This window comes from Cupressus sempervirens, chromosome 10 (assembly GCF_028749045.1).
Source record: "Cupressus sempervirens isolate cs-2001-9-10 chromosome 10, ASM2874904v1, whole genome shotgun sequence".
In the NCBI taxonomy this organism is placed as follows: domain Eukaryota; kingdom Viridiplantae; phylum Streptophyta; class Pinopsida; order Cupressales; family Cupressaceae; genus Cupressus; species Cupressus sempervirens.
In genome coordinates this window covers 891,212,402-891,284,490 of record NC_143127.1, presented here as the reverse complement: position 1 = coordinate 891,284,490, position 72,089 = coordinate 891,212,402, and positions in this window count along the sequence as shown.

The following is a 72,089-nucleotide window of genomic DNA, read 5'->3' as shown; positions in this document are numbered from 1 at the left end:
CCCTCTCTCTTCTCACTTGCTAGTATTCAATTCTCACCCTTGGACAACAATTGCAAAGGTGCATACCTATCACCTTATCTATATGAGTTCTCCCCTTACAAAGTAGCCTCCTTTTTGAATGTATGCTTTAATCTTGGAAGATCATGAATTTATGCTTGATCTATCTTCTCTACTTTAGGTACGATAGGTGTATGAACCATAACTTCCATCTAAGATACTCAAACATATCCTTTTGAAGAGGTTTTATAAATATATCTATTTTAGATAACTAAGATGGTTGGGGGGGGGGGGGGGGGGGGGGGGAATCAATTATGACCACTTATCTTATAGTCCTTTAGAACACTGTAGTACCAATTCAACTTTATTAACATCAAAAGAAATAATTTAGTGAACATTTCATTTCACTTGGGTAATACATCACTTGATTAATACATAATATATTATCCCACTGATTATTTTGGTTGCTACCGACTTACAACAATTATTGAGTGCTAGTAATTTTGTAGTGTAAGCTGAGTTGAGGTTATCCCACATCATGTTAACACTTAGGTTAGCGTGTTATCCCATCTCACTCTGTAGTGTGTGTCGAGTTCCATGGTGTGTGCCGAGTGACTCTTCATGTGTTGAATAACTCTTCATGTGTCGAGTGGTTCTTCATGTGCCAAGATTTCCTATTTATGTTGAGTGTCAACATTTTGGACATGATTTCTACATTTTTGGTGTGAGCTAACTTGCGGGATTTATTTAAATCATGATGTTTATGATAAGATTTTTTTTGGGATGTGTCTAGACCATTTTTGGGTTGGCCTTTTTATTATGTAATGTTCTAGAATGTTCTGTAAGCCATTTTGGCAAGTATAAATATTGTGTTTAGGCTTAGAGTTTGGGAAGTGATTGGAGAGCAACAATTTTAATGTAGCAATTTTGGGAGTTACTGAAGAGCAAGTTTTCCTAAGTTTGTCAATAGAGCACTAAATGTGAGGTAGTTTATAGTAGGATTGTGATGAGGTTGTGAGTGTGTGGAAAAAGTGTCGAATGTGAGGTAGGTTACACTTGGATCTTGGATAAAGTTTGGAGAAGTGCTAGTGGTTGTGATTTATAAACAAGGAGGTTACTTGGTGGCTTGTGAGCACAAGTTGAGATCTTAGAGGTTTCTACCATATTGCTATTGTGTTATAGATTTGGGCTAGTTGGGATATGGATTAAGTTGGATCTTGAGGGATATTGTCGATTGAGTTTGTGAGCAAAGCTAGGACTGTGACTTAAGAACAAGAGAATAGCTTGGTAGACCTAAGGGTACAAGTGTAGATTCTTGGTATTTTTATCTAGTTGTGAATCTGGACTAACTAGGGTTTGGATTGGATCTTGAGCAATCTTCTAGAACTAATATTGTAATTGTTGTTGTATTTGGCCCTAACTTGGAAGGCCTTATAGTCAAGCATATTGTATGTAATCAATTATATCTATGAATTAAGAGTTGTGATTTAGTATTAGATCTTGCATTTTTGCTTCTTGCTATTGTGTTTCCACTATGTGGTTATTTGCTGGGGGCTAGGACATCTCCTTTGGGGATTCTCCTACTTTGCACTGCATCATGTAATCCCTCTTTTGCCTTGTCACTCGGTGTAGCTTGTATAGCTTGGCGAATACAAAAACTTCATTATCAAATTATAGAATTATATGATTGTAAAATAATCAAACCAATACTACATTATCATTTTCCAACTCATTCAAGTGACCTTTGAATACAATACTTATCAACTCTATCATTAACATACTTTCTTCAAATCCTCTTAATCAATAAAATTCTCTTTATCAATCATATGATATGGCACTCTACTGAATTAGCATAATGTCTAACCAACTAATACTTTGACATCAATGACAATATAACAATGGATATTAATCTTTCACATACACTTATAATATTCTTAATAACACCATTAGTTGGGGCTAACAATCTCCACCTTTGACATTGATGGCAATACACAAAAAAATGATTTTACATTACTAAACATTACATAAGATAATCAAATTTATGGATTTACAATAATGCAACATTTTAGCTCCAAGTTTTCATTTAGGTTCTTTGCAACAATTTTTATGATCAGGTCTACTCGGTCTATATCTTCATTAAAATCAATCTTCAACATTATCTCCCTTAGGATATGATCTCTTTCAATTTAGAAGTATCTCTAATCTTCTGTATCATCATCTTGATTCTCTCCCTTTGGTTATTCTCTCTCTCTCTCTCTCTCTCTCTCTCTCTCTCTCTCTCTCTCTCTCTCTCTCTCTCTCTCTTCTATTGTCTCTCCCTTTGATCAATTACTCCATCTCATTCTCCAACATATTCTCTTCCCCCTTGATAGCAATGCCAAAGGTAACTATAAGTTCCAATTTGAAACTTATAAAACCTTGTAGTTATACCTTGTACCTTGCATGCTCTATTTACATTAGTTTCATGACATTCATTTTCAAAAATTTAGAACTCTTCCTAAAGTGTGAACTCTTGCATGAACTCCACAAAGATATTTTAGGTCATCTGAAGCAGGGAGCTCCCCTTAATACTATAAACTCATAACAGAAACATAAAAACAATAGAAATTGCGAGAAAATATGGACTTATTATTTGCACCACAAATGTGGAATTAAAAAATTCATAAGTACAATATGTTGACCCACATGGGTGCGTTTAGTACAATAATTTACAAGACAAGCTACAAACTATCACCTAGAGCTGTCCTAGATGATGTTTGGGCCTTTCTTAAATAGGCAGTTTTATGCCACCCGGGAAGATTCTAGATGCTCAAACTTAATACCTAGGGCCAACAAACCCTAACAATACACATAGAGTTGGCCAAATACATCTTTGACAAATTATTTTAGAATTTTTTTTAGCCCAAATTTTGAAGGCCATAACTCATGAACCATTGCTTCGATTGCACCCTTCTATCGAGTTTTTGGACCTCATTCAGGTACTCTAAGGCCTCCAATGGTGAGCCTGGAGATTTTTCTTTAAAATTTTCCACCAAAATTTTGCAATAACTTCTTTGATACTTATGCTTGACTAATGAGATTTTATGGTAGGCTTACAACTCTAAAATGAACCTTCCTCTAGAAAATGAGAACATTCTGAGTTTGTATGAAAAACTTACTAAAAATAGTAAGTTTCCATAAATAGTAACCACCCTATCTACTAATCCTTATTAAAATAGAAAAGATTGAAAATAAAATATTTTTGGGTGATGCAAGATTGCCCTTGCACCTAGGATGCTCCTGCATCAGACACCTGGGGTAATTTGAGAAGTGACCATGTTATGTCTCAAGTGTTTACAGGAAAACCAAGATGGTTAACCTCCTCCTTTGGTAGCCATGATGAATTCTCAACTAGTCTCCCTTTCCATTTGACCAGATATTCTTTATATGTTCTATTTTTGATATTTTTTCCAACAGGACTGTCTAGTATCTCCTCAATCTCCTTTGTAGCCAAACTAGTTGCTAGAATGCTCCATTGTGCTTCTGCAACTTCATCTCCATCACCTCCTTCATAATACTCTGTCAAATATAAGATATTAAATACTAGTGAAATATTCAATTCAGTAGGTAACTCTACTTCATACACATTGCCAGAATCATGCCTCTTTACTATCTTGCACGGTCCAAACTTCTTCATCTTCAACTTATTATATGTACCCACTGGAAAATGCTCCTTTCTCAAATGAACCATGATTTCATCTCCATCCTGAATTCCTTATATATCCTTTTCACATCTATCTTAGCCTTATCCTATATATTCATCTTTATGATGTGCTTCATCATCTCCTCATTGATGTTCTTCAAATGTTCAACAAAATCTTCTGCATTAGCACTACTTATCTCTCCTTTATCCAACTACCTTAGTTTAGAAGCATTTCTAGGACTACAACCATATACAATCTGGAATGGTGATTTACTAGTACTCCTATTGATAGAAGTATTGTATGCAAATTCTACCTATGGTAAAATCATATCCCATCCTTTTGGTTTATCTCCAACCAAACATCACAACAAATTTTCCAAACTATAATTCATAGCTTCTATCTGTCCATTAGTCTGTGGATGATGTGATGAACTGAACTTCAAATCTGTCTTCAACTTCTTTCACAATGTATGCTAGAAATAACCAACAAATTTGGTATCTTGATCTGAAACTATACTCTTTGGTAGACCACGTAATCTCACCACTTCTTTGAAAAACAACTCTGCTACATGAACAACATCACTAGTCTTCTTGCAAGGAATAAAATGTGCCATCTTTGAAAACCTATCAACCACCACAAAAATAGAATAATGCCCACACTGTGTCCTTGGTAATCTAAGAAAAAAATCCATGCTGATATCCTCCAATGGCTTCTCTGGTATAGGTAATGGTTGATACAACCTATATTTTGCTTTACTCCTTTCACCATTTGACATACTCTGCAACTTTGTACAAACTTTATCACATCTTGCTACAACTATGGTCAGTAGTAATTTTCAGCAACCAAAGCTATGGTTTTATCTCTGGCAAAACATCTAGCCAATCCTCCACTATGCTTCTCCTTGATGAGTTTCTCTCTCATTGAACTTTTAAAAATGCACAACTGGCTTCCTTTGAAAACCATATTATCCTAGATCATAGAATCCAACCACTTTGTCCTATCAAGTATAACAGGTTCTATAGAAGCCTTCTACACTTCACCAAAATCAAGACCATCTGGATACAATGTACTAAGTTCCTTGAATCCAACCACCTCAATCTACATTTCTGTCAACAAAAGTTATCCTCTACTAAGTGTATCTACAACTTTGTTAGACTTCCCACTCTTGTGTTTCAAAACAAATGTATAACTTTGGAGATACTCAACCCACTTTAAATCCCTTTAGTTCAATTTTCCTTGACTACTCAAATATTGCAAAGCTTGATGATCAATATATTAAAAAAACTACTTAGGAAGATGATACTATCTCCACTTCTTCAATGATTGAACTATAGCATAAATTTCTTGATCATAAATAGAATATTTTCTTTTTGCATCATTTAACTTCTCACTAAAATAAGCAACAGGTCTACCTTCTTGGCTCAAAACAACTCCTATTGCAATACCACTAGCATCACAATCTACTTGAAACACCTTGTTACAATTAGGAAGTGCTAAAATAGATTGCTCAGTAACTTTTTGTTTCAATAGATTAAAACTCTTACTTGCTCCTACAATCCACTTAAGCTCTTTCCTATCCCCTCTCATTGTTTTAGTCAAGGGTCCAAAAATACTACTAAAATTTTTTATGAACTTTCTATAAAATGTAGCCAGTCCTTGAAAATATCTTACCTCTGTTGCACTCCTTGGAGTAGGCCATTCAAGGACAACCTTCACTTTCCCTAAGTCCATTTTAAAATCTTCTTTTGAGACTACAAATCCTAGGTACACTAGCTCTTTCTTTACAAAACTGCACTTCTTTAGGTTTATCAACAACTTTTCTTCCCTCAACTTATCAAACACCTTGTGAATATGAATCAAATGCTCCTTTAATGTCTTACTAAAGATCAACATATCATCTAGGTAAATAATGAAAAACTTACCCAAAAATTCCTTCAGTACCTCATTCATGAGCCTCATGAAAGTGCTTGGTGTATTGGTTAGCCCAAAAGGCATTACTAACTACTCATTTAGTCCTTCCCTTGTCTTAAAAGTAGTCTTCCACTCATCACCTTCTTTAATACAAATTTGATGGTACCCACCCTTCAAATCTATCTTTGTGAAACACTTAGCTCCACTCAAATAGTCCAAAATATCATCCATCCTTGGCAATGGAAATCTATACTTTATTGTGGTCTTGTTGATAGCACAAGAATTTGTTTACATCCTCCATTCTCCATTCTTCTTTGGTGCCTGCTAGTACAACACATGGACTTAGACTCTCATGAATCAACCCCTTCTGCAACAACTCATAAACTTGTCTGTTCAACTCTTCACTTTCTACTGGTGTCATTCTATGCACTGCCTTATTTGGAAAGCTAGCTCTTGAAACCAAATCCATCTGGTGACTGATCTTCCTCACTAGGGGAAACCCTTCAAGTACATTATTTGATATTTTATCAAAAAATTCTCTCATCATATCTGCAACTTCTACAGGTACCTCCTCTACTTCTTTTTTACTATCTTTAGGAATTATAGAAAAAAACATATGGTCATGTTTCATACATTTAAGAAACTCTTTTCCATCAATAAAACATATTTTTGCAGCACTACATACCTTTTCTTCTTTATCCTTCAACGATTTTGACTTATGCTTTACTCCATCCTTAGTTAGAGTGTAGGTATTTGCTAACCCATCATGTACAACATGCTTGTCAAACTACCACAACCTACCCAGCAACATATGCCATATATCCATAGGTATGATATCACATAGTACCTCATCCTAGTAGCTTCCAATCTTGAACTTCACTGAGCACTGCTCATTGACCATGACCTTATGGTCATCTTGCACCCAAGCAAGATGATATGGATGTAGGTGTTTTTTCGTTTTCAACTTCAACGTGGTGACCATCATTTCTGACATCAAATTGTCAATACTTCCACCATCAATGATCACATCACAACACTTATCTTCACATCTACACCTTGTGTGAAAAAAGCTCCTTCTTTGTTCAGGTTCATTCTCATCACTTAGCAAGACTCTTTGGTTAACTAGGACTTCTCTCTTTCAACATCTTCAGAATGTGAGGATCTAGCATCTTCATCAACATTGCAACTCTTGCCTGACCTTCTATTCTTTGATATGTCCTTCCTTGTTACTGGGTACATTCAAATGCTTTATGCCCTTCTTCTCCGTAATGAAAACATTTTCCATGAAAGTCTCCTATTCCAGATCCTTGTCTTGTGCCTCTTCCTCTTTGATCTCTATTATTCTAATCATGAAAATGATTAAAATTGTTTCCCCTTTGGTTCTGACTGCTACTTCCAACCTCATCCTTATTCTTTTGATCATCATTATGACCACCATATGATCATCCACTAGATCTTCCACTATGACCTCTTCCACTATTCTTATTGTCAAACTTCTTGCTCAATTTTTCCTCAACTCTTAGGAAAAATTGGTATGCCTCCTCTATACTACTCATTTGAACCAAACTAAGTTCATCCTAAATTCTTGGCCTTAACCCATTAGGATAATGGGCGACTCTCTCCTTATTAGCTTCTACATGGCCAGTTCTATTGAGAACTTTGTAGAACTTTTTGATATAGTCTTGAATAGATTTTTCTACTTGCTTCAACCCTTGCATCTTCTTCAATAGATCAAGCTCATAATCCATGAGAATGAATTGTCACTTCAATTTATCTTTCATCTGATCCCATTTGGTGATTTTATCCTTTCCCTTTCTATTTCACTCCAATTGAACCTCCTGCCACCAGATCTCTGCATGTCCCTCTAGTTTTGCCTTTGCAAACTTGACCCTATTAGGATCATCAATATCTTCATATTCAATGTACTCCTCTAGTTCATTGATCCAATCAATCAAATCCTCTAGGTTAAGATTTCTAAAAAATGTGGGAACCTCAAACTTAGGTCTTTTTTCAATCTTGGAGATGGCCCTAAAAGCCTCTTTTCCTCTAGATTTAGAACTGCCTCTACTTCAACATTTTCTTCTACTTCTACTTCATCCTCATCCTTGCTATCATCTCTTATAGGAAGATTCATTCTTCTATGCATTTTTTCTTCCAATGCTTGAATTTTTCTTTGGAGGGCTAAAAAACCCTCAGGTGTAACACCTACAACTCTTTTTCTATGCTCTCTTCGTGGAGGCATTTTTGCACTTAAGCTCAAACCCTAATGCATTTTGCCTCAAAATTGGTGATTTGTCTACACACTTAGCCCAAACCACAATCCTAGTTTGAACTACCTTATAGTTGGTGATCTGTCCACACACTCAAGAACTTTAGCTCTGATACCACTTGAAGCAAGAAGCTCCCCTTAATACCATAAACTTATAATAGAAACATAGAAACAACATAAATTGTGAGAAAATATGGACTTCTTATTTGTACTACAAATGTAGAATTAAAGATTTCATAAGTATAATATGCTAACCCACATGGGCACCTTCAGTACAATAATTTGCAAGAAAAGCTATGAAGTATCAATCAGAGCTATCCTAGACAATGTTTGAGCCTTTCTTAAATAGGTAGTTTTATGCCACGTAGAAAGGTTCTAGATGCTCAATCTTAATACCTAAGGCTGATAGAACCTAACAATACACATAGAGTCAGCTAAAGACATCTTTGAAAAATTATTTTAGAAATTTTGGTAGCTAAACTTCTAATGGCCATAACTAACAAACTGTTGCTCCAATTGTGCCTTATCGTCAAGTTTTCAGACCTCATATGGGCACTCAAAGTCCTCCAATGGTGAGCCTTAAGATTTTTCTACAACTTTTTCTACCAAAATTTTGTAATAACTTCTTTGATACTAATGCTTGAGCAATGAGATTTTTATGGTAGGCTTACAACTCTAAAATGAATCTTCTTATAGAAAATGAGAACATTCTAAGCTTGTATGAAAAAATACTAAAAATAGTAAGTTCCCATAAATTTTAACCACCCTGTCCACTAGTCCTTATTAAAATAAAAAAAGATTTAAAATAAAATATTTTTGGGTGATGCAAGATTGCCCTTGTACCCAGGATGCTCCTACATTATCATCCATGAATTGATGCAACGCACATCCTCACTTAGTGAATTTTGGATGAGGGAAGAACTCCCTCTTTACCTCTTAGACACTCAAAATCATCCTTAAGAAACAACATAGTAAATGTGTCTATAATTTTCTCCTTAGACTTCACATATTCAAGCCTTGTTTATCTTGTACTTTCTCCCTCAAGTAGTGATACTTGATTGATACATGCTCTTTATGTGCATACATCACCACATTCTTTGATATATTTATTTCACTAGTGTTATCACAATAAATATAGGCTCAATTATCTCTTCTTACATTCCTTCCAATAGTTTCTTAATCAAAATAATATTTAACAATTAATTGCAACAAGAACATACTCATCTTCAATAGTAGATTGTGAAATGCTACTCTTTTTCTTGCTTAACCATGTTATCAACCTTACTCTTAAATATAAAGATTCACCACTTCTAATTTTTCTATTATATCAAAATATGGTGTTGATGCATTATATTGCTATTCTCACTTGTTCTAGAAAATCCAATTTTTATCAAATAAAAATGTAACCTTTCATACCATGCTCTTGGTGCTTTCTTCAATCCATATAGTCTCTTGTTCAACTTGCAAACCGGATTATTCTAATCAAGTTCATAAAATCTCTTTGGTTTTTCAACGCATACTTCTTCAAGTATTCCATTAAAAATGTAGATTTCACATCCATTTGATATGCTTTAAACTTCTTGTAAGTTGCATAGGACAATAATGTTCTTACACCTTCCAATCTTTCCATAGGTGAAAAGATATCACCATAGTCTATTCGTTCTTCTTGGGCATAACCTTTGCAAACTAGTCTTGCATTATTTCTCACCATTTTTCCATTTTCATTCAATTTATTTTTGAAAATCTATTTTGTTCCTATGACATTCTTGTCTGTAGGTCTCAGTATTAATGTATATGTTTTGTTCTTCTCTATCTGATCAATTTCTTCATTCATAATATTTATTCAATCCTCATTTTCAAGTGTAACCTTAATTTTTCTAGGTTCAAAATCAATTATTAAACATGTTTTGTCTTTCAACTTACTTCTTGTCACTACTCCAACACTTCTATCTCTAATGATTTGTTTAGATGAATGATTCTGTCTTGCATATTTTAATAACGTAGGTTAAGATATTTAGTTTTTAATATTATTCTCACTCAATTAAGGTTTAGATTACTACTTTAGTTGTAATATTTGTTGTTTGGGTATAGTAGATTATTTCTCAGCAGCTCTCTATTGTAGCTCCTATAGTGTATCAGGTACATCTTCATACACATACAAATCTATTGTAATCTTTAGGTTCATTCTTTCTTTCCACATCATTCTTATCTACATGCTCATCAATTCTTACATTTGCACTTTCAATCATTGTGTTAGTAGCTTCGTTCAAATATTTATATGCTTTTCTCTTTTTTTTCTATTAGATATAAGAGTTTCAAAACAAAAAGAGCAACCAAAGTACCACCACAAAAATCAACAAGGAGGCCAAGCCTCACTAAGGAAGAACAGATTCAGCTGTACAACATAACAAAAAGAGGAGAAAGACTAGCTAACTAAGAACATCATAGTAATTGACCACCCAGGCAGTCCAACCTAAGGGACCCTCCATCCAAACGACGCTTTTATGCTCTTGAATCTACATTAGCCTGAATAAATCATCCTTTCTAGCATTCACTTTCTTACGAATTTCCTATTTAGCCCAATGCAAGCTTGCTCAAAAGCTTGTAGATCATCCAAGGTTCTACGCCATTGGTATCCATGCTTAAAAGAAGCATGCCTATCATGAAGGAACCGTCTCATCTTGTCTCACTCGATCAACATAGTAGCTTGCACCTACAAAGAAATTTTAAAATAAGTGAGCTTTCAAAAAAATTCAGTAAGGTCCCTTGGCTTACCTTGGTATCTTTCCTCATTCCTACATTTCCAGATCTACTAGAGAATGTTAGATGACAATATATTCCAAAATAAATTGGTATCTTTAGGAAGACCAGTAATATGACCAATGATAATATCAAGAATATTAACATCAATAGGATAAACAATGCCAAACATTCTCCATATTTCTTTAGCAAAAGTACAATCTAAAAGAATATGTCTACCAGTTTCAGGAACTCTGCATAAATTACAAAAATCAGAATTAGATAAATCTCTCTTAATAGGTAGCTTGTCCAACATGACTAACCATCTGAAGCATCTAATTTTAGGTTCAACAGAATTCTTCCACAAGATATCAAAGTATTTTTTCCAAACATCAACATCATAAGAAGAGTACCAAACAAAATTGACATGATCAATAATATTAGTATTACAATCAAGGATTCTATATATATTCTTGGCCTTAAGCAGATTCATGACAACTCCACCAGGCCATTTACACTTTAGGTGCCTTTGAGAATCAACATGGCATATAGTGGGAAGACCATTAACAACTTGCACAATCATGTTATAAGTTCTTTTATGGGAATCAGGGATATCATATTTATTTTTAAGCTCATCCCAAGGAGTGATTTGGTTCTGCTCAAAGAGATCTATGAACTGTTTAATACCTTTCTTAGCCCACAATCTGGTAGAACATCCTTGGGTAAGGGCCAAAGGTTTACCATTTAGGTGAAGATTCCACCAAATTGATCTTTCACCATGGAGCTGATCATTACAATGAAAATCCTTGTTAGTGATGAATTTCCTAACATGGTCCCAAGCCTTCCAAATAGATCTAAAAACTATGGAACCTTGGACCATGACAGGAAAGTTACCAATAATGAGGTCGCAAAAGGGGAGATTAGTCCAAGATTTGGCTTTCTTAGGCACACCCATTTCAATGTTATTTCTAACTAACACTTTCCAAGGACAGTCACCCTCCATGGATTGAAAAATCCATTTGGTAGATAGGGCAATACCTTGAATTCTTAAGTCCTTCAACCCAAGTCCCCCAAGGGCCTTGTCAGTGTGGCACCAAGCCCACCTAACAGAATGAATTTTATTATTACCCTTTCCATCAAACCAAAGAAATTGTCTGATGGACTTCTGAATTTCAGCAATCTGATAATTGTTAAAAAATCATGCAGAGGAATAGTAAATGGTGTAGGAGGACAACATCTTCTGGAAAACTTGAATTCTGCCTGCCAGAGATAATGCCCTATTATGCCATTTGTTAAGTTTCTTATCAATCTTCTCTTTAACCCATGACCACATGTCCTTGAGGGCAGGATCCACTGAGAAAGGGATACCAAGATATCTAGTGATCTTATTGGGGCCTCCCCAAAGAAAATTGTATTGAGGAAACCAATCCGGGGGCCACACATCCCACCCCAAACAAACTAATTTTTCTTGAGATATTTTAGCCCCAGAAATAGAACAAAAGAAACTAAGTTTATATTGCAAAGCCTTAAAATTCCTTTCTGAAAGCTCAAAGAACAACACGGTATCATCCGCAAACTGGCAATTGATGAGCTCTTCATCATTAGGCAAATAGATACCTCTGACATCTGGAGATAAAGAATTATCTCTGAGAATATAGAAGAGAGCCTCCGAAGCAATCACAAAAAGAGATGGTGCCAGAGGGCACCCTTGTCTAATGGATCTCCCTAGAGAAAAAGGAGCAGAAAGAACACTGTTAACTTCAACTTGAGCACAAGCATCACTAAGAAGCACCTGCATAGTATTACAAAAGGAGGGAGGGAAACCGAAGGCCTCTAGCATCATAAGAATAAACCTCCATTCAACCCTATCATAAGCCTTTTCAAAATCCAAAAGAAGCATGGCCGAGTTTTGGTGTGAGCATTTAGACCACTCCATGGCTTCCCAACTAGTTATGAGATTCTCGAGAATATATCTACCCTTGATGAAACCAGTTTGGGTAGAGTTAACAAATTTAGGAAGAATATTGACTAACCTAAGAGCCATAATTTTAGCTAAAATCTTATATGACACATTAAGAAGGGTAATCAGCCTCCAATTCCTAATGAGGGTCTTATCTCCATCCTTGGGGAGGAGCTTAATGATCCCTCTATTAAAATCCTATCCCAAGGAGCCAATAGACAAAGCTTCAAAGTATAAGTCATGGAGATCCTTACAGATCCAACTGATATTGGATTTATAGAACTCAATAGGAAAACCATTAGGGCCCGGGGCCTTATCATCATTGAGAGCCTTAATAGCTCCCTCAATCTCCTCAATAGAGATATCCTTAGCGAGCACAACAATATCCTCAAAGTCCAACTTTTTGGGAATAAGCATTTTGCATTTATTTCTAGAAGACTCAGCCTCAGAGGAGTCCTCTAAAGTAAAAAGAGTCTTGTAATAATCAGCAAAAGCCTGAATAATAATCTCAGGGTCTGAAATGTCTTGATTATCAATCGAGAGTCTATCAATGGACTCTTTAATATGTTTATGTTTAAGAAGATTGAAGAAAAATTTCAAACCCCTGTCCCCATGTTGGAGCCAGTGGGCTCTAGATCTGATCCTGGTTCCATGAATCCTAACTTGTTGATGCTTCCTAAGAGCATCTTTGGCAGCCATAACACGGGAGAGAAGATCCAAATTGGAGGAATCCCTTTGGATGTTGTTCTCAGCTATTTGCAACTCAGAAGATAATTGTTTTTCAACAAACCTGTAATCCTTAGCCTTTTTTTGACCAATGGTTTGAAGAAAAATCCTCCATGAACAAAGGTTAGTTTTCCATCTATCAAGATGGGAGAGGTGCTAAAGGTTAATTTTATTGATACCTCTAATAATCTGCACAACAGCAAGAACATCCTCATCCATGAGGAGACTAGTCTTTAAGATGAATTTACTACTTCTAGCCTTGTGTTGAAGTGGACTACTATTAAAATTAACCTTAGAAAAAATAGGGTGATGATCAGACAAAGTGGTGGCAATAACCCGAACAATATTTCCAGAGATGTCTGGAGGAAAAGAGAAAAAATACTTATTGGCATAAAACCTGTCAAGCCTGGAATAAATCCTAGCATTTCCCTATTGAAAGTTGCACCAAGTGTGCCATAATCTAGGGTTGGTTTTTAAGTTACCAGCAATAGGATCAAAAAGAAAGTTAGAATTTAAAAATCTATTCCAATAGAATTTTTCATTATCCTTCCAATGAAAGGGAATGCCCCCCGACTTGTCATCCTGAGATTCAATCATGTTGAAATCTCCACCAAAAAGCCAAGGCATATCTGGGAGGTCTATAAGCCATTTCCAGAGCTCAATTCTTTCCTTAGGGTCATTTGAAGCATAAATAGCACAGACCCCGAAGGTTTTGTCATCATATTGCAAAGTAACCCACACTACTCTCTGACAAGGAGAATATCCATTATTAGTAATATGTTTTTCCCATTTATTACTAATAAGCAGGGCAATTCCCCCTCTACCTCTCTCATGGTTAGTGCAAAACTTAATAGCATCTTTCCAAATAAAATTGAGACTGGAATCCAAAGTGAATCCCACATATTTAACTTCCTGCATCATAAATAAGTCTATAGAATGCAGAGAGTTTAACAATTGCTTGATAACAAACTTTCTATCAGGGGCCTCTAAACCCCTCACATTCCAAGATAGGCAATTCATTGAGACAATATGTTAGAAGTGGAGCACACAATACCCTCTTGATCAGCTAGGACCAAAAAATTATTTAAGGAATCCCCTGGTTTAGTCATAGATGGCTTATTTTTTGAACCATGTGGTCTTCCTCTTTGCCTGGCAGTAGGAGAGTAGGTACTAACGTCATCTTCAATATTTGCTAGAGAATCCACATCCATGCACTACCCATGATTAGACTTCAGGGGAACAGGGGCAGCTGGAATAATTTCAAATTCATAATCCTCCCCAATCTCTTGGAAGATTTTTTGGGGGAATTTTTGAGAGGACTCACTAGCTTGGGGCTTACGATTGATATCAAAAATTTGACTGACAGTATTCACATTAGTCAAAGTAGGACTAGTTAAGAAATTTAACATGATGATTATCACTGTTGTTGGGGCAAAAAGTTTTAGGCATGCAGGAACTATTTCCTCTTCTTTTTTTTTTCTTATCTTGAACAACAGTAAATCCATCATCTGTATTAAGATCAATAGCTAAATCAAGATTGGGGAGCATTTGAAGACCTTCAGATGTAGGAGTGGTATCACACAAAACATTCTCAGGCCGAACAGTAATAGCAAAGAGAGGGTTAGGAACAATTTTAGATGAAACAATCTCAGACTGAACAATCTTAGGACCAACATTAGTCAAAATAATAGTGGGGTTAGGGGTTTCGGTGTGAGGCGATGGGGATGAAGAAGAAGCAGGGGTTGATCGATAAAGAGCATTCTCAAGGGGAGGATTACTGGTGATAGGAGGATTAATAACATTTTTAGTTGAATCATTGGAGGGATTAGGTTTTCTCCTAATGATAGGACAATCCTTACGGAGGTGGCCTTCTTTGCGGCAGAGAAAATAGGCATTCAACCCCTCCAAAACCTCTATAGGACAGATATAAGCATCATTAAGGATGTTAATTGAAATATTAGAAGGAAGGTCCTTACCAGGCAAGAGAGAGATAAGAATTCTAGCGTCCATATGCGGGATGAGTCTCACAGTTTCATCCATTTGAATAATTTTACCAAAAGGCTCAAGCAATTGCGGAAAAAAATGCCACAAAAAAGGGGGAATGTTTTTAACTAGTATCCATCTTGGAGCTGAAAGTGCAAGAACCTCCTCATGGATGGCCTCTGGCAACCAAGCAATAGCTCTAAATGATGTTGAACTCACATTCCAATATTTTTTTTTAAGAACCTCTGTTTGAGCATCATGATTCACAAAGAAAATCACATATAAACCCTTTTGTATTTGCCTACAGAATGAAATATGCAACCCAAGTTTGTTATTCTAGTAATGAAGGAACCAGTCATCCATAAATTTCCTTGGTGGACATTTATCAATTTCAACAGCTGAGAATTTTTTTTTAGTATCTCTTAATCTATCTTTTTCCTTAACAATTTCTTCCAACATTTCAGGATTAGGAACAATGGCAAAAGGAGACAGAGAAGCTGAAGGAGTCTTACTGGATTCAGAGACATCATTGTTATTTGTGCTTGCAAATTCAAACCTAGCTCTATTGTTAATGACTGATGATCGACCCATAGCCTCAGAAAAAGATTTAGGTCGATCACTGTTATGAGAGACTGGGTTACTAATGCCAATACTTGGAGCAGATTTAGCCGCCATCGAAAAAGTATTACCTGGTACTTGCTCGGCGATCTTGCCATTACTCACCTCAAACATCTTAAAGTCTTTAATGCTGGATGTAGAAAGGGATGTGTCTGGATCAAGGAACTGCACGGGAGAACTGCGCTGTTCCCCGCCATCAGTAATGGCAATGCTAGAGGTCGCCACCTTGACAAAGCCCTAGGCCAATAAAAAAAAATCACAAGTGGATCAAAAGGAGTAGATCCGATCAAAAACTTCACTCAACAAAAACCCTAGTTTTTCAAATCCACGCAACACCATTGGGGGATTTATTTTGCGAGGGCGTCTCAATAGTCTGCAATTATATTCGGCAAACATGCGGGTAGACGAAGAATTGTCAGCCACATTTTCGAGCAAAAATAGCACCAGTGCGATAAGTTCTATGGAAACCCTTCAACTTCAGGCTCGACAGAAGACGCACAATCTCAAACGCTGAAGATAGAACAATTGGCAAATAATTAATGTAATATATGGGACACAAACATCCACAGATCATGTGCGATGACGCTTTTCACTGAGAAGATTTGTGAAGAAAATTTTGAACATCATTTGAATCTGCTCTCCTATTTCCGGTATCGCCATTCAGACTTTTGCTCAATATTTTTTGCCCTCATTTTTCGATATTTTCTGCCCTCCATCTTTCGTTGTGTTCGCCTGTCGCTAATCTTCTCTGTACCAATTTTTTTCAACTTTTGAAATCATTTCGGTCTTTCAAAGGAGCGAAGCACGCCTATATGCTTTTCTCTTAGATAAATATCCAAGGAAAATACCTTCATCTCCTTTTGAATCAATTTTACCATTTCTTGCATCTTTATGAATGTAACACCTTCTTTCAAAAATCTTGAAATAACTCACATTAGGTGTCTGACCATACCATAATTCATAGGGTTTCTTATTTTTTCCTTTCTTCAATTGAACTCAGTTGAGAGTATAGACTGTAGTACTTATAGCTTCTCTCCAGAACATATGTGCAACATCTTTCTCAATCATAAATGTCCTTGTGTAATCCTCAATTGATCTAATTCTTCTCTCAAAAATTATATTTTTTTGTGGTATCCTCGATGTAGATAACTATCTTTTGATACCATTCTCAGCTCAACTCTAACCTTATACCATTTGAACATATCAAAAGTATGTGATTTAACCTTGATGAACATAAAAATAATCATTCTAGCATAATCATCAACAAATAATATGAAGTATTTGTCACTATAGTAAATTTCTACTCTCATTTTTCCATATAGATCAATATGCACTAATTCCAAAATATCATTAGAAGTGTGTAACTTTCTTGAAAAAATTGACTTTGTCATCTTATTGAGTGAACATTCTTTGTACATTGCATTCTTAGGTTTATGTAGATTTAGTAAGCTTCTGACTCTTTTCTTTGTACTGACCTTCACCATGTTTTGAAAATTTACATTACACAACCTCTTATGTAGCAACCACACATCCTCAACTTTAGAAAACAAACATATCTCAATAATAGGATCAAGATAAAATAAAATACCTTTTGTTTGTATTCTAGTTCCAATTAGATTTCCTTTGTCATCAAATATCTTGACTTTTCTTTTTTGAAACTCTAGCTTGTGACCTGAATTGTTCAACTGAGAAACACTCAAAAGATTATACTTTAGTCCTTATACCTAGTAAGCATCATCACATCTAATTTTATCATTCAATATTAATTATCCTTTACATTTGACTAGACATGGAACATCATTACCTAACTTAACAAATCCACTTTCATCAATTTCTTTAAGTCTATCAAATTTACTTATGTCACCAATCATGTAATGTGAGCATCCACTATCTATGATCCATGTATCATTTTTTCTAATATGTGAAACAAGGGATTTTTAAATCTCAAACCTATCTCCATTCAAATATTCATTGATATCAACATAAACCATCTCAACTACTTCTTTCTCATCATTAGAACTAGATTTGATGTGCTGTTCTTCAACAATGTAGCATGATTTATTTCCTTTGTCTTTGTAGTCCTTGTTCTTCTTGTACTTATGATATTTTTTTTCATTTTAGTCACTCTCACTTCTATTAGGACACTTAGCTGCAAAGTGACCAACTTCATTGCACTTAAAAAATTAGGGGCAATTTACCTTTTCCTCTTGATAATCTACTTATAAGAAATTATTTAATATCATTCATTTCATTTTCAGGTTCAAATTCAATTTCATCTTTACTACTTTTCTCTTTTTGTGAACTACTAATGGTTAGTGAAGACCTAAAAGTATTTCCAAGTGTAACTAAACTATTGTCATAATTTCTCAACTCAAATCTAGTCAACTGACCAACTCAACTATCAAGTGTCAAATCATTTCTAGACATAGATCTAACTTATTGAATTATAGAAATTTTTATAGAATAAATGGGAAGAAGAGTCCTGATAACTTTACTTACAATGTTAGAATCACTCACAACTCTTCCAGAAGATTTGATTGTACTAACAACTTCTTTGATTTGGTTCACACACTTTGCAACATTGACACCTTCTTTCATTCTAATTTCATCATACTTACCTCTCAAAATTTATTCTTTAGCTCTCAATACATTTGGATCTCCACTGTGTACATGTGCCAACTTATCCCATATATTTTTAGTATTAACACAATTATTGACATCATCAAACTCAAGATCATTTAGGGGAGATGCAATTTCAATCATCAAACTATTATAATCTTTCTTCTCAACTATTTTTTCCAAGGTAAGAGGAAGTGGAGGTGTAGTGTATTCATTATCCATCCAGTATGTTGCATTGTCACCAATTTGAGGCAAATATAATCTCATTCTATTCTTCCATGAGGAGAAATTCTCCTTTTTCAACTTTTGTAACTCTCTCACTTATACATCTTTGGATCTTTATCTCAATTTCCTTCAAAATTCTTCCTCCAAGTATTGTGCTCTAATACCAATTTTTAGATAATTGAGAGAAGTGGGGGAGGGGGGTGTGTGTGAATCAATTATGTTCACTTATCCTATATGCCTTTCAAACACTTTAGTACCAATCCAACTTCATAAACATTAAAAGCAATAAGTTTAACTCTGTTAACATTAAATTTCACTGGGGTAATATATCACTCAATTAATACATGAAATTGCTTAATTAACACTATAGAGCTCAGGAAATACTATGCTCCTTCTTTCACCTTTTCACTTGGTGTAGCTTGTATAGCTTGATAATTACATAAACTTAATCATTACATTAAAAAATTACATGATTGTGAACAATCAAATCAATATTACATTATCATTGTCCACCTCATCAAATGCGCATTAAATACCATACTTATCAACTCTGTCATCAACATATATTCTTTAAATCCTCTTCATCAATAAAATGCTATGGTACTCTACTGAATCAGCATAAGGTCTATCCAACTAATATTTTGACATCAATGACAACATAACAACTGATATAACTATTTCAGATACACTCATAGTATTCTTAGTTACATCATCAGTTGGGGATAACAATTTGCTAGTTGTTCTTTAGTTGGAATGTATTTTAACCTAATCTCTTTCTCTTGTACTTTCTCTCTTAGGAAGTGATACTTAATGAAAATGTGCTTCATCTTTGTATTGCATAAAACTGTAATAAACAAAATAAAAATTAAGCAACTAACATCTATTCCTACATGATTATGCAAACCTCAAAATAATGCAAGAGAACATGCAAAAGAAAGATAAAATGAACATCAAAGTAGCGTTAAACTATTCAAAATAGCACATATGAAAACCTCATGAAATCATCAAGTGTGGATGATTTCATTGTTGTGGGATGTGGTTGCTCACAACTCCTGCAACCTAACAATGAGGTAGATAGTGCTTGTGGATGATCTGATTAGGATCTAGGACTATTACAGAGGAATGCTTAACATTATTTCATAAAGTAAAATTTCAAAGCGTTAATTAGCAAATTAACACAACTTAAATGCTGAAATGAACAAAGCATAAAAAGGTAATGACTGAAAGAAAGAGAGTAGAGAGACATAAGGAAAAACACGATTGATAACGGAGTTCATCCGCGGGTCGGACTACATCTCCGGGTCCTGCTCCAATAGAGGGACCAATCCGATTTGCTCCAAAATCAATTACAAGTGTTCAAGATCTTCCCTTCAAGCACAATTATAGCATTACTCTCCAATGTGCAGGAATAATCATCAAGTCTCGAAAATCATAATCTCCTTCTCATCACCTGGATGCCTTTCCAAAGCCTACTACCCCCATTTTATACATCAAATTTAGCCAAAAATGGGCTAAAACAATTAACTAACAAAATCCCCCATTTTGGTTACATATTTCGAATTTACCCCTTTTACCATTATTTGGATATGATTTGACACCAAAATTAAGGGTTTGTTTTCAACAAATACCCCTAATTAAATAAGCTTGGGCGGATTTTTTATGAATAGATAACAACTCTTCCCCTAATATTACATATGGCATAAATAGCCCATTGGTTGGCCTTAATTTTAGGAGGCCAATGGTTAGGAGTTCAACTCCCATTATCTCATTCCTTTAATTCGAATTAAATAGCTATTTAAATTCAAATTTGAATGTTTTCCCTCTCTTTATGATTTCGTGATGTCATGTTGATGTCATCGAAATCCATACTTTTACTGGAATTTGAAACCATCATAACTTTTATATCCGATCTCTGTTCTTGATGAAACGAACGCCATTGGAAAGCTTTTGACGAGCTCTTTCATTTGGAATCCATTGTCAAATACTTTTGAGATGATTATTTTTTCACCCTTTTACGACCTTTGGTCCCAGTTTGACCAAATTTTGACCAGTCATAATTTTTGCACTTGAACTCCAATTTTGATCGTTCAAGTTATGTTGGAGTCAAAATTGTGAACACTTGTAATGATGTTGATTCTTGGAGCATTGGGGACATTTTACTTTTCAGTAATTTTCATCCCCTGGATCAGTGGATATGAGGAGAGGGCTCTCCTTTTATAGGAAGTGAGATGAAATAGACAGTTGAGATTGAATGCAAGATGGAGGGCTAGGATCTCTTAGGATTGATGAGGTGTCCATGAGGTGGAGGCCAAGTAGACTCCATGTGGATCAGGGTTTTGATCATTCAAAGGGGGCAATATGCTCACACATGTGTGAGAAACCTTTGATGGTGACATGTCAATAAGGTGTGAGAAGCATGGCTTCTCACACATGTGTGAGACAACTTGAATCTCATGCAAGGGGACAAGTGTGCAAGAGGTGTGAGTCACCTTGACTCTCATGCAAGAGGACAAGTGTACAAGAGGCATGGAAGACATGAGGGATGAGGAAAGTGTGAACATCCCTCACACATGTTTTAGGATTCCTCACACATGTGTGAGCACACACTTAGGATTAAAAGGTGATTAGCTAAGTGATCAAGAAAAGTAAGCATGATTAAGAAGTGGGTAGGTTTATCAAGATGGGTTAGGTTAGGCAAGTGAGGTTAGGTGAGGGTTAAAGGTAGGAGGCATGTGCTCAAATAGGATTAAATGTAGTATTTAATTCCAAGTGAGATTAGGCAAGGATTAATTAAGTAAACAAAGTACTTAATTAAAGTGAATGGGTTAGGATTTAAATAAATCTTAGTTTATTTAAATCAAGGAAAGGCTAGGATTTAGATAAACCTTAGTTTATTTAAATCAAGGAAAGGTGAACATAATTAAATAAATGTAAATTTATTTAATTAAAGGTAGAGGAATTAAATAAAAAATAAATATTTATTTAATTGGTCAGGAAATGGGTTTTGGACAAATTTAGGTGTCTACATTTTGCCCCTCTTTGATATAACATTCGTAATGTTATATCAAAGAAGAATAAAATATAGTGGATGGGAGGATAAGACTAGTAGCATGATGCCCTAGTCATGGAAGGATGAGGAAGGATGACAAGGGTATGCCCCCTAGAGAGGACATGTGTGTTAGGAGAACACAGATGTTCTCTCGAAATGGATAGGAAGATGGAAGGGAGTGGAAAAGTTATGCTGCAATGATGTGAACAACCTAAGTTTGATATTTTATTTAACACTATGCACCAAGGTATGAGGAACCAAGATGACAATGTGTTAACTATGTGAAAATAAGGGTCTAGTACAACCATATGCCTTATGAAACCATGATATGGAAGACCATGATTCCTAGGGACAATAGGATGCAATGACCATGATAAATGCAAAAAATACTAATGCATACAAGTAACAAGCAATCATGTGCAAAAGACCAAAAGCAAACCAACATTTTGCTCCTAGTCAAGCTGAAAACCAATGAATGGATTGATTGACAATGGTTGATTAAGGATGACAAAGCTAATGATAAGCATAATGCACATCCAAGGATTGGGAAGGATTCATCCCATGATAGTGATGTTTGAATATGGTTAACATATTATCAGCTAATTGGGTCAACATGATGAATTGATTAAGGATTGATGTACAAGATTGCAAGATTAGCTTGATTGAATTAGTATTGATTGCATAGTGAGACTTTTTTTTAATTTTTTGATTTTATGGAGAAGTTGAATTGAATTAGTATTGATTGCATAGTGAGACTTTTTTTTGATTTTTTGATTTTATGGAGAAGTTGGATGAACAGATGAAATTGAAATGAAAGTAGAAGAATGAACATGGATAAGATTAGAAGAATGATGGTGATAGGATGAAGAATGATGAGAGTAGAATTGATGTGATGTGAACAGATTAGAAGAAGGGAAAATTGATTAAAATAGAGGATAAATGAATTTGATTGAAGTGAGTGGAAGAATTAGATTGAATGTTATATGAATGAATGTGGGATAGAATGAATAGAAATGAATTGATTGAACAAATGTGTGAGAGAACGGATAGAAATGAATTGATTGAACGATTGTGTGAGAGAATGGATAAAATGGATTGGGACTAATGACAAGGGAGAACCAAGGCATAGTAAATGGAGGAAAAGCAACGAGATTCGGTGGACAAAAGGGATGGTGAAAGGATATGAGGGGCCAAATGATATGGTGTTGGAAAATATGGAGCCAAAGACCATGTTTCGAAGGAGTCCAAATGCCCCATACTAAAGAGGGGAAAATGGAAGAAAATACGGTGGGAAAGGATGCATGAAAATGGAAAGATGGTGTGAAGGCTAGTGTATGGAGGAAGAGGAGGCATGTTCTCTTCCAAAGCATGTATAAACATTTTGTTATTGTGCCTCTAATAGTGATCACGAGCATGGGAAGGAAAGGGGAATGAATAAGGGATATGGGAGGGAGGGTATGAGAAAGGGAGAATGATATGGAGAGTATGGATGAAATGTGGGATATGAAGTGGATGAGATGGATGGGATAACCAAGATCAAGGACATATGAAAGGGGGATGGAAAATATGTAGGTGTATGGATGGAAAATGGATGAACATGACAAGGGCTATGAGATGAAAGATATGGATAGCATGTCAAGATCAAAGATATGAAAGGATTATGGAAGTGTGTAGGATAATGGATGGACATGGAAAGCACATATGGATGGAGGAAAGGAAAGTGAAAGTCAAGATCAAAGATGGAAAAGGATGATGAACGATAGATGGAAGTATGGAAGATATGGTATGGATGGAGCTTGCCCCCAATGTAGAGTGCAAGTGGAAGAGAAAAAGTGAATAGATGGATAAGTGGAAGTGGAAGACATGAGATAGAAAGGGAGGAATCAAGCATCTAGATATATGGATGGTATCCCTTGATATCTTTTTCCTTTCTTTTTTATTTTCAAGGAATTTGTTCTAGTTTCTCATAGATGTTGGTAGGATAGTGAAAAGAAGGATGAAATGGGATTGGGGAATGGAGGGTAATGACCTATGAAAAAGTTTGGATTAAGGGGGTGGAGTGGGTGGAGGAAGAAATGGTTGATGGATGCTAGGTTGGAAGACTTGTGAATGAATGGATGAAGGAGGTGGAAATATCATCATTGGCAGACACCTTGAAGCATGATGGAAAGGAGAAAATTTTGGAGGACATGTGAGTTTGGATTTTGGGATATAGGGACCCAAAATGGGTGAAGGAGATGATGGATTTGGGATGGTGGATTTGGGTATATAAGGGCCCAAAATGGATTTGGAAAGTGGAAGTGTGGATGGATTATGCATGAGGGAAGCCTTTGGATTAGCAGAATTGGATGTTGTTTTGAATATTTCTTTGAGATTCATTGCTACATTAAGTAGCTTTGGTATCCACAAAATTTTTGCATTTTTGATTTTCAGCCTTTTTGGCCTTTTGATTTTGCTTTGGATCAGATTTTTCTTTTCTTGAACATGTCATTTAGAAGGGACATGTTGATCCTTGGGCTTTTGTGGATTTTTGGATTTATTCTCTTTTTTTTTGGCATCCAATTTGCTTCCATTGGCCATGGTATGGGTGCATGAAGATAAATGGTATGGAGAGCTTATGGATGGTGAACATTGGAAGGAGTTCAAGGATGCATGCCTTTGTTGATCTTGCTTAGGAGCATGAGGGAATGAAGTGGAAAACATGGATATGGTGGATGGATGTATGTAAGGACCCAAAATGGAAGGAAGGGATGAAGGGTTTGGGTGTGGAACATAAAGACCCAAAATGGATGTTAATGAGGAAGGAATGAGAATATGGATATAAGGGCCCAAAATGGATTTGGAAGGTGAATGATGGGAACCTTTGGGTGTGGATGGAGGAACTTTGAAGCTGGAAGAAGTGGATGGTGTACCAACATCTTGAGCCATGTTTTCTTCAATGGGATACTTATTATTTTCAACACAAGATGCGAGTCCATGTAGATGGGGTTCATGAGTGGATTGGATAGGTGTGATAGGATCATGTGGAGGATTAGGATCATAAGGGGGATCATGAGGGATAATAGGATCTTGGGATGGGGGGGAATCATGAAAGGAAAATGAAGGAGTGCTTTGATATTGACTTGAAAGAGGATCATGTAGTGGAATGAGTGGATAGTGATATGGACTAGAATCATATGTTGGAGTGGAGGGAATGGAACCATGAGATGGAGTGATTTGATCTTGACATGGAGGAATGTTAGTGGATGGAGTGGAAGGAACCTCTTCATGAAGTGGAGGATCTATGGAGGCTAACTCTTGAGATGGAATGGAATTGGTGGTACATGGAATGCCTTGATCTTGATTAGGAAGGGAATCATGAGCTGGACTAAGAGGGATAAATGGATTGTGAGGGATAGGGGAATGATGGGATGAAGAAATGCTCAGATCTAGAGGAGAAGAGGAATCTATAATGTCATGATTTAGAGGAAGATCTTGAGATGGAATTGGGGTATGACTTTGGGCGATTGGCTCTCTTCATTTTGTATTTTAGCCAAGAATGATGAGAAATAGCCCTTAAGAGGCATGGATGATGTTTTTGGAGGATTAGGATTGTGTGAAGGTGAAACTATGGGTAGGGGATTGCATGGAGGGTTGGGGTTGGATGGGACATGAGGACTATGATATTTGAAACATGGAGGAAGAGGACACGTGGCATGAAAGGTGGCCTCTTTTTGTTGACTTGCTAAAAGATAATTCTTTAGTTGCTCCATTTACTTGGCAAGGTCATTTCTATTTTAGAAATTGTGTGGGCTATGAATGGAATTGTGCATAGTTGAAGGATAATGAGGTGGATTTCCCTCTTCAAAGGTAGAGTTGGATATGAAGTGTTGAGGATAGATTTGATATATAGGTTGAACGGGAGGTATAACTCCATATTATCTTTGAAGATTGTCAACCATTTGATTAAGAAAATTTGGATCCATACATGTTAGAAGAAGAGTGATGAAAGATTTGATGATGGATGGAATATGAACCTAGGACTAGGAGCAATTTTGGACTTTGGTTTGATTCGAATTGGATTTGACTTGATATTGATTTGATTAAATTTGATATGATTTGATAAAAACCTTTTGGTATTGCCAACAAGTGAATGTGGGATTTGAATGAAAGTCCAATATTCATGAAAATGCTCCTATGTCCAAAGTGAAAAATTGAATTAGAAGAAGATTTGGATAGATGAAGAGATATTGATTGATTTTGGATGAAGATGTAAATGGATTGACTTAGGAATTGATTAGAAAAGAATGAATTTGACAAGGAATTGGATTAGAAGAATGATGATGTGAAGGATTGAATTAAGAATTCATTATGAGATTGGGGGAAGGAAATTGGATCTGGATGATGATGAATCATGACTAGGATGAAGATTATGGATAAGATTGAATGATGAGGAAGATAATGAAATGATGTGGATGAATAGAGATGATTAAGATGTCAAGCAATGATGTGAATGATGAAGACAAGAGATGTATGAGTGTGATGACTTTGATGGAAAGAAGAAGTGATGTGGAAAACTTGACTAAGGGAACCTAAACCAAGACTTGTTTTTGTTGTTTTTGAAATTGTTTATTTTTTTTTTTTGAATTTTTGAACTTTTATGATTTTTTTTGGATTTTTATGTTTTATGATGTTTTTGGATTTTTAGTTTTAAGATGCAAAATCAAACAAGGAAATATGTACAAGGCAAGTGTGTTTCAAACACTCAAGAATGTCAAACACACCAACAATCCTATAAGGTTTTGACTAGGGTGTACAAGGATCAACTAGAGGGTGTCCTCGATATATGCAAGGTACATGAGACCAAATTTGTAGATAAAAGAAAATACTGCCACACAGCAGGGGGGAGATGGTAATCCAAATCTCCTCCTTCACTTCCCAAAGGTATAAATTTCTTTGGGGCTTAGCCAAGAGTGACAATATTTTTCTTCCAAGACAGGTGTCTTTCGATTCACCTCTTGATTTTTATACTCTGCCAGAACACTGGAGTTGAGGTCGTCTCAAGGGGTGGTGAAATTCCCAAGCAGGCCTCCTAAAGAAAATAAAAACAAGACCACTTATTTCTTGTGCACCCAAGATAACTCGAAGGCACGAGGGGAGAGAATATGTAAGTGGCCTTGGGGCTCAAAAGACACACGTTCTTTCCCAATGAAATTTTAGGTTTTGTAATCTACTTGAAGACACACATGTTTAAAGCATACAATGTTCTTTCCAACTTGAAATCATCATCAACATAAATGAAAAGCGTAGATTCATCAACAAGAAAGTAAATTGAGCATGTGCATAAGCAAGATTGCTGAAAATAAAATTAATTTCCCTTAAGACATTCAAGATTGTGTGAGTTCATTTTAAGCACCAATTCTAAATGTTTGCCAGCCTAAGCATACATGTCCATTCGCTTAAGGAATTCAAGATTGAATTTGATTGTTTTAGCATTTAACCATGCATTCAAAGACAAGTGTTTAAGCATACAAGTTCATTTCCAAAACAAATTCAAAGAAAAACCTACAAGCAATATGGTTAGTGTGAAAAATATCCCTACAAACACAAGTTAGGGTAGCGAAAATGTAGGAAAAATGTGAAACAACTAAGTAATGAAAAGGTTAGCACAAAGTTTGGTCTTTGATAGAAAAATTAGAGATTTAAATTGCATCAAAATCTCATAAAATTAGCACCATGACAACAGGCTTGGAATAAGCTTTTCGGTAATATTTTGTTTTTTGAAAACAAAATACATATGCTCAAGTTATGAGAAAAAAATAGAAGGTTGCTCTTTATGGTCTAGAAGGGCATGTGGACTACTAATGCAGTGATGATCTCAGTGACTTGCGGGAAAAAAATTGATGGTTAGAGGCATGTCAGGCAACTTTTTTTTGTTTTTTGGCATTTTTGAAAAAAAAAAAGGAATTTTTTTTGTTTAACTAAAAAGATAAACTATAGTTTTTTAAAAATAGAAGTACAAGTTAGAAGTAAAAAAAAAAAAAAAAAAACATTTTGTTGTTTTTTGCAAGAAAAAAAGGAAGGGGAGCGAGTGGTGGCGCCAAGGAAAGGGTAGGCAGAGCATTTGGCGAGTGGAGGTGCTTGGCGCAGGCAGAGATTTGTAGGCGGCAGTTGGGAGCTAAAGGTAGGGGGAGTGGTGGAGGGTAGAAGGGAGTCGAGTGGAGGCGTTAGCTGGGAAGTGTAACGGGGAGCTGCAGCCACGGGTGGCAGGAAGTGCAGAGGATTGAGCGGAAAGGTAGTTTGGCCAGGCATTGAGTAGAATGTAGACAAGGAGAGGCGCAGGAGAGGAGGTGCGACATTCAACAGTTAGTGAGTGGAGTTGTAGGAGCAGTGTGGAGACTCGATGGTTGAGACGGCGACAAAAGAGTTGGCCATGTCGGTGATTGTGCAGGGTTAGCCACGGGTTGAGGAGACTGCGCGGGGGGAGCTGCCAGGAGTGAGGCAGTGCTCGCGGGTGTAGGGCAGAGGACTGGAGAGGGGAAGTGAAAGCTCAGGGTGCCAAGAGAGAGGGGAGTTACTGGGGGCTACGGCGGTGGCTGTGGCCACTGCCAATTAAACCTGCGCTTTTTTAAATTTTTAAATTTTTGTTTTTTTTTTAAAAATTAAAATAAATAAATAAATAATTTATTTATTATTTTAAATTTTTCTGTCCCTCTTATTTAAACTTTTTACCCCTTTTTTAAAAAAAAATTTGATTTTTTATTTTTATTTAAACTAACCCCCCCTATTTTTTGTTTTTTAAACAATTCATAAGTAAAGAAATTAAAAAAAAAAAAAAACATAAATAGAATAACACAAAGATAAAGGAAACCCCACCTTTTTAAAAAAAAACCTATTTATTTACCAACAAAGGAGTATTTTTCTTTTCCTTTTCTAGTTTTTTCTTATTAGCAAAGAAATATATTCAGTGTATATACACTTCTAAAACTTGAAAATAGAGCAACAAGAAATAAAATATAGAGTGTTATATGTCAAAAAACTTCCCTTATGCACTCCAAAGATGATGATGGGCTCCTTGGTTCGATTAGAGGCTCCTCATAAAACTTGATCTCCAAGTGCTTCTTCAACCTACAAGCTTGAAAACTCACAAAATACTCAAAAACACATTAGATGGTTAGTTCGAACCTGTGAAGTGAGTCCTACCGGGTGTGCCAAAATGTATCGCATAAAAATGTAATAAACGAAATAAACAATAAGCAACTAACATCTATTCCTACATCATTATGTAAACCTCAAAATAATGCAAGAGAACATGCAAAATAAAGATAACATGAACATCAAAGTAGCATTAAACTATTCAAAATAGCACATATGCAAACCTCATGAAATCATCAAGTGTAGATGATTTCATTGTTGTGGGATGTGGTTGCTCACAATTCCTATAGCATAACTATGAGGTAGATAGTGCTTGTGGAAATGAGGAGAGGCTCCTTTTATAGGAAGTGAGATGAAACAGATGGTTGAGATTGAATGCAAGATGGAGGGCTAGGATCTCTTAGGATTGATGAGGTGTCCATGAGGTGGAGGCCAAGTAGACTCCATGTGGATTAGGGTTTTGAACATTCAAAAGGGGCAATATGCTCACACATGTGTGAGAAACCTTTGATGGTGACATGATCAATGAGGTGTGAGAAGCATGGCTTCTCACACATGTGTAAGACAACTTGACTCTCATGCAAGGGGACGAGTGTGCAAGAGGTGTGAGAAGCATGGCTTCTCACACATGTGTGATACACCTTGAATCTCATGCAAGAGGACAAGTGTACAAGAGGCATGGAAGACATGAGGGATGAGAAAAGTGTGAACATCCCTCACACATGTGTGAGCACACACTTAGGATTAAAAGGTGATTAGCTAAGTGATTAAGAAAAGTAAGCATGATTAGGAAGTGGGTAGGTTTAGCAAGATGGGTTAGGTTAGGCAAGTGAGGTTAGGTGAGGGTTAAAGGTAGGAGGCATGTGCTCAAATAGGATTAAATGTAGTATTTAATTTCAAGTGGGATTAGGAAAGGATTAATTAAGTAAACGAAGTACTTAATTAAAGTGAATGGTTAGGATTTAAATAAACCTTAGTTTATTTAAATCAAGGAAAGGCTAGGATTTAGATAAACCTTAGTTTATTTAAATCAAGGAAAGGTGAACATAATTAAATAAATATAAATTTATTTAATTAAAGGTAGGGGAATTAAATAAATAATAAATATTTATTTAATTGGTCAGGAAATGGGTTTTGGACAAATTTAGGTGTCTACAATTTTCAAATGCATTATCGAGTTCTTTGATATGTTCATGGGACTTATATTGTTGGAGTTTATTACCATCAGTTTCATTACCTTTTCCTCAATACCTTTTAGTAGCTATTTGATCCATACTACCTATGTGCAATTTACTCCTATGACTACATATTCAATTTTTGTGTTGACTAAGAAATGCAATTTTTCTTTTTGTTGGCCCATACTACTAGTCTCCTTCTAAGAAAGAATGCATCACTAGTCATGCTCTTTCTCTTATCTACATTTCTTTCCCAATCAAAATTTGTGAAGATAGTGAGTTTAAAGGTTCCTTGGCAAGGATACCATAATCCATATTCTTTAGTGCCCTTCATATATCTAAAGATTCTCTTTAAAACAATCATGTGTGATTCTTTATAATTGGAAAAGAATCTTGCCACTATCCCTACTGCCTATACAATCAATGTTAGGTCTATTGTGCACCATATAGTGTATTTTACTAACCATGGAGTGGTAAAGTGTTTCATTCAATTTTGGGCTCTCCCATCCTTTTATAGCTTGCAACTAGTCACCACTGGGGTGCCCAATAATTTAGACTCCTCTAGTCCAAAGGTCTTTAGAATCTCCCTTACATACTTTATTTGACTTATAAAGATGCTACCCTATAATTGAGACACTTTTAGTCCAATGCTAATTTTATCTCTCAAATCATGGATATATCAAATGCTTTCTTTCAGGGTATAATATAGTGGCAAATTTTCACATTTTGGTGAATTTAAAATTTTGCTAGTGTTATTTTTGGTGATTTGTGAGCCCTTCCATGGTTTCCTAGTTGCCAAGCTTTGTTGGGTTTACTTGGTTGCCTAGCATTGTAATTGCCAAGGCAAATGTTACGTTTGAGTTTTTTTCCTAGCGATATTTGTAATACCCCAAAATTGGCTCATTGCCATGATACCAATTCTGGTCTATTTTGATCATTGCTAAAGTCCTATTTCATTAGTCACATTCTTGATCTAACTCGCTACTTGACTTAATTGTTAGATGTAGAAGACCCTAATCTACATTCATCACATTTCTTATTTAATTCCTATAGTACATACTCATATTAGTTGCATTAAACCTACTTGATTTAATTATAATTTAATTTAAAAGTATTTATACTTTATTAAATTAAATTATCTCCTAAGACTAATGTACTATGGGATTAAATTTATTTAATTTAATAAATATGCCTATCTTGATTAATTAAATGTAATTATTTAATTAAATGGGAAAGGTATTTCTAATTAATTAAAGAAAATTATTTAATTAAATGAAAGGCTATTCTTTAATTAATTAAACAAAATTATTTAATTAAATGGAGTACTTACTTCTAATTAATTAAACAAAGTTATTTAATTAAATGGGAAGCCATTCCTAATTAATTAAATGAAGTTATTTAATTAAATAAGAAAAGTGTCTCTAATTAATTAAAGGATTATTTAATTAAATAGAAAAGGTAATTATGAGAGTATATCTCATTTTATTAAATTAAATATCTCATCAAAATCTCTCTTCAGTTCAAAAAAGGGAAATTTCCAGTTCACTATTGATAAAAAAGGAATTAAATCAGTTAACTCTTTATTCTACTCAAATTAAATCAGTTAACTCCTTATTCTACTCAAATTAAATCAGTTAACTCCTTTTAATTTGGGAATCTTCCTTAATGACTAAACTTCATCTTCAATCCTGACCATTGATTGAAATCAATCTCAACCATTGATGGATTCCAGGAAAGTCTATTTAAGAGACCCTCACCTCTTCATTTTGGGAGACGTTGAATGAGAATTTGCATCAAATTGCTGTTGGATTCTGCATTCATTTGAGCTTCGTACTTTCATAAGATATTCATTTTCTAGCTTAATCTTATTTAGCATAATATGCATACATGTTAGCATAGCTTTCTTTTACATGTTTTTAGATTAAACATGCATACTCCATTCTAGATTAATCTGCATTCTCATATAGATTAGTCATATTTTCTTTTAAATCCTTTGTTTGTAGAGGGTCTGGTTGCTTAAACACGTCAAATCTGAGGATATTTAACAAGCAATTCCCTTTAGATAGAAGGCAATAGGTCGTCTTGTTAGCTAATTTTTGGATAACAATCCAATGTTCATTTTAGGATGAATCCACATACAATGACTGTGTTGAAGTGTGTGTGTTAGCAGAGGCTGCATTTTCACGCATACATTTCTGGCGCCCACCGTGGGGTAGAGAAAATCAAATTTTCTAGCCTCTTTCTGCATTTTTTAAGTCATTTTTTTGTTCTCTATCTATATTGTTCCGTATAGATTCAAGAATCTTCGTGCGAAACTATTCATTTTCGCATGAGGATCTAGAATCTTCGTGTGAATATTCTTTATATATCATGTGAGAAATTGCCTGAGTACGCAAAACTTTGCGCGACACCTATTTCTTCATGCGGGCTGAATATAATTTTGCGCAGGTCATAAAACTTTTTCGCGCGGACTGTTAGGAATTTCGTGCAACACTCTACTGACAATGGCTATTTTTGCATTGATTTTCGTGTTTTCTGGTTTTTTTGCTAATTGCTCACGGTTCCTAATTTTTTTGTGTTTTCTAATTTTTTAGAACAACATAAGCGATTTGAAGGACAATTGGAAAAGCGTGATAAAGTTGCTAAAAATAGGTAAAATGTCTACTAAGTGCATTGCGAGGATTCTTAGGTAATTTTCTTTGACTGATAACCCTTCATTTGGAGCTAAAATGAACATCTCTTGTGTTAAGCTTGTGTGTATTTCCTTCCATGTTCTCATTTTACAACACATGCATTATTTGATACTAGGTTGTGATCTCTATTAGTTTCATCTAGCAGGCTTAGTTATTAGTGATAGATCTAATTAGCTATCTTGGGTTATTGGACTTGCTAATCCACCAGCCCCTCATTTCACCCTGTGGTTGCAAGATCAGCACCACATTAAAGGGGAGGGGTCTATAGGAAAGAAGCGTTAAATGCTCCACTAGGCAACCCTTTTGTGCTTTCTAGAACTCACTAGTTTATGAGTTGTGGACTCATTTTGGCTTGTGTGAGGGGTTAAATGTTCCACATCTTTGGACTCACCTTGCATTAATTAAAGCGTTAAGTGTACCACCTTGTGCTTTTTGATTGCTTTTGGATAGATTTTCTTTCAAGAATTAACATTTGTACACACATAGTAATTAGACCCCCATGAACACTATTTGTGAATCTTGAGAGAGTGGGTTCCTAGTGAAACTCCTCTCTAAGACAGATTCCTTTTAGGTGGGAAGGATACTATGAGCATCTCACAGATAAATGAATCTTCAACTTGTTGATTGAGACATCCTTTCTTCAGAGAGGTTGATAGATCACTAAAAGTTGATATCATAGATCTTTAAGAGATACTCTTAGTTTAGCATTTCAGATTAATCTGTTTGCTTTGATTTGGCTAAAAGTGAAAAGGTGTCAAAATCTTGAATTTGGAAGCTAAGTCCCCTTGTGGTACACTATTATGAGTCGGTCACCTTTAGAGAGGGTTAACCGAAGCAGATAATCCCTCTATAGGGAAAATTGTGTTGATGAAACCTCGAGCGGTAATAGCCATTCTTGACATGGTAGTGACAACCACTATATAAATATCCTTGTGGAAGAAATCTCCACAGGTGTGGTTCATTATGGGTTGTCAGATCTCCCCAACAACTCTTGAAGATTAAGTTCTTGGACTATGTTAAAACCTTGGTGTGCTAAAATTGGAGGTCACCCCTGTGAGTCATAAAAGTTGCAGAGTCAAAACATTACTAAAAACCTTAGAGAGGCCAACTTTTATTTTTTAGGGATATATGCATGATTGCAAAAGTTTTTGAAAACATACAAAATTAGCTCTCTTAGGGATTAGCACAAACTAAGTCACTTGATTGTTCATTTGCAAGGTTGCTTTTGCCCTTGCTCATTATTTTCAGACATGCTTGAAATCACCTACTTGCTGTTCTACATGCCTATTTATCTACCTGGTTACTGAAACAATAAAAAAATTTGTCAAAATTAGTTGCTATTGTAAAACTGGTTTGCCTTCTCACACAGAATCATTTTTGTCTCGTGCAAAATCATCTGGTCCTCGCGGGAAATCATTTTGTTCTTGTGTGAAATTAAATTGCTGTTATAAGTCTTCACACGACTCGTTAACTTCTTTGTGCAAAATTAAACTACTGTCACTAACCTTCATGTGAGACGAAAACTTCTTTGCGTGGCCTGTAAAACTTCTTTGTGTGACTCGTAAAGGTTTTTCATGTGAGATCTTGTGTCAGCATTGTCAATTTGGGTCTATTTTAGCTATCTGTAGCTTGCATGCTATCCTTTTCTACATCTGTTTATTGCTCTTTGTTTGCAAATAGTCCTAAAACATCGACACTTCACTTAGCTGAAGACTAGTGTCTTACACCTTGACTAGTCTCATCTCATAAGTAATTTGTTTGGTCTTTGTCTTAATGCTTGTCATACTTTGTGTCGCATTGGTCATAATCTCTAGCTATTCTAGCCTTTAAATTAGACCATTTGTGCCTTAGTGAACAACATTCTTACTATTATCTTATCCTTTTTGAGACTCAGTCTTAGTGTAGTCCTTGTCCAGGTTCTAGCTTCTTGTCCTTGTCTATGACTGTCACAACCAGAAGTGGAAACATGTTTTATCCCAATAACCTTAGACGTGGTTGTGCTAGGGTTTGTAATCATGGTAGAGGTTGCTTTCCTTTCATTATGCAATCTATATCTAGTTTGGCTAGTGAGGCATCTTCACTATCTTCCTCACTTGCCAGGTCATCTTGAGTTCAACGAACATTTTCCAATTTGCAACAAATTAGGAATCCTTTTTACCAAGAGGATACTAAGATAGGTAGAGGTCTTGCATTCCCAAACATAATGTATGATCCTTTCTCCAGAGACCCTTTTGAAACACAACATACAAAAACTGAACACGTTCCTATAATGACCAATCGTGAACCTGAACATGGTAGTCATAGTCGATATCAAGAACCACCTAGGGATGACAAAGAGAAAGAGAAAGAATATGACACTGATGAGGAACATGAAGAGGTGAAAATCCTCCCTAAACACATAACAAGTGTCACCTTTTCAAGATTCTCCTCATAGAATCTCTTTTGCAATGGTCACCAGTTGTTTCAGCTATGTTTGCCTACTATTGCTAAGTTCATGTCTCCAGATTCCTTTATGGAAGATCTCTTTTGCATCAGTCATCAGTTGTCCTGCCTGTGTCTGTCTATTATCGCTCAGTCCTTCTTAGGTTCTTCATCATGAAGATTCCTCTTTGACCTCAGTCACTAGTCATTCTGGCTGTGTTTGCCAACTTTTGTCACCCTACTGAAGAGATTTCTTTCAAATGTATTCTGGACATTGACACTTGACATCAATCCAAAACATTGAATTCAAAAAAATATATACTTGTTTGGATATGCTGAGCATTTTCTTTATTTTCTTTGTTTTTCTTTATCATATCCCCTCAAGCAACTTGATGATGTCATCTTTGACTAGAGAGGTAACGACTGGGGGCATGATCTTTTCTTTGCTTTTTGTTTGCGATTTAGTTCTAATAAGTTGATATATTCCTATAAGAGGGGTGTCCACTATAAGAGCCTCCATCTCGTATTGGATGGCTGTGTGTACCTTGACTCCTTTTATATGAATATGCCAATAACATTGGTTCTTCTCCTTGTTTGTTGGAGTAAACTCTTCATGCTACAATAAATACTAATACTTGTCCTACTAAGTGAACATACGGGTCACTGCAAGTATATCTAGCGCACTTATATCTCAGGTTACAAATGCAAGGGTCATTGCGAATAGAACAAATACTAAATACTTAGCATAAGAGGGATCTCCCGTGTGTTTGGTGTGCCTGTCATGCAAGCAACATTCAGATCATCCTAGCATTTATGCTCTGATGCTTATGTTAACTTGCTACATTAAAAGGGACAAATGTTTTGGTCATTCTAGATTCTTGTGCCTTGAATGCTTACATTTAATCTCAACAAACCAATAATGTATGTTATATTCATATTTTCATGATTGCAATGTCAGTGGGAATTTTATAACATACGAGCTTTATTTTATATCTGATGATGATTAAATATCGAGGCTTGGTAACTAGACCTTGGGTTGCATTTAACATAGTCTTGCATTACATAATTCACTTGCATAAGCATGTGATTCAATTGCAAATCTACTTTCACCTTCTCTGATGAGAGATTACTGATCTCTTCAAATTATCATGTTCTTTTACAAACTGCACAAATGATTGATTAATCACCCTCTTGGCTACTTTGGTTTCTCTAAACCCATTTTTCGGGATCGAATTCAAAATCTAACACACTTAAGTGGCTCAAAATGCATTTTAATTTTTTTTTGTGCAATCCAAGTCTTTCTTATACTTTACAATTCTTGGAATCTTTTCAACTCAAACTTGGTCTTTTGGATCTCGAAATCACTTCGGATCAACCTCCAAATTTCTTTTGATCATTCTGATCTCTTCATATTTCTTCAGATCGTTCAGATCTCTTTATATTTATTTAGATCATTCTGATCTCTTTATATTTCTTCAAATCGTTCTGATCTTTTCATATTTCTTCAGATCATTTTGATCTCTCCAAATTTCTTCAAATCGTTCTAATCTCTTCATATTTCTTCAAGATCATTCTGATCTCTTTATATTTCTTCTGATCATTCTAATCTCTTTATATTTCTTTTGATCATTCTAATCTCTTCTATATTCTACTAAACCTTGGATTTCTTCTGTATCTTTCATCACTCTCCTTACATCATACTTCTAGTGTGTCATCTTTCGATTTTGCTCTCGAGGGGGCAGGATGATTACATCATTGATCTAAATTTCAACTCATTTTGAGTCTCATTGCTTGGGGCATCTAGTTCCCATTTTATGTCCTTCTCACTTGGGGCATCTCATTACTTAGGGCATCTTGTCCCCCTCTTTCTGGCATCCTTGTCATCTACTTCATCTTTTCATCATTTGATCACATCTTATAACATTTCTGATCTAAGTCTAATGGATAGGTATCGGGACAGTCTAAACCTTGACTCCTGAGGATCAAGCCTCATTCTGGGGATGATTCTATGACTCATAATTAGATCTTATCAACTTAGGTATATAGGTGTTCTACCTGGATCCCTTAGGATTAAGCTTCATGCTAGAGATGATCCTTAAAAGCTTATCTGTTTCAACTTAGGTATCTAGGTGTTCTACCTGGATTCCTTAGGATTAAGCTTCATGCTGGAGATGATCCTTAAAAGCTTATGTGTTTCAATTCAGGTATCTAGGTATTCTACTTGGATTCCTTGGGATTAAGCTTTGTTCTAGAGATAGTCCTTAAAATGTCATCAATTGGTCTCCGTAGAATCAATTTCGAAACCAATCTCTTTTTTTTGATCTGCGCATCATACTTTCTGATTTTCTTTGAATTGAACATGCTACTTGCACATTCATTCAAAGAGGGGCAAAATTTAATACCCCAAAATTGGCTCATTGCCATGATACCAATTCTGGTCTATTTTGATCATTGCTAAAGTCCTATTTCATTAGACACATTCTTGATCTAACTCACTACTTGACTTAATTGTCAGATGTAGAAGACCCTAATCTGCATTCATCACATTTCTTATTTAATTCCTATAGTACGTACTCATATTAGTCGCATTAAACCTACTTGATTTAATTATAATTTAATTTAAAAGTATTTATACTTTATTAAATTAAATTATCTCCTAAGACTAATGTACTATGGGATTAAATTTATTTAATTTAATAAATATGCCTATCTTGATTAATTAAATGTAATTATTTAATTAAATGGAAGGCTATTCTTTAATTAATTAAACAAAATTATTTAATTAAATGGAGTACTTACTTCAAATTAATTAAAAAAAGTTATTTAATTAAATGGGAAGCCATTCCTAATTAATTAAATAAAGTTATTTAATTAAATAAGAAAAGTGTCTCTAATTAATTAAAAGATTATTTAATTAAATAGAAAAGGTAATTATGAGAGTATATCTCATTTTATTAAATTAAATATCTCACCAAAATCTCTCTTCAGTTCAAAAAAGGGAAATTTCCAGTTCACTATTGATAAAAAAGGAATTAAATCAGTTAACTCTTTATTCTACTCAAATTATATCAGTTAACTCCTTATTCTACTCAAATTAAATCAGTTAACTCCTTTTAATTTGAGAATCTTCCTTTTTGACTGAACTTCATCTTCAATCCTGACCATTGATTGAAATCAATCTCAACCGTTGATGGATTCCAGGAAAGTCTATTTAAGAGACCCTCATCTCTTCATTTTGGGAGAGGTTGAATGAGAATTTGCATCGAATTGCTGTTGGATTGTGCATTCATTTGAGCTCCTTACTTTCATAAGATATTCATTTTCTAGCTTAATCTCATTTAGCATAATATGCATACATGTTAGCATAGCTTTCTTTTACATGTTTTTAGATTAAACGTGCATACTCCATTCTAGATTAATCTGCATTCTCATATAGATTAGTCACATTTTCTTTTAAATCCTTTGTTCGTAGAGGGTCTGGTTTCTTAAACACCTCAAATATGAGGATATCTAACAAGCAATTCCATTTAGATAGAAGGCAACAGGTCGTCTTGCCGGCTAATTTTTGGATGAACAATCCAATGTTCATTCCGGGATGAATCTTCATACAATGACTGTGTTGAAGTGTGTGTGTTAGCAGAGGCCACATTTTCACGCATACAATATTTTCCTTTCATGCAACTGACCAGGTAATGCTTATCATGGAATGTGCGCCAGGTTTCAAGTTTTTGTTTCATGCAGTATGGGGGAATTTGCCATCCCAATTTCATTTTATCATGGAGGAGTCAGCTCATTTCACGTTATGGGAAGTGGAGGAGTTAGCTTGTTTCACCAACACACTTTCATTTTTCCATGGAAGAGTCAGCTCGTTTGGCGTGGTAAATTGGTAATTGTATTGATTTTAATATGTATAAATCTGAATTTTCCCAAGCAATGAGACATTCACTGAATACCACTGGCACTCCAAATTTTTGGTAGCATAGGACACATCATGAGCACAAATTAGACTCTAGAGATAGCTTCCATAAGTGGTGGTACACTGGTATGTGCAACTGTGCTGTAAAATACTCTCCTAGAGTTTGTCTAGTTTAATTTAATCAGAAGCTTATCTACAGTTTCCTTTCTTATCTCATTTTCATTAGAAATTTTTCAAAAAGTGGAAAGTTGCTAGAAATGTTAATGGTTTTTAAAGCTTGCATGCATGGATATTGACCACCTTTATTTCCTTTTCCGTGGAATGTCAATTCACCAACTGTCAAAAATTAGATTTGAAATTTAACTTTTTTCTTTAAGTTTCAATTCCTAGTCTAAAAGTAATACTACTTATTCTCAAGGAAGTAAATGGATTGTTAGTGGATTGAGATGTCAGGGGAGGGTGAGTCTGTAACTAATATTGCTCAGTCTTAGAGAAGTGACAAGGGTAAGACCCCCAATTGTAGTGAAGGGATTAGTCTTACATCAAAATGCCAAAAAATTAGAGATACTACCATAAAGGATTTCTTTGGAATTGACAATGTTTCTGGTCACCAACTTGTGCAAGTACAAGTACAAAAGGAAATCACAATACCTCACCACCACTAGAAGACCAGGTTGTTACTCAATTAAATCAAAATGCATCAAACAAGGATAACAATGTTTGAACAACAGAAGATGATATTGATGTTGGTAGGAAGAAAAGAAAAAGGAATGTTAAAATGGGGCAATAGTGGGAAATGAAAAGGACTTTCCAGGTTGATTGGGTAGCAAAGTACCTATTTATTGAACTAGTCACAAACATTGATAAACCACCAATAGAATGCAAGTGTACGATTTGTACCTAGAAAACTAAAAGAGAGAAAAAGTTGCAGGTAAAGCTCGACACTATAGAAAAACATATTGGTAAGTTTTATGAAAAACAAATCATAGATGGAAAGGAAGTAGCAACAATGAGATGGAAATCAAAGGAAGAATGCCTTCATGTTAAGTATGCCATAGAATATGAAGAGAATTGCAAGAAAATAGTGGTAATTGGTAATGGCAATAGTGGCAATCCAATCAAGGATGGGCTTCAACATGCAGCCAATGAAGCAAACTTGGCAAAGACTATTTAGTTGAGTGTTAGTTTTCATATTCTATCTAGAGGGCATCCTATGAGAGACTTTTTAGAACATAGTAATTTATTATCTTTTTTGAGAGTTCCTCACTATCCTATGTCATATTGGTCAATATATGTTGGATGGGAAATGACAAGCTGTCTTGTTGAGGTGGAAAAGAAAAATGTACAAGAGAGAGTAAAAGGATCCAAGTTCATTTCATTATCTTGAGATGAAGTCACTGTGGTAGATAACACTGCTTGGGTTTGTATGTATGTATATAGTATAAAAGATCATGTCCATCAAGCTAATCTACTTTGTGTTTGTAAAATGAGGGCCAATTTAACTACAAAAAATTTATATTTAGAAGTTAAGAAAGCTTTGAATGAAATTACTGGTATGGATGACTTGACAATTGTAAAGAAGTTAGTGTGTGTTGGAGCTGATGGAGCTGCAGTAATGCAAGGGCAAAGGACTGGCCTTTGTGTAAGATCACAAACTAGTATTGCACCTTACATGCTTGGCATACACTGCATGGCCCATCGAATGAATTTAGCATATAAGATTGTAAATACCTTTCCTACAGTGTCAAAAGTTGAAGATCTAATCCGTGAGCTCCACTCGTACTTTTGTAGAAGTCCTAAACACTTAGTAGAATTTAAGATTTTTTTCGAGGGAGTAACAATAGGAAATAAGATTCTCAAGAATGTTGAGACCAGGTGGATATCTTTACATGGACTAGCAGAATGAGTTCTAGCAGAATATCAATCCTTGATTGGAGTTCTATTTGAGCAATGCCTTATAGTGGATAGAGCTCTTGATTTTTTAAATAAGTTAAGTGATATAGAGAACCTATTAATTTTAGCCATTCTTCTCCCCATGCTTGATTTAATGAACAAACTTGTTAAGAAAGCCCAAGACAGAACTATGTATATTCATGAGTATTCTGATTTACGTAAAATGACATGCATGGCTCTGGATTCTTTGTATTTAGATCTCTCAGGTCATAGCCCAATTTTTCAAGGTGGGAGATAATTATAGATTTGAATCATGCTGAGAATTTTTTATGATTCAATGGGAAAAATGAGCTGTGTGTGTTTGTGAAAGGATTTGAAATACCAATGCACCAATCTAAAACAACCAAGAGAGGCATAGTATTACTAGTTAGAAAGGATGATTATGACAAGATTGTTAAATCTATTAGTGAAAATGTGAAGTCTATTTCCTACCAACTTTCAAGTGAGGTTCATGAAATATTCCCTTGAGAATAAATTCTTGAAGCCATGAGTTGTGTGTTTCCTCAATTTTGGAAACACTTTGGACTTAATCCAATAGATGCAAAGTTGTTTCATAATAAACTTCACGAATTGATAACGTAGTTTTCAAGGCATATAGATTGCAATGGAAAACTAATACAAGGAATCTTAGATTCAAATAATCTTAAAAAATAATGTAAACTTTTTGCATTGTGTATGAAACAACAGATGGAAAACTTTGAGAATCCATTCAATCTTGGTTCAATAACAAGGCTGTAGAAAAGGATAAGTTAGAGTAAAGTATTACACACTTCAATATGAGAATATTTTAAACTTGTTGATTTATGTCAAACAATGATATTAGGGTTGGTGAAAGATGAGAGAGTTTTTAGTGCATTGGGGTTTTTGAAATCAAATGTCAGAAACAAACTAGACAAAAATTTGGAAACTTGCGTGAGGTTGTTTGTAACTCAATACAATGTTAGAGATTTTCCTTATGATAGGTCATTGGCCATTTGGAATTCCACATGTGAAAGATGAGGCCTTTGCAACACTTGAAAAGATTGTGGTTCTACTTCTACTGCTGACTCCAACATAAATGATGAATTTAGGTCTCAAAGTCAGAATGAAGATGAAGATTTTACGAATTTTGAATACCTAATTTAGAATGAAGAGGAACCTATTAGTACTAGTCAATTTTAGGATCTGGATTCCATATGGGATATAGAAGCATCACATTTGGGACTGATTCAATGAAGTGAATCATGATTTAGCTATGTAGCATTCTGTTCTAAGGAATTTCTAGGTATAATCTACTTCAGTTCTTCCATATTCAGTCATATTGCAATTACAATTTACAAAAATTGAGTTCAAGATTTTTGTTACTCTATTGTTGAAATAATCTTATTTTTGTACCTTTCTCTTGATTTGAGTTCAAGATTTTTTTTAGTTGTTACTCTATTCATATTGTTGACACAATGTTATTTTTGTATCTTTCTCTTGATTTAGTTGTTTGATAATAAAAAAAGAGATAATAGAGACGTGTGAAAAGGCTATAATATTAGCATAGAATATGACACTTTTCATTAACATTAACTTTATAGAGAACTACTGGATACAAAAAATAATGGAAATACATAGAGTTGGAACAATATCTTCTCTTAAAGAAAATTATACTTAATCTGAAAAATAACAATAGATTGGACTATTTCTAAGCTTTGGGAACTCATATTTATATCACTTGAGTTGCAACAAGCTTCAGGCTTAGAAAGGTTACATGAACATTATGATTCATTACAAAAGACAAAAGATAACAACAATTAAGATAATCATTACAATTTGCTGAAACCTTTTGTAACATCTTTTAACAGAAAATGGGGAAACAATTACAAAATGTGACAAGTGGCAAGTGATCATTAAGCCTGTCTTCTAGTTCTAACTATAGCATTACCCATAGCAAATGTATTGCAAAGGTAAGGTAATTTTTTATGATAAACAACTTCTCTTTGATATTCTTCTACAACACTTGTCTTCCAATTGATTCCCCAGGGCCACCATCTTTTCTGCTAATCATCTTCTATTGAAGGGATTGCTTTGATATCTACTATAACATCCTAGATGGCAATATCTATATCCACAATAGGCCATGCTGTATTTCTAACTGCTTCTAATTCACTGATGTTTCTAGTCCATTTTGCATTTGTGATGGCTTTACCCTCTCTAGTAATTTTTTTAATATCTACTTCAATTTTGTATGTCATATCAATCATATCATAAACAACTTGAACACTTGATTCACCTCTTGAAAATGCTAGAAATCTTAGATGGTCTAATATTAGATCAAAAGATTTAGACCACTCTTGCCAAGATTTGACATAGCCTTTATTGTTCAAAATTGTTGGAATGAAATTTGGGGTACCTAATGCTATGCTTTTCAATTTTCCCCTTACTGCTTTGATCTTACCATTGAAGAATGAATTCAATTCTTTAACTTGATGTATCATTTTCCTTATAGGAACAATGATCTCCTTAGGTAGTTCCTTTTTTTGTGTGAGTAAAGGAACTAACCTATCAAAGAATTGAATGTATGGCCCCCACTGGGAAAAAAATGGAGATAATAGTGATAAAGCCTCAGAGCATTGGTATTCATTACTTTGTAGAGTATTGTACATACTATGTACATTTACAAAGGATCTTTTTAAAGCAGTGATTCTATGAATCAAAAATTGTTTCATTTTCTTGATCTCTGCATCCTTGCTAATCTCAAACTCATCCACATCCATATGTGTTACTAGATGTTGTTCTTCTGCTATCTGGTCAGTTTGAATATTCTAGTCTTGTACCTCCCTTACTCTTAGTGACGTTTCTTCTGTTTTCAAATCTTCATTCTCCTTTTTTGGTTCCTCCAAAGTGTACTATAGAACATATGTTATTTTCATTTCCTCTTCATACTTCTTCCTAGTGTCAAGGTACTTTTCATATGTTTGCACTAGTTGTTCTTGAAGAATATAATTCTTGTTCTTGCCTAGCATAGCAATAGTGTTTTGGAGGTTGTAAATTTGATCTAAAGAAGTTGAAGGTGCATTCCAGAAAATTGCATTACCTGCCAGTGTCTCTTTAATTTCCATTAGGGTAGGCTTCTCTAATTCTGGAGCTATACTCCAAATAGCCATTGTCTTACTATCTATATTAAATCCTACCCCCTACAACTCACCAAATGGATTAATCTCCTTGTAAGAGATTGATTTTTCTTATCTCCTCATTTGAACAAGTAGGAATGATGAACTAATATCCCATCCTAGGAAAACTATCATACCACTCCTTTGTACCAATTCCCTAACCTCCTCTACAATGAGGTTTTCATTGTTAGGATCATAGGCTTAGAGCTTCTACACTATTTTAGTCACTTTTTCATCCATGTCTCTAGGTTTTACATCAAAGAAAGTTCATTCTATTTGAGTTTATATAGAAATTTTTTGAATTCTTCACTCTTGATAAAATCATCCTTCTTCATGAATTCCTGAGCCTACATAATTCTGTAATCTAGCATCATGGACTGCAGTTCTAAGCTATTGGCTCTCCTCTCCTCTTGAGTAGCTTGATCAATTAAGAAATTTTTTCTGGCATCATCAAAATACCCAATTCCTTTTGGAAGCACTTGTAAGGCTTTCTCTCTAGCCTTTTCTAGAGCCTCAATCAATTTTTGTTTCTTCTTGTCCCTTTTATCCCAGTTTGAAGGGCTAGGCTAATCTTCTTTGTCATTGATTTCCAATACAACATCTACCTCTAGAGAAGGGTTTACCTTGTCTCTAGAATTTTGAGGAACTTGAGCCATAATGCTATCAAACTCCTTAATACACTTATCAATTTGTTTGAAATTGGGTAAATCAGAATAGAAGCCCTGGAAATTAGGATCTACTTTCTTCATTTCTTCCTCTACTGAGAGGATTTCTCTCCACTTCTACATCCTATTAGCATAGACATCTTCATCCAATTGATCCCTAATGAAATCCTCTTCCCAAATTTTCCTTCCAATGATGACATTATAAACCCTCATTTGTTTAAGAGCACTTCTTACAATGTTATATGGGTCATAAACCCTAGTGGGGGTAGTGGGGAAATTTAACTCTTTTAGGAAGGCATCAACTTCCTTAATGGAATCTTTACCAATTTCAAAATCCCCTACTTTGAAATTTATACACAGAAAAGACCCCTTTTTGATGGTTGGCCCTAGATATTCTCTATTCATGGATAACAACTGCTAGAAAATTTCCACTACACCCACCCTCTCCAGCACATATCTTGGCAAGAAATGAGGGGGTTGGGAACAACCAAAAAGTCTAATCATTGTACAGTTAGCTAACAAAAAGACACTTCCTCAATCATGATCAATTGGTCCCTCATCATCACAACACATAGTTGGTCTAAAAATCTTCTTGATTAACCTAGGTAATATTTTGAATTTTGAAACTAACATCCTATGAATAGTTGCAACAAAATCATTATAAAAAGAGAGGGAATTAGAAAAAGAGTAGAACCTCTGCCATAATCTTGTTAATCTTTGAATAGGCAATGCTTCTCTGAATTTTCCAAAGCTTCAATAAAACTAGAATCCACATGGCCCACATTGTAGAAGAGGATGAGATGCATAAGCAACGAGTAATGTAGAAATTTGAAATTGCCAAGCTCACCTTGTTGAGTTGTCACCATCTGCTAATGAATACTATTAGCAATGAATGTTCCAAAATCATACCCCACATTAGTATGTGGGTCCTGAATGTCTAGAGATATCACATACAATGCTGGGGAGGCATCCATGGATCCATCTACTCTTAATAGTTTTTTTAATCCAAAAACTATTTTCTGAAAATATGCACAAAAATATGAGAAGGGTATAAGATCAGTAACCTTTTTTGGGAATTCTCCTTTCATCTTGTTTTCCCTCAAGATATGTCACAACATTGCATGTTTTTTTATAGAAACCTCTATGTTTTTGAAATGCTACTTCCAATTTTTCTAGGTTAATAGGAATTGACATGGGACCCTGCAAATCAAATGCTTCAACAAAAGCATCCTTACTTAACGTACAGAGAATGCTCATATCCTTTCTATGAAAGGAATGAGTGGTTGGATTATATGCATTTACTAGTGCCTTGATAAGGTCAAAATCCATGTATACCTCTAGTATTATCAACTTCCCCAAGTTCTTCATCCATGGATTTGAGATGGGAACCTTCTACACCCTATTCTTGTAAAAGTACCAGAATAATTCAATCCCATTGGTGTTTGGTACTTGAGCATCTTTGAAGAAGATATAAGCATCTCTAAATGCATGGACATTAGCACTTTGAGCATTGGAATATTTAGGGAGAATCTTCAACCATTCTTCTACAAATTTGGCAGACAATGAAGCCTTGCTACCCTCTCCAATGCCCTTCTTTACTGATGATTTTGCTTCTGCCATTTTGATCTTACTACAAATTCTTTTTTCTCTGTTAGCTCTAGATATCTAAGAATTCTAATTTTCTACAACTTGGTGATGAGCCATGGTGTTAAATTGTTAAATTTTAATGGCTTTAAAGCTTGCATGTGCATGGATATCTATTATTGACCACTACTAGTAGTACTACCTTTATTTCATTTGCCTTAGAATGTCAACTCATCAATTTTCAGCAATTAGATAATAGATTTGAAATTTTTTTCTTTTGTACTTTCAAAGTTTCAAGCTTTAAAAATACATTTGTACAATCTTATGAGTTGTGATAGTAAAACCCTTCTTTCTACACTCTATTGCAATCAACTTAACTTAACCTTGAAATCTTTTCGTGAAACTGCGAAACCATTCTTTTTCTTTTCTCAGGCTATCACAACTGTTAAATCAAATATTTACTTTACCCTTGTGACCTTGTGATAAGCCTTATATCCTCTTCCAATGAGATTCCCCTTCTATCATAGCTTCGAAACTTAAACTTTTCACATCATGGTCTCACAGTTGTCAAAACCCATTTCCTTCTAACCAATGCGAAGTGGCAAAGATGGCTTTAGCTTAACTTTTCATGGCTTCATAGGATGACATATCTTTCTATTAGAACCTCAAAACATGAAAATCCCTACCATTGCAGTCTCGCAGTTGCCAAAAATCTTTTCCCTTTAATCACTAATAACATGCAAAAATTGCCTGACTTAACATTTTGTGGTCTCACAACCAATAGACTAACTGCCTAGAAAAAATCTTTGATGATGTGATCTCCCTTTTTGTGACTTTTGGAAGTCTTTTCCCTTTAACCACTATGAACATGCAAAAATTGCCTAAATTAACATTTCATAGTCTCACAACCAACAGACTAACTACTTGGATAAAACCTCCAATGATGCGATCTCCCTTTTTGTGACTGCCAGAAATCTTTTACCTTTAACCATTGTGAACATGCAAAAATTGCCTAAATTAACATTTTGCAATCTCACAACCAATAGACTAATTACCTAGATAAAACCTCTGATGATGTGATCTCCCTTTTTCATGACTTCATAACATAATGTTCACCGAATCACCATCATTTAATTGCTATTGCCGGTGCTACAAAATATCCTTTTTGCAAAGTCACAAAGTTAACTCCTCATTTATCTTTCCAACCGATGATGATGTGATCTCTACCCTCCTTGTGATTTCAAAATAGACAAACTATTATCTTTCACTTTGATAGTGACATTGTGATAGACCTATTAAAGCCTTTCTCACAATTTCACAACTGCCAACTTCAAGCTGATGAAACCCTTTGCGAACCTTCGATGTCATCGACTTTGTATATGTTTTTTTTAACCTTGAATACAATGAAATGATTTGTGCAAAATATTAAAATTTTACTAATTATTATTTTTTGTTCACCAATGTATAAAATTTTTGTGGTTTTAAAATAACACAATTCACCTAGAGTTTACACATTGTTTGAGAGACTATGAATGATTCGCCAATGGAGATTATTATTTTTTCTTTGTAAACTTTTTTTTTGCCACAAAAAATAATTTTTTTTGTCAACTGTTTTACACCTTTTGCCAAGTTTTTACACCTTTTCTAAAGGAGGGGTTTCTTAAAGTATACCCTACTTTCTTTATCTCCTCAGCAAAGCCCTTGCTCATTTTATCACCAGATCCAAAGAAGATATCAACAAAAAATTATTCTACTATTAGCAACCCAACTCCTATATCTACCTTCAAATAGATACTATTATTGTCACTTGTTATTGCACACCCAATATTAATTAGATATGGGTGAAGGCTCCATGTACAAGATGCCTATTTTAGTCCATATAGGTCTTTCTTCAACTTGCATACTTTTTCCTTTTCTTTTTCTGAAACAAATCCCTCAAGTTGATCTATATATGTCTCTTCTTCTAGGACTACATTCAAGAATGTAGATTTCACATCCATTTGATATACTTTTATTGTCTTATATATTGGAAATGCTAGAAGTATACTGACTTCTAGTCTTGGTACTAGTACAAAGGTTTCTCTATAATCAATCCTTTCTTCTTGAGCATATCCCTTGCATAGAAGAATGACCTTGTTCCTTATCACTTTCCCATCCTCATTCATTTTGTTTCTATATACCCATTTTGTGTCAATGATATTTTTGTCTTTTGGCTAGGGAACTAAGGTCCATGTCTCATTTTTATCTATCTTAATTTCTTCCTCCATGTCCTTTAACCAATCTTCATCCTTCAAGGCTTCTCTTGTAGCATTGGTATCAATGTGTGAGAGTAGACATGTACTCTTTGTTGATTTTATCCATGTCATCACTCCAACATCTTTCTCCAATGGTTTGATCAAATGAGGGATATCTCATTATGTACTTTACTATCATTGATTCTTCTATTGGTACTTCACCTACTAACTATTTAGGTTGAACTCCTTTTTCCTATTCTCATTTCCATACAACTTGAACGTTTTCTTTTTCTACTAGTGCAGTGAGTGGTGTGTACACAAAATTCTTGTAGTCTTGTAGTTCTCTATTTCTTCCTTCATTATTTTCTCTATGAAATAATCTATTATTACATTTTTGGACTCCACTATATTTTTTGTTCTTTTATTCAAGAACCAATAAGCTTTTCACTTTTTGGAGTATCTTAAGAAGATTCTCTCATCACTCTTAGGTTTAAAATTTCCTTGGTGCTCATCTCTTTTTATGTACTATTTTCTTCCAAAAAGTTTAAAATAAATTACCGATGTGAGTGTCCAATCCATAGTTCATCGAAATTGTGGTGTGTACCTTTCTTTACCTATACCCTATTTAGAGAATCTACTGCTATTCTTATTTCTTATCTCTAGTATACTTGTGCAATATTCTTTTGTATCATTAGAATTTTGGGAGAATCTACAATTATCCTATTTATTCTCTTAGGAACACCATTCTATTGAGGTATTCTAGGAATATAGATCTTCCTTTTGATGCCACACTCTTCATAAAAGCTTACACATTCTTGTGAGGTGAACTAATGTCCCCTCTTTGATCTCATCCATTTTAGAGCTTTGCCTGTTTCTCTTTTTTCTTTGGCCTTGAACACCTTGAACATGTGGAATGACAAACACTTTTCTTTCAAGTATACACTCCACATCATTCTAGAAATTTTATCTATTAACAAAATGAAATATTTATCACCAACTACACTCTTAGTCCTCAGGGACCACATAGGTCAGCATTCACTATTTCTAGAATGCGTTTACAAGAAAAGGTTTTACTAGAAAAAATTGAATTGGCTAGATTACCCCATTGACAATCATTGTGCATAACATTACTAGGTTTAGTGATTGGAGTTAGACCTCTTACATATTTCTTTCTACCTACCTTTACAATGATATCAAAATTTACATGGCATAACCTTTTATGCTAGAGCCAAATACTTTCAGGTTTGGCTACTAAGAAACTATTTATAGTAGAGTCAAGGTAGAAATGGTACAATTAATATTGAGTTGAGCTAACTCAACATGTTATACTTTAGTTATTCCAACCAATATACATCATCATAGATGGTGGAATCATTAATGGCTATATAATGCTTACCTCTTACAACACTTACAACACACCGAGCATCATTTTTGAATTTGATAAGTCCTCCATCCTCATATGATGAGAACTACCACTATCAATGATTTAGTTTTTGTTGTGTCTTGAGTTCGACACCATAACTCTTTCTACCTATTCTGGGATTTCCTCCTTCACAAAAAATGTTATCTCCTCATCACCATTTGAAAAAGTTGACACATTTTTAGTTACTCCTTTTTCAAGTAGTGACAAAGGCTAGAGGGGTAAAGAGGGAACCCCCTAGCTACCCTTTCTTAAAGTTACAAACAGAAGCCACCAACTAGGGAATACACAACAATTTATAGAGGAAATAATGTCGCAATGAATAGATAATCTTCACTCAACATGCTAGCCATAAGGCCTACCTAGTTACACTCATATAAATTTTAATTACAATTAGTGAGCTTAAGAGCTCAGGCTTACAAAGCCAAATCTTACTATTTTCCTTCTATTTAACTTCATATTAATTTTCCTAATCCTAGATGTCTACTCTTATATCTAGAAAGATCACATGTTATCTCTTTAGATAATTTATTACCAATCATAGGTCTTGCCCTAAAGGAGAAATCAAAAACCCATTTAAAAAATAAATTAACTTCCATGGGATAGGAATAGGTCCACACGTGTCTTAGAAAGGGAATCCCAAGTGGAAAAAATGCCAAGATGTTAAATGTAATTGTGCCAAAGCTGAACCTACATGTTACCTAAGCTACTAGGAAAATAGTACACCTCAAACAAAGGGAAGGAAAGTTTACAAAACTTATGGAAATAGGTTTTGTGCTCTTAGACCAAGGATCCATAATGGGTTTACATTAAGGAGTTGACTGCATAGAAAGAGAAGCCATAAATAACAATGATCATTCTCCAAACAGAGAATAGGAATAAAGGAAAGGAAGTCTTTATGGTGATGCAAGATTTAAAAGGTATCCAAGATGCTCATTTAGCAATGCTTCTTTCCATTGTCTTTGTAACTTTTCCACCTCCTATTCTTCTTTTTCTTATCATTTTCAAAATAGTGTGAAGCTATATGCCCTATCTTTATATAGTTAAAAAATTTCAAAGGAAGTTTACTTGTGTACTTCCCATTAGCTCAAGGAAGTCTCCTTGCAAGAAAATCTTGTAGCTCTTCATATTCAATTTATTTAGATACAAGACTCTCAAGGTCTCTATCAGTTCTATAAGTGATTTTCACATCTCTTCAACTACTGGGAACATTAGATGTGATATATTCTTTGAATATTGAATCTCTCTTAGGAAGGTTATTGTCATAGATGCTTAGCTCAAAAGTTGTTAGCTTCCCTATTAGGGCATAAAGAGAGACATCATCTTTTTCCAATGATCTGAGTTCTTGAATGAATGATACTCTTATGGCATGTTTAGGTTGCAACATCCTCAAAATCTATCTTACCACATCATCTTCCTCTAGTTCTCCTCTAGCCCCTCTTATAGAATCCACCACATCTATTATCCTCTTACTTTATTGCTCATTATTTTCTACCTCTTGCATCATTATTTCATCATACTTTCCTCCCAAGCTATCAACCTTTTCTTTTAAGACATGCTTGTCTCTACCATAGATATTCTTGAGCTTTTCCCAAATTTCATATATAGTTCAATACTTTATACATTAACATATTCAACATAAGAGAGAGTACTTACCAAGGAATCCATGGTAGCAACATTGATTTCTTTGTCCTTTAACTATTATGCATAAAATGGTTTAGTAGAATGGATGAATTTTCTCTCTACACGCTTCTAGTATGCATCTTCCAAGGTTTGTAGATGCAACTTCATTTTCCCACATCATAGGACATAGTTTTTCTTAGAAAATTGTGATGCTTCTCTTTTCAACATTTTGATGTTTTCTTGAAGTTGTTAATATTATTTATTTGGAGGATCAAAAATTTGAATATGATTTATGATCCACACAATACTAGCTATACTAAGAGAGGGGTGAATTAGCATATCACCAACCAATTCAAGCTTTTACCTTTTAACAATTTGTGATATTCTTTCCTTTTAACAATCTATGATATTCAAAAATATTTTAACCAAATTAATCCTCCTACAATCTTCATGACACACTTGCTTGGATCCTTAAAATGCTAGATAATCATCCACAATCACTTAGACATGTCACCGCATTGTGTCCAATTCAACAAAATTCACTAATTCATCTATATTGGTAACTAATCTTTGATCTACCATCAACAACTCAAGAACAACAAATAGTTCCTCCAACAAATTTGTCTATATTTAAAACACTTGATCACTGATCATCCAAATGCATTGTGGTTGCCATGTCATCTAAAATCCATGCTAAACTTACTCATATGAGTGATCCACTTAACTCTTCATAGCTTTGATGAAACAATCAAATCACTTACTATCTATCATTAACTATTCTAGCAGTTTTGTTGAGATAATGGGTGTTGCACACATTGCATAATATTGTTATTTTATTATTTTATTTTATTATGTAATGTTGTACCTAGATGGACGTGCAACATGTAAAGATTCCCATGGAATATTCTTGATGAGTTGTATTGTAACATTGTGATAATATTTGATGTAATTATTTAATATTGGGGGAAAGAATTAAATGCCCAATATTAAATGTGGGGTCAGTGGGTTAGGTAGCACATGGTTTTAGCACATGGTTTATGTAATACCACTTAGTGGTTTTGTGGGACTTGCTACTATATAAGTAGCCACAAGGGTAGTTGTTGTAGAGTGAAAAAGAGTGACAAGGAGAAGAGAAAAGGCAAGAGTCGAGCGGGACAAGGCTTGACAGGTTAGCCAAGGGAGCATTTGTGAAGGTTGAAAGCATGGCATGGGATGTGTGGATTCATGCTTGTTCACATAGTTTGCTCGGTTGTGGCTATGGCCATGAAGGCTTCCATGGTTGTATTGCAATGGTATTTTTACTAAATAATACATGGTGATGGATGCTTTTGGAGGCTGGGTTTTTCCCTCAATGAGGGTTTCCCAGGGTATATCTTGTGTCACAATTTTGTGGGTATGTTGTCTATTCTCTTGCATGTGAATTTTAATTCCGTGTTTATTTCAGATCTATTATGGGTTATGTGGAAACAGTTATATTCTTTTTTGCCAAGTTTCCTTACAAGTTTCACTATTCACCTTAAACCATTCATAACTTACTCAATCTTTTACATTAAGTGTAGCAATCACACATTTGATTGGCTAAGGAAACCCTAAGTCTCTCATGATGATAGAAACCACTAAAACTCACTGCAATACCTTATTCATCACTTTCATACTATAAAACTTGATAAGAACACTAGACCAATACTTGACATCAATGACAACACAATAAATGATTATCATACAATGAAAACTCCAATCATCTCCTACTATCAGTGCATCAATTATGCTAACAATTATGTATATTTTTTACCTAGCAATTATAGCTATATAATGTGCATAGAAAAATTTAATACTCTAGTAGTAATATGAATAATAACTAATTACTTAAAAGTTTATTAAAAGAAAATTAACAAAAGGACAATAATAAAAAGTAAAAAATTGAAGTTTCCCTATTCCTTGTTTGATATGACCCTTCATTCCCACAAGAGAAAGTCAAAATTGAAATCTTAATGTTGTTTGCTTGGCTTGGGCTGCATGTAGGTTTATTTTGTCTTTTCTTTTTTCATGCAACTTCCTATATTTGTGGTGAAAGATTGTGTTGCTTTCCCTTTATTCTTTGTTTGGTCTTGTCTTTCTTTGTCCCATTATATCTAGTGATTAGTCTTGAACATCTTTAGTTATGGGGTTCTAGGTCCTTTTTAAACCTATTTTATATAGGGGTTTAGGGTTCCTTCAAAACCTGCTATCATTTAAGAGTAAACAAACAAAAGGGTTGTAAATCAAACAAAACAAAAGATTCAAGCATTTGGAAAAATTACCCTCCTAATCATATGGGATAGGTTTATTTAGTAAGAGCCTTTATCAATAATTCTCTCTCCTTTTGATGTAAGCTCTCACTTTCAGACATCTATTTTATTGATTCATAACATAAAACACAAATCAGGTTACTAGAAAAATTATCAATAATATAGAAAGGTACAATAATGACCAATAGTGACCACATAATAGATGTTACAATTGCATACATTTCATTATCCAAACTTCTACTTTTGTTTGATTCAATTGTAAAAAACAAAATTTACTCTATTGGTAAAGATAAAAAATCTAGGCAATTAAAATAATTATAGATTGGTCAAGTCCTATATTTACTCTAAATACTAAAGAAACATTCTACTTCTAGCATCCATACTTATATTGGAATTAATTTTTCATTTCTATATTGTATGCCATGCATTATCTCTTTCTTTGTTAATACAATCATTTAGAGGATGAGGTGAAGCTTGAGGAGTCTTTACTACCCCAAAAGAATGGGAAACTTGGTTTATCACTATGATTGAGAATATAAAAGGAAGGTTGGCATACTTGAGGAAGGTTATAGAAATTTATCCAACAAGAATCCTTTGAGAAAAATAAACATTTTGGCTAAAAGGAAGGTTGTCAAAGACCTAGAAATAACCAAATTCACCAAAAGAAGAAAGACTTTTTAATTAAAGGAATAGAGGGTAGCTATATTGTAATCAATCAATTTCTATGTACTCAAAAAACCTTCATTATAATTTTTAATAATAAATTTCATTACAAAATATTCTAATAAAATTATACTGTTTAAAAGAAAAGATTCTCCTAGGTGGTAGCACAACATAAACCACATGTTCATGCTTCTACTTCTTTTGGGACCCAGATTGATGGTAGTTCTAGTGGCATATTTTATGATAATTTGGATAGTTGATGGTTATCCTATATTGGATGCTCCTGATCAGGGTACTATTTTGGATGATTCTCTCATTGGGAGTATGATTCCTGATAGAAGGGTGACTATTTAGTTGATGACTACTAGTGTTTTTGTTGGATCTCTTATCTTCCCTTCCCTTATATTAGTTATCCTTGCTACTTCTACTGGTATAGTGAATTTGGTCTCTTCTTCACCCTCTCAATCATGTGCTATCCCTACTATGTTTGACCCTTTCTTACGTCTACCCCCCTAAGGCAGGAGCAATTTTGTATTGGATTCAATCTATTAGAAGAATTCAACTTCTATAATAGAAGAGGGATGGACAATAGTTACAAGTAATAAATAGAAACCTTAGTCTTCATAGTCCACATTTGATATGACCCTTCATTCCCATAAGGATAAGGTGAAAGGGATGTTGTAGTAGTGTTTTTTTTGGGTTTGGAATGCATACTAGTTTTTAATCATCTCTTCACTTTGTAACCTTGTCTTTTTTTGGGATATTCTAGCACAATGCACCCCCTATCCATGGGTTGGTCATGTCTTTATTTTTCCTATTCTATCTTATGAATAGTCTTGCAAATATTTAGTCTTTGGGTTTTAGGACCCTTCCAAAATTGATTTGTACAAGGCTTTAGGGAACCTTCAAAACCTATTTTGATTGAATAAAAAAAAATCATTACAAAGGAAGATCCTTCATGTTGTGAAGAAGATTTATCAAGAAAATCTTTTAGAAGTGAAACAAAAATTAGTGAAATAACCACATTAAGGGGAATACATGCACAAGGATCTAGATTGCATCATAAGAGTGGTGAATTAGGCTAGAAAGGTCCACATGTTTAGAAATTGGAAAAATTTAAATTTTTTTAGAACAAATTCTATAGATCCTAATAAATCTTGACAAGATTCTAATATTCTTAACCAACAATTGGATCATCTTTAGTGGTCTACATACTAGAGGAAGGTTGTATAAGTGAATTAAATGGGTAACCATTGAGAAAGATAAACATTTTGGGTTGAAGGAACATTGTTAGAGACTTACAAAAATCAAATTCACCAAAATAAGAAAGACTTTTTAAAAAATGGAATAGAGGGTAGCTCTAGTGTAATCAATCAAATTGTATCATCAAAAAAAAAATTGATTGTAATTTGAACACATTTTTTTGTTACACAAGGAAAAAACTTCATGTATACAATACTTCCTTTTTAAGTTTTCATACAAAATATTTGGATTTTTTTCTCCCTACCTAACTCTAGTAAGGTTGTTCTTACAAGAGTTTTAATATGTTGTGCTAGAGATAATTATTCATGTTAGGATCATTAGTAATCTTTTTCACAAGTTAAAGAAATAGACTTTTTCTTCTATAGAGAGGCTTCCACATTCATATTGTAGTATGTTTAGCTAATGCTAATGTAAGTAGTTCCAATTAGTTATTTATGTTATAGAAGAATGTTTGATGCTTTGGAATGCAATTGAATCTGATTATTTAGCACATTGTTTTATCCCAATGTCATCTTTTAATGAAAATTGTGTATTAGTGATTGACCATCTTTAATTTTGAATAATTTCTATGTGCTTATTATAATTTTTTACTTTTAATGAATTCAATATAATTTGCTAAATATTTTAAGCTTAACTACATAGAATTTCAATTGATAAATTAGTAAAAATTAAATTAGTAATTTTAATAACTATTATTTAAAAAAAAAACATAATCACTACCATGTTTTTGGAATGGATCCCTAGTTTTGAGTTATTACCCTTTAAAGTTTCTTGAATGGATCCCTTTTTTCGATCCCAAAAAATCAGCAAAATTTGAAGTAGAAAAAATTATCCTACATCCTAATCTTCTGATTGAATTTTTGGTTAAGGATATACTTAGAATAATAGGTTGTAAATTAGGATCCTTTGTAGGAATAGTATAATTTGATGCGGCTTTCTCTAGCCCAATTATTATAGTTAAAGTATACGTAAATACAATTTATTTCAAAACCCTTAATATTAATATTAATGGTAAAATTATCTCTATCAAGCCAAGACTCCCTTGAGGTTTCTTTAGAGTAGAACTTGATCAAGAATTTTCTTCACTAAAGATGTTTTCAATAAGATTTACCCAGGAGATAACTCAAATATATAATTCTCTCTTAATGAAAAGGGTGGAGGTTTCTTAGTCCACCTGGGAGATGATATGGAGGAAGGGGAGATCAGTGAACACCCTTCCCACATTAAAGCTATAATCATTAGACTAGAAAATGATAAGGTAGTGTGCCCTTTGAAACAAGCTATTATACAGGTTACCCCCTATAAGGAAGTAGGTAATTCTGGTTAGGATCAAGTGAAGCATGAGGATTTATACAACAACTCAACCTATATAGAGGTTGAATCCCTAGAACATAAGAAAGATGAAGTCAATATGTTAGTAGAGGCCCTAAATAATGTGGTTGTGGATAAACTAATGATTCAATCTTTGGATGATATTTGTGTTGAGGAGGAAGTGAAGTTACATAAATCCTTTTTGATTTCTAAGATTTTAGAAATAGACCACGGGAAAGGGGAAACAATCCCTACCACTTATAACGAGGCTTTGAATTTTGAGAACAAAGTGGAGAGAGTTGAGGATAATCTAGGCTCTCTGGGTTTAAGGTCTTCCCTCCTAAGAAAAGGAGATTCTAATAATGCAAAAGTTATGAGGAAGCGAGGCCATAAATCCTTTCAAGAATTGAGATTCAAAGATGGGATAGCCAAGGGTCAAGTCAAAATCATTGATATTCTTCATGCAAGGAAGGGGAAGGTCCTTCACCTAATGCCATGAATATCATAACTTTGAATGTTAGGGAGCCTCAATGCCCCTAACAAGAAGTGGCTTGTAAAGAAATGCATCTCTAATACTAAGGCTACCATAATTCTTCTTCAAGAAACAAAAAATAGTGAAGAGATGAGTAAATTTAGGAGATCTCTATGTTATAGGCAGGCAAGGGACTCTCTAGCAGAAGGGGCCTTAGGTGGGCTATCTCTGATATGATACCTTAGAAATGTATCTTTTTCTTCCTTAGAATTCCATGTGAATTGTATATGTGGGTTAGTAAAAGGTATAAGATCTAATTTTTTCACAAGATTTTCAATGTCTATGGTCCAATCAACAATTAGACAAATCTAGGCTATAGAAGGAATTAGAGGATAGGATTAATTTAGAAAGGGAAGATTTATCCATTCTAGGAGGGAATTTCAATGCTATCCTTCACCCCTTTGAGAGGCATGGAGGTAGTAATTCCCACTCTCTAGCATTCCAAGGAGTTCTTTGATTAGGTTAATATGCTAGGTCTAATGGAATTAGTGCATTCAAATAAAACCTTCACCTAGAATAATTGAAGGAAAGGTTCTAGAGATATTGTTGAAATATTAGATAGGTTCCTTTTTTATGAAGTAAAACCAATATAGGGATTAGAATAATTTCCTATTGAGCTTTTAATTTTGGAGGACAAATACCCCAAAAATTTTCCTTTCACACTTGAGAAAATGTGGCTCAAAGATGAAAACTATCTTAAATTAATCAAACAATGATGGGAGGAAACATAAGTCTCAGGTTCTGAACTATTCTAGGTAGTAAGTGTTGAGTTTTCATTTTGCATGATGCTTAATGACAGGAATCCTTTCAAACTCCTCTCTTGAAAAAATGATTTGGGATCAACTCCAAGGTTCTAGGTTATCTTATGACCTAATGGAATTTTCTCAATTGAAGATAAATATATTTGTTCACAAAAAGGCCTTTGCTGGTTCATACCAATTTTGGATAAGATGATCAATCAACTTGTTATTTCAAAATTAAACACAAAAAGAGATATGTTTTTGGTATTTTTTGTTTTTAAATGAATGCAATCTAACAATGAAACTACATGAATTCCTAATTTAACCAAGGGTTAGCAAAGAAAATAACAAAAATAAGGTAACAAGAGATAAAATTAAATAGCATGAAAGGAAAACTCCTAATAGGCATAAACCACAATAACAACACGTCTACGAGTCAAATCATTGAAAAGATCAAGTAGGAAACCAATGAAAGTAGGAGCAACACTTCCTCAAATCTACTAATGCAATCATCGATGAAAATTTAGTAAAACCAAAATATTTTTCACTTATTATCAAATCTCAATGCCATGAAAAGTGCACTCATGCAAGATGAGAAGCTATGTAGGCATAATATGGTGATCCCTTCTCCAACTTTTTATGTCAGAAAAATTCACCACATGTGGCAGACACTAGAACTAAAATATCACACAATCAAATAAACACAACAAAACTATTGGATACATTATTATCATGAATAAGAATCTACAAAAATAATACACTCCATCAAGAATAACTACACTCAGAATGAGAGCACCAAAAGCATATATTATTGCATCAAAATAATGGCCTAAAATACATGTTACATTCCTCAATTTATAAGAAATCATCTCCTCAATTTGTGTTGAGAGTGAGAGATCTCTTCATGCAAATATATGCTTAAAACTAATAAAACACGTCTATTTATGTACAAATCGACTCTCTAAATGGTGCTAAGTAGGACTCCACCCTTGCTTATATTAATTAATGGATGTATGAGCCTTTAAATGTTTTAAAATAAATAGAGAAGAAATAGATAAGAATAAGGAAGTTGTAAGAGGATTTGGGAGTCACTGGAATCTCTAAAAATGGAAGCTTGGCCTTCTTTGAATGTTTCTATGAGTTAAACTACTATCAGAATGTATTTTTAGTGCATGGAAAGCTCTAAATTTGGAACTAGTAGTTAACTACTAGTGCACCTTTGAATTCATCAAAATTTCTAGTGCACCTCTATAGTAGCACACCTATGCACCTGGGTAGTAGGTTCATGAAGTCAAAAATTTCCCCAAGTATCAAAACTAAATTTCTAGCTTCTGTGTTTTCTTCCCCTTTATACTAGAGTGATGTTTGGATGTTTTCTCTTGAATTTCTCTATAATATCCATCACTTTAGAAGATTTTGACAAATATAAAGCCTCATATTTATGCTTGACTATTTGTTGATTATTATTGATATCCATTTGAGTACCTACAAAATCTTCAAGTCTACTATCAAGTTTCAACAAAACCTCTTCAATATTGAATGCTTGCCTAATATCTTCATTAGATGAAACATCCTCAAAAGATATTTAGAATTTTTCAACCATTTCTTGTACTAACTTGAGATTCATTTTTGTCTCATCTTCAAAAACCTTGAGGGAAATAACATCATAATACCAATTTGCATCAAAATTTTCTCTTGAGACTGACCTTTGAACTTCTAAATATCTTCATGAAGTCCTTCCATGACCTTATTTTTGGCAGCTATCTTCTCAATCTTATCCTCAAGTTTATCAATCTCATCTATTGTATATGATTCAGTGAGTGTATGATACCTTTGACCTTTTATTTTTTATAGTGCTTGAAGGTATTTTCCCTAGGTATGTACCTCATCCATAAGCCTAAAATATTGGTCAACTATAGATACCGGTTTCTTCACTTTAGAATGAACATTATACAATAGGTTCAAATTGGCCTATGTTATTTCTACACCCTTCTGCTCAAAATTGTCATGCCATTGCTAACATGATCCCAAAAATGAATCAACTTGGACATTCCCCTTATCTCTCTTATCTAATGCTATAGTGAGAGTAACCTTTGGGTGGTCTTGATCTAATGGACCTACAATTTCATGTAGATTTCTTCTTAGTAGCTCATTTTTTGGTACAAATTTATTAATTCATTCTCATTATGATCAAAATGCATGAACACCTCCCTAACACCCGTAGTGATCATTACTTTAGCTATATCTACCATGGGCTTTCCTAATAGGACTTCTATAATCTGATAGTCCTTAGGAGTCAAATCTTTAGTCTTAGCATGTGGAGGAGGAATGACAATGTGAGCAAGTAGGTCCTAATCTCTATTCTTCATTATGAAAGTCAATTGTTGTGCATCACCCATAGGTGGTTCAGGCCTCTTGATGGCTTCTACTAGTGTAACCATACTCTCCTCTTCATTGAGGTTTAACTATCACTTTTGTCAGACCATAACTTCCCTCTTCAGCCAGGCTAGTGTAATGCCCATAGGAGAAATATATTTGGCTAAAAAGGAGGTTTTCCCTACATGCCCTTTTCCCTTATCCCTCCTTTCTAGAGTCTTATCCTTTAGAGAGATATCTAAATTTTCCATCACCGCATCTGTAGTATCAAAAGTCCTCACTTCTGTATCCTAAGAAGTTTTCTAAGGTTCTTCAAGTATTTTTCCTTCCTCAAATACTTCTTCAGCTGGCCTTTGTTCTAGTTCCTCTCGATACACCTCTCTCTCTTCTTTAGTGATAGGAGGGAGGGGAGTGGCCAAGAATTTGTCCAAAAATGACAATCCTATAATGGTGGTGGTGAGCTACCCAAAGATCCTCATGGTAGAGGTGGCATTTGATTCCAATCCTCTCCCAAAGATTGATTCGTGGGTGTATCTCATATTTTATCACCCACTGGCATAAATTTGAAATTAGACATCTTGAAAATATATATCCCTTTTCCCTCTTTCTCATCTATCCACTATTACTACTCATCCTCTAAAGTTGTAACCTCAAAATGTTTCTTGGGAATAGATGGTGGTGTGATGGTAGAGCTTCTCCTTCTCTCTTCCTAGGTGGCCTTGGCAAAGTGTGTCCTTTGACTTAATGGGAGATTGTCTTCTTCATCTTCTTCATCCTCTTCATTTTCCTTAGGGATGGTTTTTGGGACTATAGAAATAGGTATAACCTATCTTTGTATCTTTTTCCTCCTAGTCCTCCTAACCATAGGTTTAACCTTAGATTTCTTACTAGATGAAGGAGAGGCTTCTTCCTCTTGTATAGGTAGAAACACCTCCTATGCTTCCTATTATGATTTTTGTTCCTGTTCTTGTTTTCATGGAAGCACTTATGGAATATCTTGAGTTTGAGATGCCTCTTCATTTTAAGGCTCTTGGTTCTCAAGTGCTTGAGCTGCTTCTTGGGCTTGAGTTACCTCTTGTTGTTGTAGCTCTTCAACTTGCTTTGTAGAAGCTATTTTCCTCTTATTCTTCCCTCAGTCAGCTCTAAAGTATCAAACATCTATGTCATGCTTATATACCATTTTTGTCCTAACTAGAGACTACATAGGGAAAGTTGGTACTATTAATTTTGCACCTTTACCCTTAACTAGGCTTGCTGTAGCTTGGAAGGTGATTGTTTGAGGAATTGGGTCTAGCTTAAAGGGCTTCTTGATCTAGTCCTTTGTCAATTTGATTATATGCCTCACCCTATGATTGTTATCTATATTCTCTTACTTGTCAACCTCTACATTCATAATTGGTCTATCAAATATCTTTTCATGATTGTACAAGGGATCCAAGACCTCTTGAGTGTCTTATTGAACAACTTTAAGTGGGATCTTTATCTTCAAGGTGATACCCACCAGATATAGAGTCATCCTAAAATAATCCCTAATCTATATATCATAGTCATTTGTTGCATTCATCCAGTGATCTTCTATTGCATCTACATGAATGAATTTCTTTACTGCCAAAATTTGAACTCTACCAAGATTATCAAAAGATAAATGAGGAGAGTTGTAATCTTCCAAGGGATATTGATCCCATTCTATATAAAATGTTATGATATCCTATTTCTTCTCAACTTAAAATGGACCTATAGTGATGGGCCATACCCAGGTCTTCTTATGCTACTTCTTCACTCTATCATATGTAGATGTGAGTTGTCTTGCAATCTCTAGTAAAATGAGCCTATTTGATGGATATCATGGGAGTTTCTTTAGATTCATATTTGTACCTACTACTTTTAGGTAGGTGAATGTTTTAAATTGGATTTTATAGGCACCCAACTCTACAATCCTTGCTACTGCCTCTACTAACATCCTCTCAGCATAATCAGCCTCAATGAACTAGATGATTGCAAAAATAAAAGCATCATTCACTATTCTATATTCTTTGCTCTGATCCAAGAGTTTCTTCTTTACCAGTTAGGGATATATCACATAAGCCAAGAATTAGCATCTTGCATGCTTCCCTTCTTATACAATCTTGGATGCACATGCACATGTAAAACATGGGGTCGACTTTGACTCCTACCAACTACTCATCTAAGTTTTCACTTAGTATTATAGCCCAATCAGTTGGAATTTTAGCTATTTTGATTGTCTTGATGAAATGTACCATCCAAATATTTAGGTTCCTAGTTTCCAATAAACACATAATCTTGATTAGAAGTATAATGGAGTATCTGATATCATCCTTCATGCATCCTCTAGTCATATCTACCTTGCTTGGTTTTCATCGCACCGATGTTCTATCAATCAAGAATGAAAATTGTATGATCTCTTTAGCTTCCTTTTCATGTTCCCTATACCATCTTCCTATTTGATGATAAGTAATTTTTACAAATTGATCCAATGTTAAAAGATGGAAGATTTTCTCAATGTTCCTTGATCTTATGTCTAGGACTATCTCCCCTATTATACTCTTCAGAACTCTTTCTTTTGACACATAATTCTCTGTTAAGACCATTATAAGTTTTTAAGATTGCACTAATGTGGGATGTAAGGCTGCATTAACCAAGCCTAATCTGATAAGTGCTAAGACCATTGGGACCTCTCATTTGGCTTGTTGCAAAGTATCAAGACTGCATTCCAATCTATATGTCCCAACTCAATATCTCTAACCTCTGAATGTGCATCTTGAAAGTGTTATTTCTTCAGTGCACCTTGAAACTTAAAAACAACTAGTTTTGGAGCCATCTTCTCTACAAGTGAGGATGATGAGGAAGCCATTTTATCTGCACAAAAATTATATACCTTAGTTCGGAGGGGTGAAAATTAAATCCTAACAAAACCCTAATTTCTAAAAACTAGACCAAGAACCATAAAACCTCTCAAAACCAATCAAATCCCTTATTTAGCTTTGTTTATGCACTTTAACATACCTTGTGCACCTTGATGGGTGTGCTAGGTGCACTAATTTAACCTTTGAAGGCTATTAAGTGTGCAATGGCACACTTGCATAGGTGCACACTCTTGTGGAGTGCACACATGCACATGTGCACTACTGTTCACATTGCAATGTGTGATGTGAGGGAAGTGGATGGTCTATGGTACTAAGGGTGTGCATATGTACACCTTCATGGGGTGCACACTTACTTGTGATCTAGTTTGAAGGGTTAGAAATGGTGTGCATATGTGCACCATTACCTAGGGTTTTTTTAGTTAGGTCTTGATGAAAGGTGCACACCTGCATACCTTGGATAGGTGTGCATGTGTACACCTTTCCCTTAGGATTATTGTATGTTTTTTAAAGATGTAAATAAAGGTGTGTACCAATGCACTTGGGATAGGTGCGCATGTGTGCACCTTTCATTTGTTAACTTAGTGCTTTGTGTGCAAGAGAGGAGTATTAGTGCACCTCTAATGGTGCAGAGGTGTGCTCTTAGAGACTGAAGGAGAAAAATTAATAAGGGGAGGGGTGGTCTTGGGTATTTATAGACCTAGGAACATGTGTACCCTTGGGATGTAAGCACCTACACATGTGCATAGGTGTACACTGTGCACCTACAAAGGTGCTCCAAACATCCACTATACACACACCAAAACACTAGGAAAGGTGTGCACATGTGCACCTATCCTAGGTGAGTAGGTGCACACCTTTATTTGCATCTTTAAGAAGCTTAAAAAGCTCTTAAGAGAAAGCTGCACACATGTAAAACTATCTAAGGTTCATAGGTGCACACCTTTCATCAAGACCTAGCTAAAGAAACCCTAGGTAATGGTGTGCATATGCACACCTTGTCAAGGTGTGCATATGTACACCATTTTTAACCCTTCAAACAAGAAATCAAGTAAGGGTGTGCATGTCAAGGTGTGCATGTGCACACCCTTAGCACCTTAGACCATTCACTTCCCTCACATCACACATTACAATGTGTGTAGTAGTGCACATGCGCATGTGTGCACTCCACAAGAGTACACACCTATGCAGGTGCACCACTGCGCACTTAGTAGCCTTCAAAGGTTAAATTAGAACACCTAGCACACCCATAAAAATGTGCAAGGTATGCTAAACTACATAAATAGAGCTAAATGAGGGATTGGACTAGTTTTGTGAGGGTTTTGGGGTTCTAGGTCTATTTTTTAGGAATTAGGGTTTAATTTTCACCCCTCTAGACTAATGTATTTATGTTTTGTGTAGATAAAATGGCTTCCTCATCATCCTCACTTGCAAAGAAGATGGCTCCAAAACTAGTTGTTTTCAAGTTTCAAGGTGCACCAAAAAAATCATGCTTTTAGGATGCACATTTAGAGGTTAGAGTTATAGAGTTGGGACATATAGATTGGAGTGTATTCTTGGTACTATGCAATAAACCTAAGGAAAGGTCCCCGATGGTCCCAAAAATTTTAAGATCAAGCTTGGTTAATGTGTCCTCACATCCCACATTAGTGTAATCTTCAAAGCTAGTCATGGCCTTGGTAGAAAATTATGTGTCAAAAAAAAGAGTTGTGAAGAGTATAATAGGGGAGATAGTCCTATACTTAAGACCGAGAAACATTGAGAAAGTATTCAATCTTTTAAGAATAGATCAATATGTGAAAATTACTTATCATCAAGCCGAAGGATGATACACAGAACATGAAAAGGGAGCTAAAGAGATCATACAATCATCATTCTTGATTGATAGAAAATCGGTGGGACAAAGACCAAGCAAGGTAGATATGACTAGAGGATATATGAAGGATGATATTAGATACTCCATTGTGCTTTTGAGTAGGGTTATGGGTTTACTAAAAATTGGGCACCAGAATATTTTGATAATACATTTCATCAAGACCATCAGGACAACTAAAATGCCAATTGATTAGGCCACAATACTAAGTGAAAACTTAGCTGAGTAGTTGGTAGGAGTTAAAGCCAGCCCCAATTTTTACATGAAATCATACTTGGTGTATTTACTGGTAGCAAGGATAACTGACTATCCAACATTGTATAAGAAGAAAAGCATGCAAGATTCTAATGCTTGGCCTTATATGGTATATCCCCAATTGGTAAAGAAGAAGCTCTCAGATTAGAGCAGGGAGTACAAAATAGTTAATGATGCTTTCATTTTTTCACTCATTAGGTTCATTGAGGTGGTTGTGCTAAGAGGATGTTAGTAGAGGTAGCAACAAGGATTGTAGAGTTGGGTGCCTATTACATCCAATTAAAAATATTCACCTACCTAAGGGTAGCATGTACAACTATGAATCTGAAGAAACTCCTAAGATATCTATTACATAGGATCATTTTATTGGAGATTACAAGACAACTCACATCTACATATGACAGAGTGAGGAAGCAACATAAGAAGACCTGGGTATGGCCCATCACTATAGGTCCATTTGAAGTTGAGCAAAAATAGGATATGATAACCTTTTATGTAGAATGGGATTAATATCCCTTGGAAGATTACAACTCTCCTCAACTATTTTTTGATAGTATTGGCACAATTCAACTTTTGGCAAGAAAATAATTTGTTCATGAAGATGCAACAGAGGATCATTGGATGAATGTGATAGATGACTATGATATCAAAATTAATGATTATTGTAGGACGACTATATATCTATTTGGTAGCACCTTGAGGATAAAGATCCCACTTAAGGTTGTTCAACAACACACTCAAGAGGTCTTGGATCCCTTGTACAATCATGACAAGATATTATATAGACTAATTATGAATGCAGAGGTTGATAGGGAAGAGAATGCAAATTTAAATCACAAGGTGAGACATAAAATCCAATTGACAAAGGACTAGATTAAGAATGACAAAGGACTAGATTAAGAAGCCCTTTGAGCTGGACCCAGTTCCTCATACAATCACCTTCCATGCTACAACACACCAGTTAAGGGTAAAGGTGCAAAAGTAATAGTACCAACTTTTCTTGTGCAGTCTCTAGTCAGGCTGAAAAATGTTATATAAGCATGATAGAGATGTTGGATACTTTAGAGCTGACCAAGAGAAGAATAAGAGGAAAAGAGCTTCTCCAAAGCAAGCCAAAGAACCACAACAACAAGAGGTGAGTCAAGCCTAAGAGGTAGCTAAAGCACCTCAAAATCAAGAGCCTCAAAATGAAGAGGCATCTCAAACTGAGGATATTCCACAAGTGCCTCTGCCATAACAAGAACAAGAAAAAGAACCAAAATAGGAAGCACATGAGGTATCTGCACTTATTCAAGAGGAATAAGCCTCTCCTTCACATGCTAAGAAAGCTAGAGTTAGAGCTACTATTAGAAGGACTAGGAAGCAAAATATACAAAGATAGGTTATACCTATTCCTCTAGTCTTGGAAACTATTCCTAAAGAGGATGAAGAGGATGAAAAAGATGAAGAAGAAAATCTCCCATTGAGTTAAAGGAAAGACTTGGCATAAATAAGGAGAAGCTCTGCCATCATGCAACCATCTATTCCCAAGAAACCTATTGAGGTTACAACTTTAGAGGATGAGCAACAACAATGGATAGATGAGTAAGAGGGGCATGAAATATATATTTCTAGGATGTCTAATTTTGACTTTATGCTAGTAGGAACTAAAATGGTGGGTGATAAAATAGGAGATACACACATAAATCAACCTTTGGGAGAGGATTGGAATCAAATGCTACCTCTACCACAAGGATCTTAGCTTACCTCACCACCACCATTCCAGGATTTGTCATTTTTGGGCAAAGGCTTAGCCACTCCCCTCCCTCTTGTCCTGAAGAAGAGAGAGAGGTGTATTAAGAGGATCTAGAACAAAGGCTAGTCAATGAAGTATTCAAGGAAGGAAAAATACCTGAAGAACCTTGACAGAATTCTTAGGATATAGAGGTGAGGAATTTTGATGCTATAGATGAAGTGAAACCAAATTTAGATATCTCTCTAAAGGAGAAGACTACATAAGAGATGGATAAGGGAAAAGGGTCTGCAGGGAAGCCCTCCTTTTGAACAAAATATATGTCTCCTATGGGCACTACACCAGCTTAGTTGAAGAGGGAAGTTATGGTCTGAAAAAAGTGACAACTAAACCTGAATGGAGAGAAGAGTATGGATGCACTAGTAGAAGCCATCAAGAGGCTTGAGCCACCTATGGGTGATGTGCAATAATTGACCTTCATAATGAAGAATAGAGATCAAGACTTACTTACTGACATAGCCATTCCTCTTCCACATGTTGAGAATGAGGATTTGAATCCTAAGGACTATCAAATTACAAAAGTCCTATTAAGAAAGCCCATAGTAGATGTAGCTAAAATAATCATCACTATGGGTGTCAGGGAGGTGTTTAGGCATTTTGATGATAATGAGAATGAATTAATAAAGTTGCACAAAGAAAACAACTACTAAGAGTATATTTGCATGAAATTGTAGGTCCATTGGATCAAGACCACCTAGATGTTACTCTCACCGTGACATTAGAAAGGAGAGCTAAGTGGGGTGTCCAAGTTGATTCATTTTTGGGAGCATGTCAAGAATGGTGTGACAATTTTGAGTAGAAAGGTGTAGATATAATACAAACCAATTTGAACTTGTTGCATAATGTTCATTCTAATGTGGAGAGCCTGGTATCTATAGTTGACTAGGATATTAGACTTATGGATGAGATACATTCTTGAGGAAAAGACCTTCAAGCACTCCAAATAATAAAAGGTCAAAGGTATCCTACATTCATGGAAGTGTATACAATAGATGAGATTGATAAAATTGAGGATTGGATTGAGAAGATAGCTATCAAAAATAGGGTCATGGAAGGACTTTATGAACATATCTAATAGTTAAAAGGCTAGTCTCAAGAGAAAATTTTGGATGTAGATAGGTATTATAATGCTATTTCCATTTATATTTTTGAAGATAAGAAAAAGATGAAGCTCAAGTTAGTACAACCAGTGGTTGAACAATTTTGAAGAACTTTCAAGGATGTTTCCTCTAATGAAGTTATTAGGCAAGCATTCAAGACTGAAGAGGTTTTGTTGAAACTTGATAGTAGACTTGACAATTTTGTAGATACTCAAATGGATATCAGTAACTATTGGAAAATAGTTAGGCATAAATATGAGGGATTATATTTACCAAAATCTTCCCATGTGACAAAGATTATAGAGAAATTAAAGAGAAAACACCTAGACATTACTTTGGTATAAAGAGGAAGAAAATCCAAAAGCTAGAAATTTAGTTTTGACACTTGGGGGAAAATTTTGATTTTTTGAACTTGCTGCCTAGGTGCGTAGGTGCACTACTTCAGAGGTGCACTATTTTAGAGGTGTGCCAAAATTTTTGAAGAAGTTAGAGGTGCACCAATAGTTAACTGCTAGTTCCAAATTTAGAGCTTTCCATTATCTAGAAACACATTTTGATGATAGTTTAACTCATAGAAACATTCAGAGAATGCCAAGTTTCCATTTATAGAGCTTGTGGTGACTCCCAAATCCTCTTACAACTTCCTTCTTCTTATGTACTGCTTTTTTTTTTTTCAAAACATATAAAGGATCATGCACCCATTAATTGATATAAACAAGGGTGGAGTCTTACTTAGCACCATTTAGAGAGTCAGTTTGTACATAAATAGATTTTTTTATTAGTTTAGAAGCATATATTTGCATGAAGAGATCTCTCACTCTCAACACAAATTGAGGAAATGATTTCTTATAAATTGAGGAATGTAACATGTATTCTAGGCCATTATTTTGATGCAATAATATATGCTTTTGGTGCTCTCATTTTGAGTGTTGTTATTGTTTATGGAGTATGTTATTTTTGTGGATTCTTGTTCATGATAATAATGGAGCCAATAGTTTTTTTGTGTTGATTTGATTGTGCGATATTTTAGTTGTAGTATTTGCTATGTGTTGATGAATTTTGCTAACATATAGAGTTGGAAAAGGGATCACCCTATTGTTCCTACATAGCCTCTCATCTTGCATGAGCACACTTTTTGTGGCCTTGCAATTTGATAAGAAGTGACACATCTTTTAGTTTTACTAAATTTCCATTGATGATTACATCAGTGGATTTGAGGAAGCACTGCTCCTACTTTCATTGGTTTCCTACCCAATCTTTTCAATGATTTAACTTGCTGATGTGTTGTTACCATGGTTTATGTCCATTAAGAATTTCCCTTTCATGCTATTTACTTTTATCTCTTATTACCTTATCTTAGTTATTTTCTTTGTTAACCCTTGGTTAAATTAGGAATTCATATAGTTGTATTGTTAGATTGCATTCATTTAAAAATAGAAAATACCAAAAACATATCTCTTTTTGTGGTTAATTTTGAAACAAAAAGTAGATTCATCATCTTATCCAAAATTGGTAGGAACCAAAAAAGGCCTCTTCATGAACAAATCTATTTATCTTTAATTGAGTGGATTCTAGCACATCACAAGATTAACAAAAACCTTGGAGTTGATCCTAGATCAACTTTTCAAGAGAGGAGTTGAAAAGGATTCCTATCGTTAAGCATCGTGCAAAATGATAGCTCAACAACAAGTAAGCTAAAAGTTATCAAACATAAATTGAAGGACTAGAATTTAGACTTCTTTGGTAACATCTTTGAGGATAAGCTATCTTTGGAGGAAAAATTAGAATCCCTCAATAACAAATTTTTAGAGCATGGAATTAGAGAAGCATAGATCGTAGAAGAGAAAAATATTATGCAATAGTATGAATAAGTTCTCACCAAATAATTTTTTTGGAGGCATAATCTAAGGAGATTTGGTTAGAGGTAGGTGACAAAAACACTAAGTTTTTTCATGACAACTCTAAATAGAGAAGATTAGTAAATCAAATCACAATTATCAAAGGTGTGGATGGAAGCACAAAGAACTCCCCTGATGAGATAAGCCTTGAGGAAATCTCTTACTTTGAAGGAATCTACAATAGTGGGATTAGTTCTAACCTATTATCCCAAAAAAATGTTCTTTCCAACATTCCAAAACTAGTCTCTAAGGATCAAAATAAACTACTTTTGTAGAAAATATCTAAATCAAAATCAAATAAACTCTTAAACAAATGTATCTTTATAAATCAGTGGGGCTAGATGGATTACCTATTTGTTTCTTCCAAAAGTGTTGGGATTTTATTGGAGATGATGTTACAAAGGCCTTGGAAAGTGTTAGGAACTCAAGTAAACTTTTGCATGAAGTTAATAATGATTTTATCACCCTTATCCCAAAGAAGGAAAATGTGAAAATATTTAATGAATTTAGACCTATTTCACTATGCAACTCTTTATAATCTCTTTACTAAGATCTTGGCATTTAGACTCTACAATATATTAGCTAACCTCATTAATGAGGAACAAAATAGTTTTTTTCTAGGTAGATGTATATATGATGATATTATCATACCTCAATAAGCTATTCCTTCTATCTAGTACAATAGATCCCTTAGTATGCTCATCAAGTTAGATATTTATAAAAGAGCATATGATAGGGTAGATTGGCATTTTTTATGCAAATGTCTAGAAGCATATGGCTTCTCCAAACAATGGATAGAACTAATATTTGAATGTATCTCAACTTCAAAAATGTCTATTCTAGTGAACACCACTCCAATAGGTTTTATCGATATCTCTTGCATACTAAGACATGGGGACCCTATCTCCCCATTCCTCTTTATTCTAATGGCATATGCATTAGGAAGATTAGTTCCTTGGGAAAGTTCCCTAGTGGAGATTAAGGGTATCCCCATTACTAGTGGTTAGGAACCCAACACTCATTATCATTTTGTAGATGATGCCATGTTATATGTGCAAAGCTCAGTAGAGGAGACCTCAACCTTAAAATTCATATTGAATAAATATACCAAAGCATCAGAAAAGAAGACTAATAAAGACAAATTGGACATCTTCTTATTCAATACATGATCGAATATGGAGAAACATATCTACAATATCTTGTATTTTCATAGGGGTATCTTTTTGTGTAATTATTTATACCTCCCCCTAAACTTTGGTTAGAATGGTTCTAAGCTTTGGGATCCTCTCATAGAGAAACTAAAATTGAGAATGGTTGGTTGGAAAGGCAAGTGGTTCTCCTCAGCAAAAAGGAAGACCATGGTTTCTTCAGTCTTGTTAGCT